Below are 70967 nucleotides of genomic sequence, written 5' to 3' on the forward strand. Positions count from 1 at the left end.
TACAGAGTGTGAAAATACTGGTATCTATGGTGATAATATTCGCTGTGGCATGGCTACCCATGGAAGTATTAACCCTGATCGGAGTAACTGACTATTCATTGCTAGACAACGAAGTTTCATATTTGTTATGGACCTTTAGTCAATGGTGGACTTTTATAAACTGTGTTTCCAGCCCCCTGTTGTATTTTTGTTTCATCAAACGTTATAGAAAAACCTTTAAAGAAATATTCGCAAAAGCAAGATGTTTACGACTGTTAGAACATGTATGCTGTGTAAGAAAGTCGTCAATTAATTCAAAAGAGGTCGACATATATCTTTGAAAAGATAATTTTGGTGAAATACAGGAATAGAAACTGAAGATATATTTTCTAATCATTAACTTTTAAAACCAGCACTGTTAAGTCTACAAAAGACGTAATATTATGATTCAATTTCACTAAAGAGAACATTTTGATTAGTTATGATTTAATTTTGATTTAATATATAATATCTTCTAATAGTTATTCAATAAGTTTATATATGTGCACTTTATAACTTGAGCTGCGTCGGATAGAAATCGACCTTATGCAAATGAATTTTAATACATCTGTTAACCTATTTTGGGTTGAAAAAATCCCTACGGAAAGTCTGTAACTGTTTGAAAATAAGTTGTTATAAGCAACCTACAAAACAGACAAAACTTCATCTTTTATTTCGTATTTGAATGTTCCAAAATCAATCAAAGTCTTATAAATGTACATATATATGTGCACTATAAGGTCGATTTCTATCCGACGAAGCTGACTTGTTAATGAATACGACTAGAGACCAGTGAATAGGCCAGATCCAATGCAATTAGAGGTATATGTACCGCATATTTATATGATATTATTGCTTGGTAAACTAAAAGCCAGTTTCGTCAAAAACATGCATGAAATATTTGCCACTGGACGTTAAGCAACCATCAATCAGTCAATAAAAGCTGGCTAACAGGAGACGAAACTGGTAAAATGACTGTGTATATGACGAATAAAAGTTAAGTGGAAGGGAAAAGAAGTAAATTCTTCTCAAAAATTTGTATTGCACAAAGATATATTTTCAATATAACATATTATAGATAATAGATAAACGAATACAAACATAACTCGTGCAGTGTCGTTCTTGGTTTGTGACGGCATTGAAAACAACATTAATTAATAAAAATTGCAAATTTTCAAATATGTTTGGAATACACAAGATCTTAATATAACAAACAAAAAATAACATATTTAGAAGAATGCAGCACCAAATTGTATTCAGCGCAAACTTTCAAAGTTTAATATTTTTATATGAGCACATCGGCGATTTTAAAGTAATGTGCATGACATCTGAGTTATTCCCTACAATGAAAGCTAAATTTTGGTGCAAGATCTAAAACAAAACTTTATGATAAAAGGAAATGTTTATAAATGTAATAGATTTATGAATTATAGATAACACCACATTTATGAAATACTGATTTAAGATAGATAATTTTACTATTTTCTGTTTGATATAATACCTCACCAAAACTTGTCTTCTTAAAGACTTCTATTGCAACAGCTCATTGTAATGTCCTCTTCGCGGTTCCCGTATTAAAAAGTTAAAAAACAGGTTGAGGAACCATCCAATTGAATATTTATGCGTGAATATTAAATTTCAGAATAAAACAGTACAGATAAATATATATTAGCTACGAAACAGATTAAAAGATCGGCCAGACTCTCTTTTCTTTCTATTTCCAAAGTTCGAATAAAGAGCAATTGCATTTAAAAAAAAATTGAGAGAGAGAGAGAGAGAGAGAGACTATGTAACCTACCAGTGCATATTTAAAATACTGCAATTGTAGTTTAAATATTATACTTTGAATAAACAATTGCCAAAGACATTTAATCGACGTTGGATATTTTAATTATTTCAATTGACCTGTTCTCATTTAAAACACATTGGCTCTACATCAAATCTCTATTGTCAATGCGCATTGTTTTATATTCTATTTTGCAAAATAAAAGAATCCTTAGACCATAATTACATTGTAAGAGGAGATGATCTGATGGTATGTTTTATTTTATTTATTGTTTTCAGTAACCTTTTACAAGAAAAAAAAGAAATAATAAGTGAAACGACATAGGTTCGCGATATAAGTTCTTGATTACACTCAATGTATCTTTGAAATATAATATACTTCAACATTGAACTCAATATAACTATTAAAAATTAATGTCGCCATGTCTGTTATTTGATATTATGTTTACCTTGGTAGTTTATATGAGGGAGCTGCCATTTGATTTCTATGGGGGTGCTAGGATGAAAAATTTTGTCCTGCATTTTTTTTTAGTTGTAATCTCTGTCCTGCCTTTTCATTTTTCACTCTATTCGGTCCTGCCTTTTTTTTTTACATAAATTGTCATCCTGCCTTTTTTTTTGCAAAGTGTCTTATCCTTTTTTTTTTTTTTTACTCAAAACTCCTGTCCTGCCTATTTTTTTCAAATTGCATCCTAGCCCCCCATAAAAATCAAATGGTAGCTCCCTAATGTTAATAATATGGCAATTAAATTTGTATTACCCGCATTTACATAATTTCATATTATGAGTAAATGACTTAGAGAGTTATTGGGAACTCATTTTACTGTATGAATAAAAATATAAGATAAACACCAATAAACAAGCAACCCCAAAACACAATAAAACTAATAAAAAAAATTTGAGGTCAACATACAGTTTGTCTCATTGCCAATTATACCACATATTCTTATTTTTTACACTGACACTGGAAATTGAAGATTGCCTATACTTTGAATTATCAAGCTTTCAGACTTTATCACTCAGATTCAGATTCAAGTTATTTATATTTCGTAAAAGCAACATCCCATGAATATACATATCCCAGTTGATACTATTTTCCCGGGCTTTAGTTTCCTATCATTATTTCCTTAAAAGAGGGTTGCTACTTACAAGTAAACTATTGAACCCTTCTTTAGCACTATTGTTCATTGCTGGTATTGATGTGGTTCGTGTGTCTTAAATCTGTGAGGTCTTTTGTGGATTATTTTTTGTCGTGGTGTCGTTTTTCTTTGGTCCATGGTGTTGTTTAAGTTTTTCCTTTCAACTAATGGTATTTCATTACTTCCTTGGTATCCTTTCATCCTTTATCATAAAGGAAATAAATCGAATAACACCTGTTGTAATTATTGAAAAAAATTAATGGCGAATAGCAAATGATTACGAAAACAGGTCCTATACTGGATTACTGGTTTCTGGTTTGGAATGTGCACGCATGATTTAGCAGGTTCCCCAAAGTGTTAAACAGCTTAAATGGAACGAACTTAGTGATAAAAAGCGATTCTGATGACCGAATTGAAATTTGACTAACACAATTCATAAACAATGTCTGGTCAACAATTACTGTCAATATAGAAATAAGAAGTTGATGTATGATTGCCAATGAGACAACTCTCCTACAGAGACAATCATTGGCAATCATACCACATCTTTTTATTTCTATATTTATAGCAAGTGTTGTACAGACCTTGTTTATGAATTTTGTAAGTAAAATTTCAATTTGGTCGTCTCTTTTCACCCCCATATTCGTTCCAATTGAGTTGTTTAACACTTTGGGGAACCTGCTAACTCATGTGTGCAAAATTACATAGAAGTTAACAACTATAGCTTACCGCACAGCCTTCAAGTTACTAGTTTCAATCTTGGCATACGTAATATTGACTTTTAAATGGAAATATCGTCCTGTTGCAAATTTAAGGATTTATATCTTACTAGACTGCCATTTATGAAAGGTAATTAGAAATTGTGTAAACAAACAATATAAGCATACCTCAAGCAGTTTTATAGTCCAAGGATTGCGTTCTCATGCTAACTGTTATTCGAAGGATACTGATGCTGTACAATGGTCAGTACATTGTGTATCACATTTGACAGATTAGCAGTCACAATGTGTGAGTATGCTGGAATACAAAAGTCAAAGCTACATACACTACAAACCAGTAAAAGTCTGAAATGGCCTATATCTGTACTAGACTGTACTGATTTTTACTCGACCAGTCTGAATTGGTCTGAAATTTACTTGATAATACTCGACTGTAGTCTGAACCATACTTAACCATTTTATACGTGTCTGAACCATACTCGACCTAGTCTGAACCATGCTCGACCTAGTCTGAACCATACTCGACCTAGTCTGAATCATGCTCGACCTAGTCTGAACCATACTCGACAAAGTCTTAACCAACCTAGACCTATTTTTTGTATCTATCTATTATATTTCATCAATTTAGGAACTGTTTTTAACAACAGCTATTTCCCCTGGCTAGAAATTTGAACAACAATTTGAAATTAAAAATGTATTCAATATAGCATTGAAACCAAAATTTCACAATAAACATAATATAACTTCAACACCATATTCATCAACACTTATATACATACATATATATCACCTTTAAAATAAAAATAAAACAAGCTGATCAAATAATCTCAAAACTGAATTGTGACTAATATTTTTAATGTTATATTTTATGGTTACTGGACAATTTTCACCATTTACTTAAGCCTAGTAGAGATTTATGGTGTCAGTTGAGTTTAGTTAATAATGCAGTGAACATTTTTTTTTATTAAAATATATATAAAATAGCATATAAAGCAACTTGATAAATTTAAAAAATGACACCTTTGTTTTGTTAAACCAAGAATTTAATATAATCATGATAATAGAACTTCCATAGTAATCCTGTGATAAACTTTTAAAAAAGGAAATGTGTTCCAAAGTTACAGTAAAAATTTATTTCAATTAAATTTAAATAATTTTTGTCAAAATTAAAGACATGGCACACAAGAAGCACTTTAATAAGGTTTAATTACCTCAGTACATGTATGTTTTACAGGTTAAAAGAAAGCCCTATTTTTCTTAAACTCGTGTATTACTTATCTAGTGAATTCAAGAGGCCTTGTGATTTAAGTTTCACAGGATGTTGCAATTTTGAATGAATGTTATTTAGAATTTAATACTCTCTGACCAGGTGTGATCTTTTTCATGAGTTTGCCCCAAGCAGGAGGTATTACTTTATACTTCACCACTAATCAGAAGAACAATTTTATTAATTTCTTTATTTTTTATCCCTTTTTGATATATATAGTATATAATTAATATATCCCAAATTATAATAATAGATATATTTCTAAAATAAGGTAAAACAATTTCAGTGATTTTGTTGGCTGTTGTTACCTCATTAAAAAGATAATTATATAACTATTGTACATTTTGTGTATGTAACCATGAAACCTATGTATTTTTTATTTAGAAATTAAGGGAAATTAATTTAAAAAAAAACACATGCCAAACAAGAAGCACCTTAATAAGGTTTAATTACCCTCAGTATAGGTGTGGTTTTTAGGTAAAAGAAAATCTTTTTTTAACAAAACTCAAAAACTTTAAAATTAATATAATTAAATTATTACATAAGATAATTTGATTTAACTATCTCTATTTGATAAATCTGAGAATCATGTATTAAAGAATGTAAAAATCTGTTTTTATAATACATCTTTATTTTATTGTGGCTGTTGTCATGTCAGTTAAAAAGAAATTTATTTTAACAGTTAAAATTTAGAAAAAGTAGAGGTTATTTGGTCAAGTATGGTTCAGACTGGTCGAGTATTGTTCAGACCTTTGGTCGAGTATGGTTTAGACTGAAAAAAATAGGTCGAGTACAGGTCGAGAATGGGTTAAGACAGTTTCAAACTGGTCAAGTAATAGTTCAGACTATTTTCAATGGCAAAGATAAGGGTCAAGTACAAATCAGTACAGTCGAGTATGGTTCAGACTGGGGTCGAGTAATGTCGAGTAAAATTCAGACCAATTTTGACTGGTCGAGTAAAAATCAGTACAGTCGAGTACAGATATAGGCCATTTCAGACTTTTACTGGTTTGTAGTGATAACTACGGATGAAGTTCTCAAACCAAAGTATTTAAAAAGCAGTTTTTAATCAACAAATCACAAAAACATGTCTCGTTAAAATAAAATATCACCACAATTCTACCTAGTATTTTGAACCAAAAAAATACTACAGCGTTCCTAGACGAAATTATATAAAAAAAACTTTTGTCTTAAGGTAGCACAATACAAAGATTTTTTTACTTCCAATCTCCAACCTTTGAAATGCTGTTACTTTCTTAAAAATGCATATAAATTAATAAAAGAGGTATATATAGATAGATAAAAGATTAATCTTTTAAATGAATGCAATATTTTTGTTATGCAATCATTATGTAATCAATTATCATGCAATTAATGGCAAAATCTTGGTCAGTTCACTTGAATGAATTTAGCTCTTTCATCTCTATAACTATACAGGAAATTGTAACGAAATCTTAATCAACACAGCAGGAGCTACAAAAGGGTGTCTCAAATTATCGCTGTGGTATTCCATTCTCTCATAAATCTGTAATTAGTGTAAACATCCTGACCACATAAAAGTAGATAATGTTTGATTAGGTGTAAAATTTTATCTATACATTCTATCCGAAATCTGAGACACCCTTTTGTAGATAATGGCTCTAGGAACAACATATAATAAAATCAACCCTCTAGGGGTTACCATGAAGAAGCTAATTTCAATTGAAGGTGGAAATTTCTTATAAAATTTTGTAGACACAGTTAACATTATAATTGATTACATAATTGTTGTATAATACTAACATTGCATTAATTTGAAAGAGTAATCTGTTAGCTATCCATAAATACCACTTTTATAAATTTTCAAGCATTATAAAGAAAGTTTTAAAACTGGGGAATTGGAAGTATAAAATCTGTGCTACCTTAAGGGGTAAAATTTGATGACTTTTGGTTTGATTATTTTTCAAAATTCAATATTTACCTTATATATATATATACCATATACAAACTTTTCAGCCCATAGTTCCATGTAAACTATAGTGATGATTATGAGAAAACTCTTTACAAAAACCTCATTTAAATTTCATCGGATGCCTTGGTGGCACTGGTGGCATAAAATGTTCATTGCAACAATAGGAATTTAATCTTCTGTAAATCTTTTAGGCTAATGTTATTTACTAGTATACCGCGAAGAAATCATGTCTGAATGTGCTATATACTCATCTTCAATTGGTTCTAATCGGGGGAAAAGTAAGACTTGCAGTGGCAACCTTGTGTTCTTATTTAATATAAAAAAGAAATATTGAAGATGCGTCACTTTTTAACACTATAAAGTGATTAACATGTCGAAATTGATATATGTGACCACAAATGGCCATATCAAACATAATTTGTTTGCAAAACTAATTATATAGCATAAACAAAGCATGGCCTTTGATTCAACCGAGGCAGGGAATCTGAAGAATATTTTTAATTTACGGATATTTATAAAATATAGTCTAAAAAATATTTTAACTGCCATACTTATAGACTCTGTATAATTTAAGTTTTTCAAGTTTCTTCAAACTTCCGGTTAAACCACATGAATAAAGGTACACTTCGACACTTCAAATTAGAATACATAGAATATAGTAATTTTTCTAGTTTTTGATAAACATACAGGAACAAGAAAAAAAGACCAATGTGTTTATATTTCTTTTAAACTACTTTTCAACAGAATCAAACATTTGTTTTCACTTTACTTTTGAAATAGTATATCCACAATTTTTGGTTTAAGAAACAAGCAATTTGTTTAAAAAAGATACTCCAGTCCCCTACACAAGATGAAAAGCTGTTGTTTAAGTTTGAAATAAGAAAGACATATATTTGCATTTCAGTTTTTTTTGAAATCTTTGAAGTATAGCATGAAGCGCTGAGCTATCTTCCTTTTTCTTGAAAAAAGAAAACTGCAAAGATGGATTCTTTTACAAAGGGACTGAAGTTTTTCATTGTTGCTTTGAATTTCATATTACTGGTGAGTATTCCAATTAAGCATAGGACATCACAAAAAACTACATTCATATTTATAATAATAATAATCATGTCATGATACTAATAGTATTGATAAGATATATTAATCAATAAAAAGAAAACACATTCATAAGAAGGAAACAAATAAAATTATTTCAAGTAAGGAGAAAAAAAAAATAGCACAGAAACAGAAAAAATAACTCGATAACGCCAATTAGAATAAGTGGCATTGGTGCATGAGGTGAAGATAGTTGAAGGTCATACAGTGACCTGTAATCGTTAATAGACCACTCTCGAATTCATGCACTTTCACGTAAATTTCTTGTGTCACAGTGTATATGTTATTACGTCGAATTAAGAACCGATTGTTCGATGGCGTCGTTTACGCCGATCAACCTCGGGTCTACTGGTAGAACTCATTCATAAAAACAACTCGAGACTGTTGTATGGATAGTTCTCATTGACAATAACAGCATGTCGCCTGTTTTTGTTTACTAGACTAAATAGAATAAATCCCCATAAGTAAGAATAGGTGTTTATGAATGACTGTTATAAAGGGTAAAAAAAACCACATTGACTTCTAAGCGCTCCTTTCAAATTCAGAAAAACAAAAACAAGTATATTCTGAAAAAATGTCAAGACACTCAAGTTGCATTAAAAGATGTGCGAAAAAGGTTTGTGACCTTAAAGTGTAATGGAATTTATCTTTGGTAAGAATTACTAGAAATTTCGGTTAACAAAGACTTCAATTCTATGTTATCTCAGGAGTAAGAGTTATTCATACATTTGTACCATCATTGATTTTGTTTATAATAAATTAAAACATGCTTAATTGCTATACAGTTATGCATGATGATACTTTTAATTATGCATTGTACAATGTCGTGTTACTTCTCAGGCTGTTTATGATTTTTTTTACAATAATTTCATTGGATGTGCACTGATTGATATGTTAATCTGGTAAAACATGATTTATTTATTAGTTGTAGTGAGCTTTCAACTATACTGTTAAGTAACTGCTAGTCTGTCAAATCGGTGCTTTGTTTCTTTTGAGTATCTGTTAGTTGTTATGTTCTTCGTGTCAATCAGACGAGTCAAACCCAGAAGTTACACTACTGTTCCTGGTTCCTGGAAAAGTAATGCTTTCCGACAAATGTTACTGTTCTTTTTCACTGGTTCAACCCAACATAAAGCATTTCCTTTCTTTACAAGGCTCAATGACACACAACACAAATATTCTGTGGGATGTCAGTTTGAAAAATTCAGTCGTTTAATAATGCAATAGAAACATAAATACAACAATCTACAAAATACAATTACAGAACATTAGAATCAATTTACAACTGTATGAATAAGAAAAATGAAAAAAAATACTGCAAATTCGGCAGTGTACACGTGCATCTATTCAATTGTACAATTTTATAAAACTAGTTGTATACGTGTGAAAGACAGTACACATAAAAAAAAAATATTGTTATTTCAAAAAGTCAAACAGACTTAAATAATAGTAGCAGTTTTAATTTTAAACTTGTAGACTTGTTGAATACAATCCGTCGAATGATTCAAATTCCCGCTAATAATGCACGGGTGGATTAGGTTGGTTCTCTCCGTAAAATATTCAGTATGCCGTCGGCAATGTTCTACGGGTTGATTATTATGGACAGGAATAAAATCTTTTGACATAGTATGGTCGCGTGTAAAGATTTTTGACATAGTATAGGCAGGTATGCATACTTTTTTCATGGTTAGTATAGTAGGTATAAAGACTTTTAACATAGTAATATAAAATAAGGAGATGTAGTATGATTGCGATGAGAAAACTAGTCAACAAAGTATAAATATAATGGATTTAAGCAATTATAGATCACCGTACGGCTTTCAACAATGAGCAAAACCCCATTATACTTTCTGTTTTAAAGACCTTTCGGGATCCTCTGGTTTTGTCGGATTAATACACACCTTCAAAAATTTGAAGGCTGAAATTTCATTGGCTGATGTAATAATTACTATAACGGAGTGTTGCCGGATCCTTCTAAGCAAAGCTTAAACACATGAACTGTTTTTTTAATCCGATTGAACACAACCCATACCGAATAGTCAGATATAAAAGGCCCAGACATGAACAAAATGTGAAAAAATTCGAATGAAAAAACTAACGGCCTGCTTTTACTGGCATACACATAGAGTGGCGGGGTTTCACATGTTTGTGAGGTCAAAGCCTCCCCTATACTTAAACTATGTTATAACAGCATACGAACAAACTGTAAAAATCAGTTGGAGATGGCTTGACTCATCAGAACGGTACGATGTTCAAACGCAACTAACAAAAGATAAAAGACACAAAGAATCGAACTTATCGTACTTGAAGTTACTGAAACTAGACCAAAGCATGAAAAAAAGTAATAAATAAATCATGTTCTCTCAGACTTAAGTACATTTCAGGTTACATCCAACGGATTAAGTGTGACGACGTCATTAACTGTCTGAGCATGACCTTATCCAATGTCAAAATAGAAGTACACAATATAGATACGACGTAGGACCATAAGTTTTCATACATGTAGAGTAATACTTATTTCGTTTGTTTCAATTTATCAAAAACAAAATCAATGTTTGTAACGATAGGAATCTTGGACTTCAAATCAAAATCTTTGTATGTTTTTTGAAAGAATTAAGCAATAGTTTTCAGTACTTTATGGAAACGAATAATAAATTACCAGTTATTTCAGTTCATTAAAACCTAAAAAGCCGATACAGAAGAGTGCACAGAGAACGATTTGGGAAATATATTCCACCGTAACATGGGTCAAAGGGAACATCACCGTTCAAAAAAGGAAAATTAACAATAGGGAACGAAAATCGTCTCTTGTACAGTATATTTTTGTTTTAATTTCCCTCACGTGAAACTGAAAATTTACAAATATAGTAAAAGAAAAAAATTATTGCTGTTAGTATAGAGAATTATTAATCACTCAAAGGAAAAATATCATCAAGGTAACGGTAAGTGTTATTGAATTTATCAATAAAATAGAGTTTAGACACATTTAGTAAGTATGGGCAGGTATAAGTTCAAACGCCATAGTTGGTATGCAAATGTATAACGATTTTTAATATAGTAACTATAGTAGGTATAAAGACTTTTAACATAATATAGGCAGAATAAAGACTTTTGACATAGTTTGGACAGATATAAACACCTTTGACATAGTATGGGCTGCTGGTATAAAGCCTTTTGATATAGTTAGAATAGTAAGTATACATACTTTAAACGTAATATGGGCAGGTATAAAGACTTTTAACTTCAGATAAGCGACATAAAGACTTTTGACATAGTATGGACAGATATAGACTTTTGACATAGTATGGACAGATAAAGACTTTTGACATAGTATGGACAGATATAGACTTTTGACATAGTATGGACAGATATAGACTTTTGACATAGTATTGACAGATAAAGACTTTTGACATAGTATGGACAGATATAGACTTTTGACATAGTATGAACTGTAGGTATAAAGACTTTTAATATAGTAAGTATAGTAGGTATAAATACTTTTAACATTATATGTACAGGTATAAAGACTTTTGATATAGTAAGTATAGTAGGTATAAATACTTTTAACATTATATGGACAGGTATAAAGACTTTTGATATAGTAAGTATAGTAGGTATAAATACTTTTAACATTATATGGACAGGTATAAATACTTTTAACATTATATGGACAGGTATACATACTTTTGATATAGTAAGTATAGTAGGTATAAATACTTTTAACATTATATGGACAGGTATAAAGACTTTTAATATAGTAAGTATAGTAGGTATAAATACTTTTAACATTATATGGACAGGTATAAAGACTTTTGACATATCATAGACAGGTATAAAGACTTTTGACATAGTATTGGCAGAGATAAAGACTTTTGACATATCATTGACAGGTATAAAGACTATTGACATAGAATGGGCGGGTAAAGATACTTTTTACATAGTATGGGCAGGTATAGAGTCTTTCGACATATTATATATGGGCGGATATAAAGATTGTTGACATATTATGGGCATGTATAAAGACGTTTGATATAGTATGGGCAGATATAAACACTTCGTAAATAGTATGAGCAGGTATAAAGACTTTTTACATAGTAATGGTAGGTATAAAGACTTTTGACATAGTTAGAATAGTAAGTATACATACTTTAAACGTAATATGGGCAGGTATAAAGACTTTTAACTTCAGATAAGCGACATAAAGACTTTTGACATAGTATGGACAGATATAGACTTTTGACATATAATGGACAGATAAAGACTTTTGACATAGTATGGACAGATATAGACTTTTGACATAGTATGGACAGATATAGACTTTTGACATAGTATTGACAGATAAATACTTTTGACATAGTATGGACAGATATAGACTTTTGACATAGTATTGACAGATAAAGACTTTTGACATAGTATGGGCTGCTGGTATAAAGCCTTTTGATATAGTTAGAATAGTAAGTATACATACTTTAAACGTAATATGGGCAGGTATAAAGACTTTTAACTTCAGATAAGCGACATAAAGACTTTTGACATAGTATGGACAGATATAGACTTTTGACATAGTATGGACAGATAAAGACTTTTGACATAGTATGGACAGATATAGACTTTTGACATAGTATGGACAGATATAGACTTTTGACATAGTATTGACAGATAAAGACTTTTGACATAGTATGGACAGATATAGACTTTTGACATAGTATGAACTGTAGGTATAAAGACTTTTAATATAGTAAGTATAGTAGGTATAAATACTTTTAACATTATATGTACAGGTATAAAGACTTTTGATATAGTAAGTATAGTAGGTATAAATACTTTTAACATTATATGGACAGGTATAAAGACTTTTGATATAGTAAGTATAGTAGGTATAAATACTTTTAACATTATATGGACAGGTATAAATACTTTTAACATTATATGGACAGGTATACATACTTTTGATATAGTAAGTATAGTAGGTATAAATACTTTTAACATTATATGGACAGGTATAAAGACTTTTAATATAGTAAGTATAGTAGGTATAAATACTTTTAACATTATATGGACAGGTATAAAGACTTTTGACATATCATAGACAGGTATAAAGACTTTTGACATAGTATTGGCAGAGATAAAGACTTTTGACATATCATTGACAGGTATAAAGACTATTGACATAGAATGGGCGGGTAAAGATACTTTTTACATAGTATGGGCAGGTATAGAGTCTTTCGACATATTATATATGGGCGGATATAAAGATTGTTGACATATTATGGGCATGTATAAAGACGTTTGATATAGTATGGGCAGATATAAACACTTCGTAAATAGTATGAGCAGGTATAAAGACTTTTTACATAGTAATGGTAGGTATAAAGACTTTTGACATAGTTAGGGCAGATATACACACTTTTGAGATAGTATGAGCAGATATGAGGACTTCCGACATAGTATGGGCAGACATAAACACTTTTGACATAGTTTGAGCTGTTGGTATAAAGACTTTTAATACAGTAAGTATAGTAGGTATAAAGACGTTTATGATAATATAGACAGATATAGAGACTTTTGACATAGTATGGGCAGATATAAAGACTTTTGACATAGTATGGGCAGGTATAGTGACTTTTGACATAGTATGGGCAGATGTAAAGACCTTTGACATAGTATGGGCAGATGTAAAGACCTTTGACATAGTATGGGCAGATATAAAGACTTTTTAAATAATTAACATGGACAGACATAGAGACTTTATACATAGTTAGAACGGACTGATATAACTATTTTTCACATAATATATGGACAGGCATAGCGACTTTTGACATAAATCGTATTGGTATGTATAAAGACTATATAAATAGTTAGTATGTGAAGGTATTAAGACTTTTATCTTAGTATGGGCAGGTATAAATCTTCTGACATGGTATTAGAAGGTATAAATAAAGGCAACAGTAGTATACCGCTGTTCAATAGTCATAAATCGATTAAGCGAAAACAAAGCCGGGTCACAAACCAAAACCGAGGCACACACATCAACTATAAGAGGAAAACAACGGAACAACAGAAACACTGAACTTCAACAAAAAACAAACGCCAACATACATAGAAACGGACTATTTGATAACAACTGCCATATTCCTGACATGGTACAGGATAATTTTAGGAAAAATTGGTGGGTTGAACCTGGTTTTATGGCTAGCCAAATCTCCCGCTTATATGGCAATGTTAAAAATACCTCTAAAATGACAACATTACGTGACAGGAATACAGTACAAATAAACGCAAAAACACTCAGGACTCAGAAACACATAAATAAATAATATAATAGTACATTACAACATGTAAACCACAGAATAACAACGGACACCACCCAAGAATCCACGACAGTACACCAGGACACCATAAACGAATTAAAAACTGTGCGTCACACGAATGTATCAACGCCACAAAAAGACTTTTGACATAGTAAAAACAGTAGGTTTACAACGTTTGACATAGTTGGTATGGGTAGATATACAGACTTTTGACATAATATGGGCTGCTTTTATAAGCACTTTTGACAGAATTTGGGCTGCTTGTCTAAAGAATTATGACATAATATGGGCTGCTTGTATAAATAAATTTGACATAGTATGGGCTACTTGCAATTGTCTAAAGACTTTTGACATAATATGGGCTACTTGCATAAAGACTTTTGACATTATTAGTATAGGCAAGTATTAAGACATTGTCAAAGTTTGGGCAGGTATAATAGCTTGAAATAGAATGACCATGCAATAAGAATTTTTACATGATTAGTATGGGCAGGTATTAAAACTTATGACAAAGTAAGTATGGCTAGTTATACAACTTTTGACATAGTATGAGCAGGTATAAAGACTAGGGACATACTAAGGATGGGCAGGTATAATGATGTTGAACATAATTCGTATGGACATATATTTCCACTTTTGACAAAGTTAATATGATAGGTTTAACGAATTATGATATAGCTAGTATGAATAGGTATGAAGACTAAGAATAGTTTGAATGGACAGATCTAAAGACAGCATCATCTATCTGTGATTAAAATGTTATATTGTATGTTACAGCACTTTTGATTGGGTGACATCTGTCGTTAATTGCACGATTGACAGTCGGATATATATAGGCATTTCATTTTGAACATTTAATTAGATTTTTATTAGAATAGGAACAACATTACTATGTTTGGAGAGTTGCAATCATTCATTCGAGATTTAACGGTCGAAAATATCCGTTTTATTTGTTATGCTTTTGTAATAAAACCCATTTGCGACAACAAAGTCATATATAGACATTGGCAACTCTTCAAACACAGTACTGTGTTTCCTAAATATGAAATGAAAAGAGTAACAATTAATCAACGCCGTTGTTTTTCTTATCATTTGTCAAATGTTTTGCTCCACTGACCAAATGTTCAAGGACTGATTTTTTGGATTTTCATTATATAACATTTGTCTCCTCACAGTTCGGAAGTATTGTATTGCTGGTATTTGGGATCCTGTTTCACACTGGAGCAAACTTGGACTTTATCGAGGCATTGGAAACCAAGACAAAGGATAACATCCGTGATTTAATAACAACGACTGGCATTGGTGATGTAAACAACATTGATAGATTTAGTTTTACTCAGCTCCTAGGCGGATGGTTAGCGCATTCGATGATAGGTGTGGCACTTTGCATGTTCGTTCTGTCATTCAGTGGCTGTTGTGGGGCCTGGTACAAAGTTAGATTGTTGTTGTTGATTGTGAGTATCCCAATTAAACACATTACAATATTAAGATATGCATCGACAGTTAACACGGCAAGTTAAAATCACTTATCCTAGCTTATGCGAAACTTTTACAAATTCAAATTTTTACCATTCTGTTTTGTTCACACTAAAATTTCAGTGCATGCCAGTGTCTGTAATTCCTATACACTGTAATGTGTATGTGAATGCCAAAATCTACACTTGCAGATTTTTTTCTGTATAGTGGTAATATGTCATTTTTATATCACCTGACAGTGTCCGACTATTGTCACACATAGGGATCACGTTTGTTAATACGCAACAACTTAAATAGAGATTGACACCATTCCACAAAACTTGCACATATTTTTCTTTAGGCCATAAAGTTGTTCGAACATCCTCATTTAAAATTTTGATACATATATAAGTGATTTATGGGGTTTCACACACCAAAAAAAAACGGTTTCTGCTGTTTCTACAAATATGTTTTAAAGACGGCAGGCGACACACGTCTTCTTCCGAAAAATCGCTAATTTTCAAATTATTGACCATCTGAACCAACACCTTATTAAATTTTTATTATTTCTTTTAATTTTAATAAAATAATTTGACTTAACCGATGACCAATATAGTTCAGTATTAAAGAAGAATGTGTTATGATGTCACCTTTCATCCCTTGATTTCGATTATAAATCTATCAAACAAAACACTTCCGATGTTCATAATACAAATATGTCTTTCAGACATCAATGTTTATGTTTTTGAATTTTGTGTTACATATTTTCATAAGGGTTCAAACATTTTGCATGAAGTGCAAAGTTGCAAATAACCTGATTTTGAAATCTTTTAACTGATTTTAATATATGAGCAAAGGCCATCACCACAAATTACATTGGACTACAAAAACATATTTTACAAATATGTTGATATGGTCATAATTTTAATGAAACTGTTTACAAAATTTAGAATATTTCGAAATACTAAAGATTTTCTACCCCAGGAATAGATTACCTTAGTTATATTTGGCAAAACCTTTCGGAATTTTGGGTCCTCAATACTCTTCAACTTCATACTTTATATGTCCGTTTTAAAATATTCGAGAGTCACTGATGAGTCAAAATAATATTTTGGGTAAGGCCTTGGCTTTTATATATTTCATTCGAAGTCTAGACTGAATATTTTAGATCAAGCAATTAGATTTAGGTGTATGACTTATAGTGAAATCACAAGTAACCTAAAATTTTAAGATTATACATCAACCTGTTCATTTATTAATAAGATTAACAACATTTTGAAAGGTTTAAATAATATTGCTGCTTTTGCAATGTCAGATCTAAGGGCCAAACAATGGCTCTTATGATACCTCTTTTTTTCCGACAATTAAATTTGGAATATAAAATCTTATATTCAATTTCAGTATATCATAGTGCTGAGTATTATAATGTTTGTGGAAGTACTAATCATAGTGCTTATGTTTACAGTACCATTAACTGTAAGTATAAACAGTCACTTAGATATTTAAATGTTACAATATCTAAAATATAGTTATTAACATAAGATTTCGGTAACTTCTCTCTTTGTAACTATAGTTTTGTAGTATATTCTAGAGACGGGTTTAAGTGGGGAACGCCTACCCCTTATGGAGCTGCATATATGAATAATGCATATATTTTCTTGAAGTCCCAGGCCAAACTTTGCCTTCATCTCTTCCCCCTCCCTCCCGCCCACGTTTCAAAATAATTTGTGATATACATATGTAGCTCATCAAGTATTTAAGTACTTGTACACCCTTCGGTTTTGAGCACCAAATGTATAAATAATTATTTACATTTATAAAATAAAACTGCACCACCGATAACACACGGTAAATTTAACAATAATTATATATGACTCATTACTCAGGACATAAAAGTATCGTTTACATTAATCCACCAGGTTTTAGTTTGGGTTCGTGTTGCTCAGTCTTTAGTTTTCTATGTTGTGTTTTGTATAATGTTGTTTGTCTTTTTGTCGGTTTTCGTTTTTTTGCTATGCCGTTGTCAGTTTGTTTTTGACTTATGAATTAGAATGTCCCTTTTGGTATCTTTTGCCTGTCTTTTATAGAAGTTGGAGAAAAGGCGTTCTACATATCGACGAAAACTCTTTTATGAATTGGCTCCTGGTTTATCTTAAACTTATCAAAACTCAAACTTCAATTAACCAGCAACAATTTTTTTTTAAATCTCAGATATTAAATACTTTCATTCTAATATTTATATAACTCAAACAAGTAAAGTGTTGTCCTTTTGATTTTTCGTATGGTTTAATATTAATATTATCAAAGGTTATTACTAAATAAATGTTGTTATATACGTATGTGTTGTCATGTTATTTCCTTAGGACCTAAACAAATGATTCATCAGTACTACACTTATTAATGAATTTCCAATAATAAGACGATATCCAAGGGGTCGCTGTCATAGATACAACATATGTAATACATAAACTTTTTACTGTTATGCTTCTTGTTATTTTAAAGATTCAAGGTCAAATTAAAAGGGAGATGGACTTTACAATAGCAGACTTCCAAGGATTGGCGGGAAACAATGACAGGACACTAGGATGGATGTTTATTATGGACTACGTTTGTATATTTAGATGATTAAAAATAACATCTGTTCCTATATAGCAATTTCATAAATGTAAAAAATATATGATCGTGAAATGATAAAAGTAACTATGAAATTTTAAGAAGAACAATGGACATGACAGTATGACAATTTCAGTCCCCGAGGGTATCATCAGCTCAGTAGTCAGTGCTTCGGAACTGACATGATTTATAACAAACTTTTCTAAAATTGTCCGTTTATAAATTTTGAAATTATAAAGAAACTAAGGTTTCAACTCCCTCAGGCAAAGTTGACCTTAGATGAATTTGGCTATTTGTTTTAGGTATTTTTGTCATATAGTTCTTCAACTGTTTCGGGTTTTTATACATCCCTCGGATTTCAAATGTTTGGCATTGAGCGTTCCTGGTGAAGGTAAATCCAGAAAAGCGCTTCGGACGCATGAAATTATTAAACGTGTTGTTTTCAATTGTTTTCAATTAAAATAGTTACAATGCACAATTCTATCTGGCTTATTACTAGTTTCAATGGTTTCTGTATTTACTATGAATAACATTTATTTTTTACTTCGATTTTGAACTCGACGATTGCCGAGGATGTCAAAAATCTAAGCGAAATTACTTTTCAAACATTAAATTTGCATTATCATAGAAATAAATTATTTCGCGATACTTGTGGGTTTAACCGTGCTAAACTCTTTAATCGTTGAATATCGCTCACAAAATTATGATTCATTTGTAGTATAAATGCTGCGGAACGGAGACATACAAAGATTTCCAGAACGAGGCAACTGTTTGGGATAGGACTCCGGGTTCTATTGTCACCCGGATTGATGCTCCTTTAATATGTTGCAACAGTTTACCCACAGGTGGCGCTGATAATGATGTCAAATGTGCCAGAGAGGCTTCAAAGGATATTTATACTGAGGTTACTACTATATCAATAAGGATTGAAAATTCTTCTTAAAAAAAGAATTAGCGATCAAGCAAAAATAAATATACTAGTCAACAAAAGAAACGATTCAAGGCGATCCATTTTTCATTAATAATGGAATTGATTAAATGGTACCCAACTAAAAAATCCTCAATTGGTATAATATTTGAAATATAAACATGGTCAGATCACAATTTTAATGCCTTTACAGATACATCTTCCCTTTAGTATCTTTCGCATTTCTTCAGAATTGATAGGCGATCTTTATAATCTTTTCCGATAAATTTGACCCCTGTGTTCAATAACATGATATTGTTTTCACTTTCCTACAAATTTTTTATTCAACGGTTTTCTGGATTTATTATATTTTATGAGGAGTTGAAGTTCAAACTTGCTTATCGTTAATTATATGAAAGTTGATTTTAATGTGCATTACAATTTGTATCTAGATCGATGTGTCTTTCAGTGTTGAGTCCGGTATTAAATTGAAATACAGATCATATTTCAATATTGTCGACGAGCAAGGAATAATTTTATTAAAAAAAAACTCACAAATGAATCATTTGGAACACTTGCTAGTCGAGTTCTTTTTAATGATGCAGTTACGACTCAACAAATATTTTTTGTAACTTATTTTAATATTTGGAATAAAGTACAAACACGAGAAATATAATAGAAAAATGGAAATTAAGAACGAATGTGTAATTTGGGATGATTCATCGGGTTACATCAGCACTATGAAAAACTCCGAATTCCGAAACAGCGGCGACGTTGCTGTGCTTAACTTTCACAAATAGGTCAACGTAGTGTAGCAAAGATATTACCACTGTTTCGGAGTTTTGTATTTTGGAAGATTCAAAACAGATTCATTGTTCTAAATGATTTACACATATGCCGCTGTAATCTTGTATTTACAGGGTTGTTTTGATGTTATCTGGAACAAAGTGTTAGAGAGTTCAATGTATACCTATGTCGTGATTGGTAATGTTTTCCTTCTTCAGGTAAGTGCTTGTAGGTGTCGGTACATATACATTAATCAATACTATCGAAGTGTACAAAAATGAAACCAAGAAATATATGTATTGGCACAAAAATGAGAATCTAACAATTGCTCTTTACAGTAACTCTTGCTGGGTACAAAAGTATTCTACCCCCTTTTTATATTGCACAAACTAGTGTTAAATTCTATTCTAGTAATTTATTTAATGCATTTTTAGCCTATACCGAAGGGTTCATAGGATCTGATAACGTGCAATAATCACGTAATCAACGAAAAAGATTGGTTTGGGATGGGCACATAAATAATGTGATTGTGGAAAAACAACTAAGTAAGGGATAAACCCCTTCATTAATCTGAAAAAAATGGTGTAACAGCACAAAATAAGGGCTTTAAAAATCAGTTTAAAATCTTGTGTCCCACTAAATATCGAAACATCTGGGTGATAGTTCTTTTCAGTTGCAAGTCTAATGTGGGAAATTATTTTCCTTCGGTGTAATTCATAATTCAAGGTTCTGTAAACTGAATTAAAAATATTAGATAAATAAAGAAAATTCACAATTCTGGTTTATGCAAAGTCATTGCTGTGTCAGTATCATACAAATACAGTTCTTCTAACACTTAAAAACTATATAGCTTCTATTATATACAGGAAAGGCCTATTTCGGTTCATGCAAGGTACATTTTAGTGGGTATTTTCGTGTAAATTGTAATGAAAATAGTAAGTTTTGATTTAGCCTATTGGAAATATGTTTTGATGTATAATAACGTGAAAACAAAGTTTGGTTCTCTTTTTTTTTTACTGACTAAGAAGCAATATTTTTACATGATTTTGTTAATTTATGAAAATTGTGAATGATCTTGTTTTTTTCAACAACAAATTGCACTTCTGCTGTTAACAATGTTCTTCACTAGTCCATTATTCCAGTGAAGAGTCCATGTTTGTTTATATCAGAAATCCAATGTTGTTTTCTGGTTAGCATCATTCTGCTTCTGAATGACCATGTTAAAAACTCTCTTCTATTAAATCAAGATCTTCCAGATTGGAATAAAAATAAGATGATATTGTATGTTTGTCATTGAGACGACTCACCACCAGATACCAAATTACGGAAAAGATTAGCAGTTATAGGTCACCGTACGACCTTCAACAAAGAGCCAAAATAAACAAACCGCAAAGCAAGCTATGAAAGACACCAAAATGTCATATATAATATAATTAAAACGAGAAAACTAACGTGACAGTCAGGCCGACTTATGTATAAAAAATTATTGAAAAACAAATATAATATACAGTAACAAACGATAACCACTGAACTACAGGCTCCTGATTTGTGACAGTCACATACATAATGTGGCCGGGTTGAATAGATTTGCGCGCATGCGAATCATCCCCTTACCTGGGACTGTGATGTTACAGCACACCATATAGATATAAGAAGATGTGGTATGAGTGCCAATGAGACAACTCTCCATCCAAGTCAAAATTTATAAAAGTAAACCATTATAGGTCAAAGTACGGTCTTCAACACGGAGCCTTGGCTCACACCGAACAGCAAGCTATAAAGGGCCCCAAAAATTACTAGTGTAAAACCATTCAAACGGGAAAACCAACGGTCTAATCTATATAAAAAACGAAAAACGAGAAAGACTTATGAACCACATCAACAAACGACAACTACTGAACATCAGATTCCTGACTTAGGACAGGTGCAAACAATTGCAGCGGGTTTAAACGTTTTAATGGTACCAAACCTTCATCCTTATCTGAAACAATAGTGTAAAATCACAACAAAGAAAGACACACTATAAAATATCAATTGAAATGGCTTAACTCAATCAAAAGACATATTAACACCAGTGAACATACACTGAAAAAATAAATTTGATCTATGATACAATGTAAATACAAAATAAATAAACTTAGGGAAGAATAATTAAAGTAACATGTCATACCGCTGTGAAATGTTAAACAATTTAAGAAAAACAATATGCTTGAACAAAAATACCAGCCATTTGCAATTACTTTAAGCACAGATCAATGAAAATAATTTTGTTGTTAGGTATACGGGTATAGTTCAAATGGAGAAAGGAAATATTTTTACAAAATAAATAATTTTGATGTTATTAGTACGAAGAAGTGAACATTTAAAGTAATACCAAACACTTATCAAAGCTGGTATATAGACCAGATATAACCCTGAATAAATAAACATTAAATAACAAAAAGCATTACAATTAGTATCAACAGGTCAAATAAACAAGAAAGTACGATTGGAGAGTACTCACAGTTATGTTTGTTCACCTTCAGTGCAAGTACCCATTGAACATGTTTTATAAAATCAGCCCTAATACAGATAACATGTGCAATACTGATGACGTCGCCTTGTTGATATTAATAGAACTATTCGATAGGGTCCAATATAGAAAAAGTCCTTGTTGTCTCAGAGGCTTATATAATATTCACTCCTGACTGTAAATGTTTTACGCGTCACCTAACCTTTGGACGTATGTGTATGCTACATTACACTACTGTACGAAAAAACAACTGTTCACATAGTGTTAGTCATTGCATGAATGCTAGTAGCTGTCAAGTTCTGACAGCTGCTAAAATTCGTTCCAATAGTGAATGCTTGTTCGTCTAATCCAACAAGTGTTTGATTCAGTCCTTAATCTAATTTAATAACGCCCCAAAAAGGTTGTCACAGTTATAATACGACTGTTACAACTTCAAAACCTAAGACACTATATTGTTTATCTATTTCTGGAAATTTCAAATAATCATGCTAAAATCTCTCTCCAACAAAATCAAGATCTCCATGGTTAGAATAAAAAAAAAGGTGTGGTAGTATTGCCAGTGAGACACATCTCTCCCAGATACCAAAGGAATTAAAAGGTAGGCACAGTTCATAATTATTGTGATGTACTGGTGCACTGTCGTAAATCCATGGGAAGTGTCCGTTTTCATTCTGTGGCTTACATGTTGTAATGTACAGTATAATATTTATTTATGCATTTCTCTGTCCTGAGTGTTCTTGCGTTTATTTGTACTGTATTCCTGTCACGTAATATTGTCATTTAAGGTTGCAATTCTGTAAATATAGACAATGCAATTTCCCGTAGGAACTCCCTTTGCGGCTAAAACTGTGACACTTTTACTATGAAGTTTCGTGAAAAATAATATCCCAGAACGGAAAGTTTATATGCACTACTATTTTATTCAAAGGTCAAAATAAAGGGCTGTGCGGCATATTTTCAACATTTATATGCCCTGAACTTCTAAGAGTTTAAACTTATACTAAAATTCTGTACTACCCTTACCTTCATATTTGGAACTCCTAAGAATTAAAATTTAGGCGCTACCATGTTTTTCTATACTGGTTACATTCCCAAGTGATGTCTCTATGAGATGAAACACAGAGATCATAAATGGGAACCAGTACATTAACAAATTAACATATCTATGAATATTATATATCTTCCCAAAAGAGGCGTGGTTTGAGAAACAGCTGTATTTACAAAGTGCAACCTTAAGCGGTATTTTTAACATTGCCATATAAGCAACATATATATACTAATGTTGCCTTTATTTATCAACTATAAGTTACCGAACGGCCTTCAACAATGTTTCTACATTAATCACATGCCAAAATAAAGCAAATTTTGAAAGAGCGTATTCTGTCACATTTTGTATTCATAAAACCTTTTCTTGGATGAAGCTATTATTTTATAAACTCGTTTAATGTTTGATTTCGATCCATTGTTAAATTTTCGTAAATTATTGATATGAAAAAAATATCACTTTTTCACAAGTGACTTTGGATGCGGTTGTATCCTTTATATCTATATCTTTCCGACAAGCATCGCAAATGAAATATAAACCTTTTATATGAATACATTTGTTAAATTTAAGTACCACAATTATTTCTCATATGATCTTCTGAAGACAAAGCAATTACCATTTCCATGGAATGTTTTTTTTTACACCAAATTAAAACTGTCACTCAGAAGGCATTTCTCACCCTCTAGTGTATATTATACAAAAGACCGCAAATGAAGTGAAATAACTGGAGTCAAATAAAATTTCGAAAACAGCTGCCAAGACAAGTAATTTGTCAGTTAGATAAAGGCAACAGTAGTATAACGCTGTTCGAAACTCATAAATCGATAGAGATAGAAACAAATCCGGGTTACAAACTAAAACTGAGGGAAACGCATCAAATATAAGAGGAGAACAACGACACAACAAAACACAACATTAAAATGTAACACACACAGAAACGAACTATAATATAACAATGACCATTTTCCTGACTTGGTACAGGACATTTTAAGAAAACAATGGTGGGTTGAACCTGGTTTTGTGGCATGCCAAACCTCCCGCTTTTATGGCAACGTCAAACACAACACCAAAACGACAACATCACATGACAGGACCACAATACAATGTTAATAGAGCAACAGGGTGTAATTAACACAACGCACGAGACTGAGATGAATCTTCCAATTTTCATCGTAATCAGCCTCGTTTCCATTTCTTTAAACATACAATTATTTGGTTTGATGATCCCACTAAGTGCAGCTGATCCTTTCTTATTTCACTGTTTAAAGTATTTTGATACACGACGTGATATTGCTTTTTTAACTTTTTTAATTCGAGCGTCACTGATGAGTCTTTTGTAGACGAAATGCCTTTCTGGTGTACAAAAATATAGGCATGGTAATCATAACTGTCTCCTTATTTTTATATTTCACTGGTATTTATAATGATTGTTTTAATCCTTTCGACAAACGAGGTTTCGATCCTTTTTTGGGTTTATTTGATTTCCTTGGTTTTTGTTTGGCACCTTGATTTGTATGTTTTTAATCGAAGTTATATTAATTTACATGTATATTTGATTAAATTTTATAAGTAAAAAAGTAAGTGACTTTTCCAGGGATGAAAACCATGTTCCTTAAAGTGCTGGAGTTCATTGGTTTGCATTTGGTTCGTTTTAAGACCGATTTTATGTACATTTTGCTTTCCAAGATAAATCCACAAATACGACTCTAATGTACCAATTATTAGTCTCTTGGATGTTATATGTCTACACGCAAAACCTACTGAGTACTAACAATATACCTATATACACACATACAAGTAATTTTTGTTTATTTAAAAAATATCATTATTATTATTTACTTCATTTATAAAAACGAATGTGTATATTTTTATTACAGATTCTATTGCTTCTTTCTTCAATAAAGTTTTATAGAGATGCAAAAGAAAAAAGGAAAGTCAAACCATTTAAACCTATACTGAAGAAAACAAAGGCTTATTATGGATCATAATTCTGAATATATATTTTTGCCTATTTCTAGCCAGAACTGTGCGTTTAAACTGCATGATGTTTGTTATGTTTTCTATAGTTCAACGAAATAGATATACTCGACCTGTTAGTCAAATGCGTTTTGTTAAAATATACTTTTTCACTTTTTTGGTCTTTTGGAAAATGTTGTTTGTGCTGTATTTAGACCCCTCTAACAAGAAATTTGTTTTGCATGCACACGTATAAAAATTGCGGTTTTTATCCAACGCAATCATAGGTTTGAACGTTGTTTTCAATTAAGACTTGTTTATATTTTTTCGTTTGGGCTTGTATTATATTTGCCTTCGGGTTTATATGATCTGTTCATCCTATTTGGCTCCTCGAAATTCAGGAGTCTATCCTAAATTGAGGTAAATTATGTGGCCTTCCAATAACCGTTTCGATTCCTAACATCACTGAAGAGACATTAATTGTCGAAATCTGGATATGGTGTACAAAAAATCTTTGCACCTCTGTTTGCGGTATATCATCTTTGCCGCAAGTTTATTGTTTTATGTTTGGTATTAAATTTATAGTTAAGATCCATTTATTACACCTTGTGATCCGTTTATTTGGCAATCGCCAATGGCATTCAGCAGGATTTAAGAACATTTGTTGTTCGACCTGTTAGTCAAATGCGTTTTGTTAAAATATACTTTTTCACTTTTTTGGTCTTTTGGAAAATGTTGTTTGTGCTGTATTAAGACCCCTCTAACAATAAATTTGTTTTGCATGCACACGTATAAAAATTGCGGTTTTTATCCAACGCAATCATAGGTTTGAACGTTGTTTTCAATTTAGACTTGTATATATATATATATATATATATTTATATAATCCTATTAACCTTTGTTTCATGTTAAGACATTTCACTTTATATCTTGAATCCAGTGAAAAATGACATTGACTTGTGGTAAAGGTACATAAAACTAGTTTCATTGTGACGCATTACTTACACCTGCCTTTTTGTACTTGTCAGTGTTAAAATAGCTATGTATGGCATTGTATATGAACTGAGAAATTTATTTACACCAGTTATAGCCCAGTGTTAAGGATTTTCTTAATTTAATCGCCGCAACAACTACACGGTTATATCATATATCATTCGATTGCCCTATGTGTGTACTCTAAAATCAATGTGGTCGCCAAAAAAAAAAAATGAAAATATTGTGCATTTTTTTTCAGAAATGACGATCACCAACCATTTTTCATAAAAAAATCCACTGAATATATTATTCCAATACACCTTTGTCAGAAGAGTGATTGCAAACTTGCATATGTGGTTTTCCTTAATCAATGTTTCTTCCCAAAAAAACAAAAACCATCATACAATTATTTTCCAGAGTAAACTACTGCGATTTTACAAAACATTTGAGTGGTGGATTAAGATTAAAAATAGATGTACTTTTTTCAAAATATTACTATAACGGACGTCAAATCTATACAAAATGTAAAGAACAATATGAAAATTATATGTATTTGACTATCTATAATACCTCAATGAAAGTGGCAAATTTTGAAAAATTGTGCATTTATAGTAGTTTGATACACGCCAAACTTGCAACAAAAAATATAACAATAGAAACATAAATCAGAATAAACAATCAAGTTTGAAAGGTATTTTGGTTGACTTACACCGCCTTTTATCCTTATTAAAAATTGTGAAAGTTTCGGTTGTTTATGAAGAAACTTTGTGACACAAAATAAAAAAAAATCTTTCTTTCAGGATAACTAAACATCGTACCAAAATTGTTTACTTAATCACTTTTACTTGACCTCACATGTCTTCTGTCTTCTAAATGTATGTATTGGAACATGTGTTTAATTGAAAGGTTCTGCTAAACAAATCACGAAAATAATCATCATTCAGTTTAAAGTTTTCTGATAGTAGATAAGAAATACGACCAACCAATAAAATAACGATTATGAATGTCAACTTTGCACATTTGACTTATTGTGCAATGGCATATATTGCTGGTCGAATGTTTGTGTAGCGTGTTTTTGGCAAGCATCATAGAACCTTTTTTCTTTGCAGTATACACTTTGGCCATATCATCTTGCTAAGTATCTAAAATTGGAGAATATAAAGAATTATTATACCTCAGTATGTTTTTTCTATATAAAAAAGAATGAAATATTTGTGCTTTTTCATTCCACAGACTATTTGCCAGTCAATAGTTTCAAACACTATTACCCCGGTTAATAGTTTTATCAACATATTTTCCGGATGTTTTCATACTAATTTTTCATTGGACAACACTGACGTCATTGATTATCATGCTTTGATTTGAGCGCTTGGCAACGCGTTCAATTCTGAAATATCGTAAACGTTATAATCTGTATGTGTCTGTCGTCGTAATTTCAAATTTACATGTATATTACTTACCAGAAACAATTAAAATAGAAAAAGAAAAACTACATATTTTAAGATCTAAAACAAAACAAATGTATGGTATGGGACTGTCGTCGTCTTCATAATCTGTGATTGCTTTGGTATACGGTAATATATTTTAGCTAGCATTTATTATATGCACGGGAATTATTACACAAGGATTTCCGGTCTTGATTACAGTAAATAAGATATTTACAAATACCACACGGGCAAAAGGAACCAAATAGTTCATCTTGTGCATGTTTAAGTGACTATTTGGGTGTTTTTAAAGTGGTGTATGTAAACTTTTTAGAAAGATGTTTTGTTCAGTATAATAAAACACTTAATGACTGGTTATGAGTGTAATAGCAAGTTTGTTGTCCCTTTGATACTAACTATTTCCCTCGGCTTCGCCTCGAGCAATAGTTGGTACCTCAGGGACAACAACCTTGCTATTACCCTTCATAACCAGTCAATAGGTGTATACTATAACATCAGGTCGCTTAAGGGGGAAATGATTTTGAAACCCCTTTCCAGAAAGAAATAGTTTGTCCTGATGCTTTCAACTCTATAATATTCTTGATCAAAGGCCAAGACAAAAAGGCCATGCTTGATCGACTGCATACAATTGCCATGATCACATGACTGTAGTTTGTCAAAAGTTTCTGATTGTCGTGTTGATTCTGCCCTACACTCTGGTCTGTTTTAATAGATTTGATATCTGACCTAGAGATATGATTGACCTCAATATCTTTATACTCAATCGATATTTTATATCGCAATGGCCTTTTCTGTAATAGAATTGAGAATGGAAATGGGGAATGTGTCAAAGAGAAAACAACCCGACCATAGAACAGACAACAGCAGAAGGTCACCAACAGGTCTTCAATGCAGCGAGAAATTCCCGCACCCGGAGGCGTCCTTCAGCTGGCCTCTAAACAAATATATATACTAGTTCAGTGATAATGAACGCCATACTAAACTCCAAATTGTACACAAGAAACTAAAATTAAAAATAATACAAGACTAACAAAAGCTAGAGGCTCCTGACTTGGGACAGGCGCAAAAATGCGGCGGGGTTAAACATGTTTATGAGATCTCAACCCTCCCCCTATACCTCTAGCCAATGTAGAAAAGTAAACGCATAACAATACGCACATTAAAATTCAGTTCAAGAGAAGTCCGAGTCTGATGTCAGAAGATGTAACCAAAGAAAATAAACAAAATGACAATGATACATAAATAACAACAGACTACTAGCAGTTAACTGACATGCCAGCTCCAGACTTCAATTAAACTGATTGAAAGATTATGTCTTCATCATATGAATATCAGGCACAATCCTTCCCGTTAGGGGTTTAGTATCATACCATCATAACATATATGAGAAGAACATAACCCGTGTCATGCCAGCAACTGGTTTTTGAATAAATGTGTTTAGTTCCGATGCAAAGACCCTATAAGTGAATCAATATTAACGCCAAAATATGCAATCTTTAATGACCTGACAACAGTATCGTAACTATATCCCTTCTTTATAAGTCTATTTAACGGTTTTGTTAGCTTCAGAGGTGAATACTGACATTTTTGTGCTTTATAAAGAATATTTCCATAAAAAATTGGATGTGAAATACCTGAACGTATAAGAAGTCTGCATGTTGAGCTATATTTACGAATGATGTCCTTATACCGATGATAAAATTTAGTAAATGTTTTGACTAGTTTGTGATATCGAAAACCCTGGTGTAATAATTTTTCAGTAATACATACATTTCTCTCGTTAAAATCTAAAACATTGTTACATACACGAGCGAATCGAACAAGTTGAGATATATAAATACCGTAGGATGGTGACAAGGGAACGTCACCATGTAAAAATGGATAATTTACAATAGGAAATGAAAAATCATCTCTTTTATCATATATTTTAGTATTAAGCTTTCCGTTAATGATATAGATATCAAGATCGAGGAAAGGGCAGTGGTCATTGTTAGTATTAGCTTTATTTAAAGTAAGTTCAACAGGATAAATTTCTTTAGTATACATACTGAAGTCGTCATTATTGAGAGCCAAAATATCATCCAAATATCTAAAAGTATTATTGAATTTGTGTATCAGATGTTGTTTCGATGGGTCTTTGCTGTTTTTTGTCATAAATTGTAACTCATAGCAATACAAAAACAGGTCCGCAATAAGTGGTGCACAGTTAGTCCCCATTGGAATGGTAACGATAACCTGACGATATACGGAATCTCCAAAGCGAACAGAAATGTTATCTAGTAAAAATTCAAGGGCATATATAGTATCAAAGCATGTCCAATTGACATAGTTTTTTTGTTTATTGCTACTTAAAAATGACCTTAAAGAGTTTGAACATATATATTCACATTCTGACTTTTTAAATGCCCATTCAATTAGGTGTGTGAATTTTTTCTTAATGAGAATGTGAGGCAATGTGGTATATAGGGTAGAAAAATCAAAACTTTGAACAGATTCAAAATCACCAATATATGCATGCAATTCATCAAGTACTTCCAACGAGTTCTTGACACTCCAAAAGTAATTAATTACACTATTTTCGAAGGCCTTATTTGAACAATTTATTATCAGGTTTTTGATTGTACCAAGTGTACTGGTAAGAAGAATAGACAATTTAGTAGTGGAACAATGGCTTGAAGACGAAATGAATCTATATTTGTAAGGTGTTTTGTGTAGCTTCGGAAGCCAATACAAAGTTGGGACTTTCATTGTATTTGGTTCTGCTTGTAAAGCGGTAGCTAAAAGTTTATGTTTGTTACAGATGTCGTTTTCTGAAAATGGAGTCAGTTGGAATGTTGGTGAATTGGTGATTTTTTTTTTCAGAACCTCAATGTTAAATTTACGTCAAACAATAATAATATTATTAGCAGCTTTATCGGCCGGGACAAAAACAAATTCCTTGGCTAGTTCTTTTAGTTTATGTTTGATACGAGAAATAGGTTTATTGTGGTTATTGTTAAGAGTAAAATGTTCTTTAAAATGTTGAATACGTATATCAACTATGTTCATTACTGAATTAAAAAAAGAGTTCAAAGATTTTTTGTCAGCTTTTTCCCGTTTTTTCCATTTCAAACAGTAAGTATGGAGTGAGTCGTGGATGATATTACGACACTCATTCCAATTAATAATTGACGGGGGACGATATTTAGGTCCTTTACTGAGGAATGATTTTAACTCTCGGTCTTGAACGATGTTAAGATCTCCTGTTATAACATGGGAAATGGGTCCATAAATGTATTCGGAGTTACTGCAATTACATGAAGTAGGTGTATTTTCACTGATATTAACATCTTTACACAATTGGCTATAATTAAACACAGATTTCCGGGTAGATTTCTTGTAAATATAACAAATAAGAGGGAGCTCAGTATTATCAAAATATCCCGGAATTTGTTCTTTAACAGAATGGTCGTTAAAAATACCGGCAATATTTACAAAATCAAAACCTTTATTGACATACTTTATTTTAATAAACTGTTTTTTATGATCTTCAGGGCGATCAATTTTGGGAAACAGTTTAGAATAACAATATGCCATTATAATTTGAACGATTTCATACTTAGGACTGCTATATGAAATTGTGTTGCAATCCTCAAAATTTTTTATTTAACTTATTAACCGGTAATGAACAGAGCTTTGTTAACAGATAATGTCTGCCGTTGTTTTTTGAAATAGAAATTATGTCCGAAATATTGGAATGATTGGTCCGAAATTTTCTTTGGTTGCGATTTTTTCTACGACCATGAGAACGGTTTTTACGAACAGTTTTAGAAACTATATCCAAAATGTTAACAGAATCGGTTCTTGATATTTTACCAATTCCCATGATATTATCATTAAGACCGAGAGGGTAGACTGTCTGTAATTTTTTAATCCAATCTAATTCAATTATTTTCCGTGATCGTACAAACTTTAAATGAGATTCACCAGGCTGCTTATTTACTACTTCTAAAGGTTGAACTGCTAAATATTTAATAGGATGATTGTGCTTCTTAAGGTGTTGATAAATGATACTTTTGAATTTATTGGGTCTTTTAAAACGATACAGATGTTCTTGAGCGCGTTTTGATAAATATTAACGTAAAAAGTGGTCGTAAGGCACCTAATCCTTTTACCTGATTCTGTTTTCAGAGTATCAAATCTCTTGTAGCTTGTAGCTTTCTTTTTATTGCAAAATATAAAAGAAAAGGGAGAAAAAAAAATCAATTTAAACTATGAAACCCTTAAACCAGCTGCTATTTTATCAGTTTGTCTCCAAGTAGTAATTTGCACGCATCAGAATTTTACCGATATTCAAATCTCATAAAAATTATATACAACAAGCATATATATAGTAGGCTTAAAAACAAAAACTGAGGGAAGTTCATGAATTTCAAAAGGAGTGAAATCGTATGATTTGACAGGGTAAGTATCTCCTGCTATACATGCATCACTCACCATGCGAATCCGCACTCTTTCAAAAAGTCACAAACAGGAACAAGACACAAATGGTAAATTTACAGATCTGATCTGGTATTTAAAGATGATCTTAAACCGCGAAATGATGTCGCTCTTGAATTGATAAACAGGTTAAGTTAAACGGTTACTCAATTCATGAAGGCGAACGGAAAACTTTTTTAGTGTACATTTAAATCTCCGGCTCGTCCTCATTATTCTGTTACTATTACCTAATTAGTATTTACAAGAGCAACAGGCAGGTGTCACGTGTTGAGCCGAATCTGTTTTTCTTTCTGGGGCACCCGAGATTACCCCAGTTTTAGTGCGGTTGGTTTTGCTCAGTTTTCTATGTAGTGTTTTGTAGAATAATGTTTGTGTTTTCGTCGTTTTTTTTTTCACATGACGTAAAACTGTTACAACTTAGGATCCCTAAGGTATCTTCCCCCTTTTTTTTAGCAGTTTTTGTGTCAGGAGCACGCCCCACTTAATGAACTCGGTATATTGTTGACATGTACGAGCGTAAGTATTAGTTTAGGTATGAAAACGCCATACAATGGGGCAGATGCTATGTAACTGTTGAGAAATGGTGAAATTGAAAATCAGAAAGTTGAAATCAACACGGGACGTTTGCCATAGATTTTAGTTTGAAGTCGTCAATCTATATAAATATCAAGGAAAAGGTCAAGATATGAAGTAACTTTCCTAGTTTTGGTAATATTCTTAATTACAAGCTCACTTGGATTATATGAAATGTAAGCACTGGTGAAATGTGGGACATTGAGAGATAGTAAATCTTCAATATATCAGAACGTGAAACAAGGCAAAATGTTTTTTCTTTCAGTCTTTGAGAAGGCTCTGTATAAATTTTGCTTCAAATAAATATAAAAAGAAAACGGAAAGTAGAGTTGCAAAATTAGTATCAATTATAATGCCAACTGTATATACCATTATGTTAAGTTCACTTATGATTCGTACTGACTAAAATAACACCCTTCGGTATATCATCGAATGAACCAACTTCACTATTCAACTAAGAGTAAATTTTGTTTTTACGCCTATCAACTGTGTCAAAATACCGCGATTTACTGGTAGCTGTAAATAAAACGACAGACCCACTACTGCCTTTCGACAATAAATATCATTTTTGTAAAGGCTTAAACTTTGTATGTTTCCTTTAAGTTTTAGGGTCAAGGTTCAACGGACTTCCCAGTTATGTCATCTTTGGGGTTTTATTAGATCGCAATTTTTGAAATATCTTGCAAAGGCGAAACAGCAAAATGTTCACGTTTACAGTAATTTGTTCTTTCATAATGCTTTTGAGGTTATTTATTTTCGCTTAATGAATAGAACATAGGCTTGTATAAAATAAAATAAAAAAGGAATATATTTGTTCACATTCTTTGAATAACAAGTAAAACTCCATGCTTCTCATAGTCCACATTTTAAGTAAATTATGCTTGGTTTAATCCCTAAGATAAATATGAACTGCACCATACGACTTTTTGACGATCAATCTTAAATTCAAGTAATAATTTTTTTTTAGGACTATGCAAGTTTTAGCGATGTAGTAGGAAAAAGTATAACAAAATAACCGAGCTTCAGGGTAAACTTAAAACAAAAATCCATAAAAGCTGGAAAAATGAAACCTTTTAACAAACAGAATGAGTGAAAAACAACTGTCATATCCCTGATTTGGTACAGACATTTTCTGAAGACAATGGTGAGTTTAACCATGTTGTTTATAGATTCGTTATATTGACCAAATTGAAAAATATATTGTATAGTGTTGATAATCGACTTTTTCCCTATTCCGTCACCGCACTATTATTTTCATGGACACGAATATCTGTCTGTAGTATTCTATAATTCTCATTCGGTATATTGTGGCGGATGTCTAAAATCAGTATAGTATGGATAAGTAAATTTCTAACTATTAACCATCTACATAAGGAAAAACATGTGAACAACTACAGGTTACCGTATGGCCTTCAACAAACAACAAACAACGGGGTATTGTGAGCGCTCAACCCTCCCCTTCACTGGGACAGTGATGTAACAGTATATCATCAAAATAAACATCAAACCAATTAGATCAGTAAGCAGCTCATAACTAAATAACAAATGAAATAAGACCCACAGTAGGGTATTATGATTACTCGTAGTTAAGAGTAAATTTCAACTCAGAAATAGAACATAATGAATAAAAAAATACAAACATTACCAAAAATATTTATAACATATCATACAAGCTTCCAACACTCGACTCAATCAAACATATGGAAGTACATAAAATGACAAACAACAAATGGTTGAGCTGGCTTAACATGATACAAACACAACATATAGTAGCTATAAACAAGTATTACATGCACACTTCCTCCACCTATCTAGACCATTAGCTGAAAAAGTGAAAAATAAATAAAAAATATGCACAGGTCCATGTTGTTGGCTACCAATTTTATATCAGTAAATAAAAGAAGGCATATATCTTGAAGAGCAGTGTCAAACATGTGCTCACAGACTAAAAATGTCAGTCAGTGCACCTTCAATGGAATTAGTGTAAAAGCGTTATAAATACACTGGAAAACATGATCCTGTGCAATGCTACAATATAAGTATGGAAGGGATGTCGGACCAATAATATTTTCTAACAATATAGTTATAATCATGATTTTACGGAATGGAAAGATAATTATTAACAACACAACTTCTAGATTATCCACGTGCTTAAATTAACGTATTTGTAATGCCACTACAGCCAGATTGTTTAACAAAAATGCACGTGGATATCCACAAATTTTTCCGTGCAATGCCAACAAAATGACTAACCTGTTTTAGATTAACTTCTCAAAATACTGTAAGGTCAACAGTGAACGGGAGATCTTTTTCGCTCTCCTTTTCCTGTGATATTACCTGAAAAACTCAAAACCTGATATATGTGGTAACTTGAACCCAACCTAAGTGTAGTATTCAATATGTGGGACAGACGGGACGACAGTATTACAAAAGAAATCAAGAACACCTTTACCGCTTTCGTAGACCCAAAAAATTCAAAAGTTTGGTATATCAACATTTAGATAAGCATAATCACAATCTTAAATTTATAAAATTCCAACCCCTCGAAACCGTTCAGAAACAACCAGGAGAATCACACAAGCAATTTGAAAAATCACGTGAAGTTCGCGAATTATTTTGGATAAAAAGACTTCAAACAGCTTATCCTCTCGGTCTCAATGACAAAATATTAGGACAGGGGAACATATCTAAAACTTCTATCGATGTCATTAATATTGTTGATAAACGACTTAGAAATAATAGGTCTCATGGTAAACGCAAAAACCGTAATCAACGTATTAAAAAATCGTATAAATTATCCACTTGCTGATCTGTAATCTATAATAAAAAATAATGGCAGACATCAAGTATTATGCAAACTTGGTCAGATACCAATAAGTAAATTATATGCTATTTTTCTGGAGTGTGATAAAATTTCTTTTTTTAGTCCGTTTTATGAATACACCCGTATTATTACAGCCTTTTGTCATCACAGGCTGTTTCCTAGTATCGATAAACCTGAAAATCATAAACGACATTTTCTTAAATTAAAATATATAAATAGAGGTTTTGATTTTATTAACTTATCTAGCATATTCAATGACTCTTCCGTCTAGAGCCAAATACCTCCATATTTTGATAATATAGAACCACCCATTATTTCGTATTCTTATAAAAACCGAGCAGAAGTTTGATTTTTAATTATACGTCAGTTACATCAGACGTCAATATAGAAAATTATGTTCCTTCCACTTGAGACTGTGAAACATTTAGTTTTAGATATGTTCCCTATGGTCATGTTATTACAGGAGACCTCAACATCTTCGAAGACCGTGAGGTCAAAACTTTTCTAAAGAAAGGACCGAAATACCGTCCTCCATCGATAATAGATTGGAAACAGTGTCGTCAGGTCATTAAAGACGCTCTGTCTGCCTACTTTAAAAATTGGTGCAAACGTGAAAAATCTGATAAAAATCTCTAGACAGATATTTGAATAAAATTATGAATACTGTTAATATTCGAATATCTCATTTTAAAAACAATTCTGAAATTAATAATAGGGTCCATGATATTCCCATTTCTAGAATGAAAAATAAACTCTAAGTACTCGCAGAGCGGTTTGTGTTCGTACCGGCAGACAAGGCAGCCAATAATGTAGTGGTAGTATGACGCATATACTACACGGAAGTTCTTCAAAACGAAATTATCAATTCCTCTACATTCAGGTCCGTACGCACCACTGAGAGTCAAATCGTTAACAAGCATATCACTGCCACTACCCAGCTTAAAGCCTCTTCCGAACATTTGAAAGTCCCTACCATGTACTGGTTACCGAAATTACACAAAAAAACATTTAAATTCCGTTTCATCTCGGCATCTAGTGAGTGTTCTACTACTAATATATCAGTGCTTCTTACTACCTCCTTACTACTATCAAAGAACTGGTTATTAACTTTTGTAATAAAGCTTATGAAAATAATGGTATTAATTATTTTCGGGGTGTTAAAAATTCTTCAGAGGTTTTAAATAAAATACATGCTTTTGATGGTCCTTTTGGTTCTGTTGACAGTTATGATTTTGCTAATCTCTACACTACACTTCCACACAATCTAATAAAGAAAAAAAATTCATATTTAATAAAATGGTCTTTCGAAAAATCTCATTGTAAATTTATTTGCTGTAACTCGTTTAAAGCCTTTTTCTGTGACGAAAAAAGAAAGTATGCTAGATACACTTACTGGAAATGTGAGGATATGATTGAAGCTTTAAATTTTCTCCTAGATAACATATATATTTACGTTTCGGCGATAAAGTGTATCGTCAGGTAGTAGGTATTCCTATGGGCACTAACTGCGCCCCTTTAATAGCAAATTTATTCCTGTATTGCTATGAATCTCAGTTTATGACCAAACTCAGTAGAGACACATCATTGTTACATTTGGTTGATACATTCAACAATACCTACCGTTATCTGGATGATATATTTTCGTTAAATAATCCAGAGTTCTCTAAATATACTACCGAAATTTACCCAAAAGAACTTACTTTAACTAAATCTAACATAAACAGCAGCAGTTGTCCTTTTCTAGATTTAGACATTTCAATTTCTAAAGGGAAACTCCATACTAAAATTTACGACAAAAGAGACGATTTTTCATTCCCTATTGTTAATTTTCCTTTTTTAGACGGCGATGTGCCTTTGGCTCCATCATACGGTGTTTATATATCCCAACTCGTTCGGTATGCCCGTGTGTGTAGTGATGTCATAGATTTTAACGAACGTAATCAATGCATCACTGGTAAATTATTAAGTCAGGGATTTCGTTACCATAAAGTACTTAAAACTTTTACTAAATTCTTTCATAAATACAAAGATTTGATTAGTAAACTTGGCTGTACCTGTAGAAAACTTATTAATAATGGTATTTCACATCCTATATTTTATGGTAAAATTGTACTTAAAGCGCGGAAATCATTATGTGATCCGTGTAAACTCATCGAACCTTTAAACAAACTTATTAGTAAGGGTTATCGTACCAATGTTGTAATTAGATCTCTGAATATAGTTTACATTGGCACTAATATCGATTTTGTCATTAGCAAATTAAAACATAACTAAATTTGTATTTTCTTTTCAAACGGGATGTATAGAGACACACACACGTTCATTTTTATCTATAAAGAAGTCACTCCTAACTATCCTACTACCTGTCGATACATTTATTTTTGGCATTGCACAAGTCATGTCTTCTTTGACTGTTCATGACGTTAAAATACTAAATCCCTGGGATGTATTTTAGTTGATTTTAGTCTCTGATGCATGATTTTTTATTATTAATTGTTTTGGCTTTTAACTAGCTGTCAGTAACTGAGAGTACTCTCAAATCGTACTTTCTTTTTAATTTGACCTGTTGATACTATTTGTAATGCTTTTTTGTAATTTAATGTTAACATGGATCTTGTCTATATACCAGTATTTAATTACTACAAATTTTCACTTCTTCGTATTATGAACAACAAACTTATATCATTTTTCCTCAGATGCTGTTCTTGGACCTGTACAGGAAGTTTTATCTAGCACTAATTGTATATTTTTGTTGTGAAAATCCATGGATGGTACTAGCGGGATTCGAACCCTCAATCTCGGGATCTAAAGGCAGCGCTCTAACCAATTGAGTCAAAGAAGATCTTCCCTAACTCAACTAGTTAGACTACCCTTATATCTCCAGGTCTACAACACTCTTCCCCCTTTTCTTTTTTCGGGCTGCGTACCATTCATCCGAGCAACTCACAGGTCCACTACTGTACAACCCCAAGACTTCTACTCGGAAACCCTCTAGCCAGTTCCCTGAAGACATGTCATGGTTATCCTATGACCGGCTGGTCAAACCTCATGACCATATCTAACTCAAACTGCCAGGCAATATTCTATATACACTGTTTGTACCAGTAGTAGATGCTCGCAGCGCCAATGATGTGAAAATCCATTGATGGTACCAGCGAAATTCGAACCCTCATTCTCGGGATCTAAAGGCAGCGCTCTAACCAATTGAGCCAAAGAAGATCTTCCCTAACTCAACTAGTTAGACTACCCTTATATCTCCAGGTCTACAACACTCTCCCTAACTCAACTAGTTAGACTACCCTTATATCTCCAGGTCTACAACATTTTTATTGTTGATATTCACCCCATATGTACCAAGTGTTAGATTAGTTTTATTGATATTAAAGAAATTTCTTGGTATTCCTAAACGGAAGATTTTATACAAACAGAAGAAGAATACTTAACAACAAAATTTTTTTCATTTACCTGTGTATAATATGACGCAGGTTTCTTCAAAAGTGATGATTTTCTATAAATTGTTTGAAATTTCACAGTGATATCATAATTTAACTTTGTTTAAACCTGTTTATTTACTTTTGACTTTAATTATTTATCCCTTGTAATTTTTTATTAACTGTGTATTTGCATTCAGGTGTCACAGGTCAAATGTATTCGTTCATTGTGTGTTAATTTACGTTTTTTGATTGAGTTAAGCCTTCCAATTGATATTTTATAGTGTGTTTTTCTATGTTGTGATACATGTATTATACCATTGTTTCAGAAAAGGGAGAAGGTTTGGTACCAATAAAACGTTTAATCCCGCTGCAAATGTTTGCACCTGTCCTAAGTCAGGAATCTGATTACAGTAGTTGTCGTCTGTCTGTGTAGTTCATACGTGTTTCTCGTTTCTCGTTTTTATATAGATTAGACCGTTGGTTTTTCCGTTTGAATGGTTTTACACTAGTATTTTTTGGGGGCCCTTTATAGCTTGCTGTTCGGTGTTAGCCAATGCTCCGTGTTGAAGGCCGTACAGTGACCTATAATGGTTTATTTTTATAAATTGTAACTTGGATGGAGAGTTGTCTCATTGGCACTCATACCACATCTCCCTATATCTATATAACGTCAACCTTTATTTAAATAATTATATATCACCGAAGAAAGATTTGAATCACAATTCTTTTACTTGTTTGCGTTATACATGTATATACATCAGTAAAAAAGATTTAAGTAACGATTAACTTATTTGCCTGTCGTATATACCAAGCCAGTGGCCTGTAGTTCAGTGGTTGTCGTTGGTTCATGTCTGTCATATTTTTGTTTTCGTTAATTTTATAGTTTTTAATTCGGTCGTTAGTTTTCTCGTTTCAAGTGTTTCGTATTTTTCATGTTGGGCCTATTATAGCTGACTATACGGTATGGGTTTTTCTCATTGTTCGAGGCCTGAGGGTTGCCTATAATTGCTTAAATCCACAATATTTGAACTCTGGTGAATATGTTGTCTTATTTGGCAATCATACCATCTCCTTATTTTTATAACATATGATTTATCAGAAACCGATGTATTATGATCACTTTCCTTACGGTTAAATAATATTTCCAACATAAATTGGTGATACAATATAGTAATATTTTTGACCAATTGATTATATTAGTATTGTTGAAAAAGTTGTTATGCCCCAACTGTAGGCAACGGGAGCATTAAGTGTTACCCTTGACCGTCCTCCAGTCCTTCCGTCCGTCCGTCCCATTTTCGTTTCTGCACTCTAACACAAGTTTTCCACATCCAAATTTTATGAAACTCATACACAATGCTAAGAACCAAAACTAGCAGACAGAGTTTGAATTTGGACAGTGAGTCACTTTCCGTTCTACAGTTATGCCCCTTTTTAACTTTTCAAAATTGCAAAGCAGGGGCATTTTTGTACTTTTTGTTTTATTTTTTTTGATGCATGGAAATATAAGCAAGACAGAATTCAAAAATATAAATATTGGTATCTGACAGACGTTTTTGTAGATTTATGATACTGTTTGATTTTTAAATTCAAGTGGTAAAAAACCAGTTGCATTATCATATCTTTTCTTTCAGATACATGCGAGAATAAGGAAGACACTATAATATTGAAAGGTTATCATTTGTTTTTGATTATTAGAAAACACTTTTGCAGCTGTTTCTTTAGATTAAATTTGATGTTTGTACATTGTGTATGAACACAACAACATTACTCAAAATAAAAGGTTAAACAGATATCTCAAAACATAAGATGAAAAAGGTCTTGTCTTGAAATTGCTTTAAGTATTTTCCTTGCAAAATATCCGAATGTAACATAAGGTCATCAGTTCACACTGCTTTGGATGGTTCGGATTTAATGAAGGTGCATATGAATGAATTACAAAGCATTATACATGTGAGAACACATATACATTGTTTTTATACATTATTCAAATGGTCTTTATTATGTCTATCTTAGGTAGTTGTAGATTCTATCAATAGGTTAATTACAAAGTGTTATTCAAGAACGTATCGAATTAAATAATCAAAACTTTTGGTTTATCATATATTAATTGTAAGGGTTGAACGAAATTCATGTCGATATTTAATTATCCTATTCCGCATTTTTAGTCCAGCCTTAGGGTCCCGAGTTTCATGTAAAATTTAAGCGTATTATCACAAATTTTGTGTATTCCTTACCAACATGTGAAAACTGAACCTGAGCCATACTTATCTGTTTATCTCCCTATACTCATATATATGTGTTAATTATGACCACTTAATTGCACGAAACACAACAAAGTCACCAGATTCTGTAATGATAAATTTTTATTTGAATTTCAATGAATTTTGTTTGAACATTCAGAAAAGTATTGATTTCCCCCAGTTTTTTAACAATGTCCTAATTTTCTTAAATTAGTCTGATTTTTCTTAACTTTGTGTCTTCACAGTCTGAACATTGTCTAAACTACGTTCAACACATTCTTCACAGTCTCAACACTGTCTGAATTTGTCTCAACTACGTTTAACATTTCCAACAGTCTTAAAGCAGTCTGATACAGTCAGCACACATTCTGTACAATATTTATTCTGAAAAAATCTGTATACGTACAATCTGAAATATCTAAATGTATTCTTTAATAAAAAAATGTATGAATTTTTCTGACGGGTACTTTTTTAGGAGTTCATTTTAATATGTCAAGACCAATTAGTAGAGAAATTTAATTTGCATGGTATTCACAAAAAATAGATTGTTATGACAATTGCTTTTATTTGAATTCAAGAATTAAATAAAAAATCTCATGTTGATTTATGTGTGCTTATGATGATTAAACAATATGCACACATACAAATAGAAATAAGATGAAAAATGTAAATTTGCTTGTTGTTAATCTTGAACAGTAAAATACATTTCTATCACCTTTCTTTTAAGGTCTTAACGTCTGACCTTATTATATAATGATGTTCAATAAAACCTTATTCTTTTCTCTTTCCCTAATGCGATAAAACTGTTTTGTCTACGTTGGATATTACTTACATTTTAAACTTTGTCAATTACTTATAATGTAAACTCTGTCAATTACTTATAATCGTAACTCTGTCAATTGCTTATAATTTAAACTCTGTCAATTACTTACAATCTAAACTCTGTAAATTACTTGTAATATAAACTCTTTATCATGTGTATAATTCATAATCTAAACTCTAATTATTCTTAAATCTTAGCTAGCTCTGATTATAACCTTAACCAATGGCTTTGATTATTACCTAATCAATGTTAATATTCTCAGTATAACCAGGCTCTGATTATTGCCTAATTAATTTAAACATCATCAGTATTGGCACTTTTAATTTTATATCTGCAGGACAATAGAACACCTGTTCAGTAAATACATCATGATCATGAACATGTTGACATAAAGGTACTGTAGTATTTAACAAAAATATACAAATAATCTTAAATATTTGTTAACATAATTATTGTTTACATTTGTTTTAAAATTTTTTTTATTGGATAACAAAATGATTCAAAATCCTTTTTTTATATGGGAAGGGAAACAAATTGTTTCCAATGACAAATTAATGCGAAATGAAGACAACATAGCAAAGGAATCTCCTCGTCTTGAGACATTTTGAGATGTATTTAAATAAATTTCCAAAACACTTCTTGAGAAAGACTTATAGACACGTCTTATCATCACCGTGTCTTAAAGACACGTCTTGAGACATATACAATTGTGCCTTGAGATGGGTCTTATGATATTGGTTAAGATTTTTCCTTTTTACAGTCTTTATATTTTACCAACCAATTATTCTGTATTCGTTATTTGTTTGGTACGGAAACGTATTCGGGCCATCCTTTTTTATTTATTTTTTCAAATTGTCGACTTTAATCTTGACATTATCAACTTTAATCTTGGAATTATCAACTTTAATCTTGGAATTATCAACTCTAATCTTGGAAATGACTGATATTTAACTTCTAGTCCATAGTTTACTGTGTTTTTCCGTATACGTAATCTACTTATAATTATTTCGCGGCTAATTTTTTTGTAAATTGTTAAAGAAAAATAGACGTGTATCTAAAGTCTTGTATATCTTCACGAAGCCTAATATTCATAAACTGGGGAGGGGGGGGGGGGGGTAACATTGTATTAATGGGTATACGTGGATATGCCAAAAATATGGGTCATAATTTTGCGAGATTATATATATGACACTAGTTTTTAATGACATTCTATATTGATATGCAATGTTCTTTCATAACTTTAAATTGATTTGGGGTATGTTCTACATATCTTATATAAATATGTTATTGGCAATCTTATATTAATGGCCAATTGTGGTATTTGAATCAATCAGGGGCTTTATATTTACATAAATATAAAGTCCCTGAATCTATGCATTTTAAAATTAAAATATTGTATATAAGTAAAGACCATTCTTTGTATATATTTGTATATAATTATAGGTACCAAATATTAGTGAATGTTATATAAAAATGAGTACATCTTTTTAGACAAAAATGGCACACCCTACTGAAATTTCGACGTCAACCCCCCACCCCCCGTTGCTAATGTCAAAATTTCAATATCCATTTTTAATTATGTATGCAGTACATGCATTTATTATGTTATATTGCTGAAAAGGCGGATGTGCATCGATGTTTAAAATAGCAATCCCTTACAAAAAGCAAAGTTAAGCACATCAAACTGAAGTGCACTGTCTGGCCGAGGCGAGAGTCCAGTGAGCCAAAATTCACGATGTTCTCAATTCAGAGATTCATTCGATTAATGAAAGTCGGAAAAATGGGTGTCAGACTAATGAAGGACGGAAGATTAAAGTTGGAATTTCCAAGTTTAATGTTGATAATTCAAAGATTAATGTTGATAATTCAAAGATTAAAGTTGGAAATTACAAGATTAAAGTTGGAAATTCGAAGATTAAAATTGGAAATTCGAAGATTAAAGTTGAAAATTCTAAGATTAGACTTGATAATTCCAAGATGAATGTTTGATAATTTCAAGATTATAGTTGGAAATTTCAAGATTAAAGTTGATAATTCTAAGATTAATGTTGATAATCTTAAGATTAAAGTTAATAATTCCAAGATTAATGTTGATAATTCCAAGATTAAAGTTGATAATTCCAAGATTAAAGTTGGAAATTCCAAGATTAAAGTTAGAAATTCCAAGATTAAAGTTGATAGTTCCAAGATTAAAGTCGACAATTTGAAAAAAAAAAATATTAAAAAACGATAGCCCTAATACGCGTCCGTAGTTAAGCCTATTTTTCTCTATGTTTTTTGGTAGTTTTGGCCGAATATTATCTTCTCTTTAAAACATTGTCGTAACGTCAACATAGTTATTTACCGTGGATTTTTTTTTAGAATCAACTCTTTCTAAATCTGTCGCTTAAATGGACTCAACAAATTATATTCAATTGTTTCCTTTGTGTGCCTAATTTCATTAAGTTTGAATTAGCTAAATAAAGGCAACAGTTGTATACCGCTGTTCGAAACTCATAAATCGATAGAGAAAAAAACAAATCCGGGTTACAAACTAAAACTGAGGGAAACGCATCAAATATAAGAGGAGAACAACGACACAACAAAAACACAACGTTAAAATGTAACACACACAGAAACGAACTATAATATAACAATGGCCATTTTCCTGACTTGGTACAGGACATTTTAAGATAAAAATGGTGGGTTGAACCTGGTTTTGTGGCAGGCCAAACCTCCCGCTTTTATGGCAACGTCAAACACAACACCAAAACGACAACATCACATGACAGGACCACAATACAAATAAATAAATAACTTATTTGCTGATTTGTGTTAACTAATGGAATTAATTAAAAAACTACTTTTAAATTTTGTAACTTTTATATGCCTTCACTGGGAATCCAACCCCTCCTTGAAATCTCTTATGTGTGACTGACATCAACACATCGACGAAACCTCTCGGCTACCAATGTGTTGCAATTCAAATATCTATTATATATATATAAATGACCATATGATACACATCGGAATAACGGACACACAGGGCTTCTACCTTTATGTGTATATAACAGACAATCGTATGGTATAAGTCGGTAGACGCAGGGTTAACATGGTTAGGACCAATGAGTTAAAGAATCAATTTAAAGGTAGAGACTTTTCGGCTTAGTCGAATCCCTGTATTGTCTTTGTTGTCCCTATTCTTTAGTTTTTTTCAGTTTTTCTTATTTTGTATGTTATTGTTACATATTTGAAAATAAAATTACTACAATTCAATTTGTTTTTGTTTTATGAATATGGTATGCTTTCATCAATAAATTCATATCATTCAAGCTGTCTGGTTCAATAAGCTATAGATCTCAGATATACCAATAAAAGGTTAACAAAGCAATTTCCAAATTAAAAAAAGGAATGAGTTAAAAGGATTCCAAGGTGGGTCTTTGTTAAACACAGTAAGTTGAATACAAACAAACGTCATCATGACTTAAAAGGAAAACGACGTAAAGACAATCCAAAAATCACTGCACAGTTTGAGATTAAGATTGAGTCACACCAGGGGTTTTGCATCAGACAATATCATTTGCATCGGTACATGATAAGTTTGAAACTTTTCGGAATGCAAGAGTTTGAATTATAAAAAAGAAGATGTGGTATGATTGCTAATGAGACAACTCTCCACAAGAGACCAATTACAAGTGACACACAAATTAACAACTATAGGTCACAGTACGGCCTTCAACAATGAGCAAAGGCAATTTCAATTATGAATGCTGGTGAAGATTTTAGTTCTTACAATTTGCTGTGGAAGGCTTATCCATTAAAAATCTTTAAATGCTGATATAACAATTATGAATGATTAGTAAAAGCAACACCTGACTGCCACAATAACTATGTTGTGTTCAGATCAATGAAATCGACAAATCATACCTAAAAACATGAGATAGAAAAAGCGATTGACCTTTGATAAAAGAAATTGCTTATTTTTCTTGAAAAAAACGCAATTGTTACACAAGGACATCAATTAACACTGAGTTGGATGTCCTTTGAATTTAATAAAGGTGCATATGAATGAACATGCTGAAAAACAATTGTGAATGATTATTCTAATCTGACGTCCTTATTTCGCTTTGAAAACAAAGCCGTGTTCTAATTAGCACAAAATTAGCACAAAATATATTTGACACATGCGCACAAACTAAGTGGTACATTCTTTTTATTTTCATTTTTATTCTTAAAATAAATACATTTTAGCTGCTTACATAAGATTTGCTATATATTGTAATAAAACAACATATATTTACCCTGCAATTAGTTTTTAATGTAATGTGCATACTTCGTAGGGAGGAAACGGGAACAGCCAAACATTTGTAAGTATTTTTGTACGCTTCGACCTATCAAAATACCGCTGTTGTCCTAAAGAATCGAATATATTTGACCATATTTTACACCTCGCTAACGCTCAGTGTAAAATATCGACAAATATAATGCATACCCATGTTAAAATGACCATAGAGCATGACATGTAGGAATTATTTCTTAAACGAAAGCAACACTTGACTGCAACAATAACTAGGTGGTGTTGAGATTTTTGAAATCTGCAAATAATATCTACACTACCAGGAATGTACCCACATTTTCAGTACTGCAAAATGAATGAAGTTTTCGGTACTGAAAACTAATTTCTCTCAACATTACTGAAAACATGCATATAATTAAATGTACTGAAAAGATATGGATAAGAAATGTACTGATTGATTAATTAATTTTTATCAGTACTGTATATGTAGTGGCATTAAAAGTACATGTAACCGCTAGGTAAATTCCTTGTAGTGTACAATTTCAGAAAAACCAATACTGCATGCAATTCAACAATTCACTGCTGATGGATATTTTAAGCAATAAAACCCTTCTAGAAATTAAAGGATTATAGAAATCAAATGGATCTGTTCTCACAAAAAGATACAAGTCCAATATTACTTAGTACTCATTGTTGATTTTACACCAAACCTGCCCAGTCAATGGTCACTTTAACCAAAGAATGTAAATCAAAACACAATAATTTCCCTGAGAGCAGTGTATTTTTGTATGTTTGTTTGAATTTTGTAGTACGTATGTGATGTATTTTGACTGCAAATCATTGCCACATAAACCAGTTATATATGTTAATATAACGAAACTATAAACAACCGAAGGAGGGTTGAGCTATCTATGAAACCAGGTTTTATCCATCATTTTCTTCGGAAGATGACTTCACGAAGTCAGTAATATTTACAGTTTTTATGGACTGCCCCCTTTTTGAATTTACCTTGGAATTCGGTAATTTTAGTATATATATTTGTTTAGGGGCCAGCTGAAGGACGCCTCCGGGTGCGGGAATTTCTCGCTGCATTGAAGACCTGTTGGTGACCTTCTGCTGTTGTCTGTTCTTTGGTCGGGTTGTTGTCTCTTTGACACATTCCCCATTTCCATTCTCAATTTTAATCATTGAATTTAACATAACTTTAGACCCTTCTTTTTCCCCCTTAATTTAGAACCCATTTCTCTTTTCAAAATATTCTGTTATCCACTAGCTAAGCAAAACCGTCTACTCTAAATGAACTCCTCAGTAAAAAAACATTTCATTCAAATCCCATTTAAACATTAGTTTATATAAGTACCAAAAGCGTCAATAAACTTTTCAGGATAGAAGAAAAATATTGAAAGATTTGGAAAGAATATTAGATATTGTTTAAGAGAAGTACAAGTAATGAATAGTTTAAACTATGCAAACAACTATTGCTTACACTGAAGTCATTCAGTTAGGACTCTGGTGGATAATAATGACATTCGCATTCATACCACATCTTATTTGTTATATAAAAGACTGTTTTCAAAATAAGAAAAACCACACCTATACGCTTTTGATTTTTACGGAAAAGGAAGATACACAAATGTCTTTGGAGAGCCACTGAATAATGGTGATACTGAATTGGGGCCTTGACTTCTCCAGTCTCATATTAATTCACATTTTTAGGAGAGAGCATTTGTTTGACTGCTTTTAAAAACAGTTACAACTGATTGGAATAGGAATATCACTTTTAAAATTCATCATCCTGTATATGTTCAGAAAGCAGATACACTTCGCATATAAAAGAACTCTTAGAACAACTTTGAGTGTTGTCCCTTCTGATCTCCTGCGCAGACCAATACTTCCAAATAGATTACTACCCTTGTAATGGTGCATAGTATATGTACGAATTATTTGACATTGGACGCAAGAAAACAACATATTTCTGACAGATGTAATCCCTTTTTTATTAAAAGCAAGCCTTCAAAGCTTGACATCTTACAGTGTGACAGTACTTGTACTTGTTTATGATACTCGAAGAGCGTGTCACACGGTCATTGTGCATTGCATTAACTAGTATGCTTTTCAATTTCAAACTCCTGAAATTACCAGAATTCTATTTTACATTTTTAAATGGACAGGTGATTGTGTTAATATCTTTATTGTAATAATTTCAAGAAATTGCATACTTTCTATCTTTTTGTTTTCTGAAAAATGATTTGCTTTTGTTTGTCTTTTCTTTTTTTTTTTCTTTTTGGCTATTGTGTTGTTTTTTTAATTAAATTTTTGATTACCCACTTGGTCAGTATCCGATCTCTTTTTTTTCTCATCTTGCTTTTAAATACATTTTTGTGAGTTAAAATTGTTTTGATAACTTTGTAAACGTAAACTAGACTGTTACGAAATATTTTTGTCAGAGATGACCACGGATACATTCCAATTGTTGCAGCCACAATCCCGTCTTCTGTTTCTTGTTTTTGACATTACAGAATGAGAATTTTCACTGAATATGTGCTAGCTATGAACAACACATCGGTTGCCACATGAGATGCAAGATGTTCTTACCTTTCTAGTGCACATCAGATCAATCCCAATTTTTCGAGGAGTTTGTTTTGTTCGGTATTGAGTTTTTAAAATCTTGTTTTGTGGTATTTTTTTGTCTTTTTGCCATGATATTTATTGTTAGTTGGTTAAGTTATAGTCATCTCTTGAAAAGTATTCAGGACGCTATCATGATTTGGTTGACAGTTATGGAATAACTGTCTCATAGATACCCATGTGTATGTGCCATTTGTCATACCAACTATTCGGTTATAATTACATCACCAAATGCGACTTTGTACTGACCATGATTAACACCACGGGTGCCACCAGAATCACCTAAACTCACCACTTGTTTTGGTAGAAGTTTACGTTATCAGTCTTCATTGTTTTTGTAGAAGAGTTTTGAATATGTAGACTGTTGTTTATCTTACCCCTTAATTTATTTTTGGCTATTGTTTTGTCTGTTTGTCTTCAGCATATGACATTTTATTGTTCCCTTGGTATCTTCTTTCACTTTCTCGCACCGTCTAATTTTTTATCATACAAATGACTAAATATTAACATAATATTGAGGAACCATCTTGGTGTAAAAAGAAAAAAAAAACAAATACAAGATTTTTAGACTATTTCTTACTATCGTCTAAGAGTGGCCGCCTAATTCCTATTTTGAAAATGACCAAAGATACCAGATTTAGAATTTAAAACGGAAGAAGTTCGATTCGTCTAGCATTGTCTAGCTACAAAATGCAGATAACACTAAACCAAAACTCTTAAACAGAACACAATGATAATAACGTCGATCAATGGCAACCACGACCGATGATTTTATTGTCAACTTCAAAATTCTTATTTTGGTACAAATTATACAATGTTTGCCAATGTCAATGCCGTTTAATTAACTAAGTGAATATGATATACAACTCTACAAACGATTAGTGAGAAAACAAGAACACTATTTAATAAAATATACAGACGAAATCATCAAATACCACAGAAGCTACCATGAATTGGTAGATCGGTATTGTATTCCTATGACGGTCGTAAACTCTGCCATATATCTACCAATCAACATGAACCCAATAGGTGACTGGGGTATGAAAAAATGGCCACCCTTGGTGCTCACCGGTAGTTAAACCCTTGCTAAAGTATATCCGTTGGCTCTGCGTGACATTTAAATATGCAGCCACGTCCAGTCAGAAAGGGGACGTTTAATCCGATGCCTGATGTAGAGAGAGTGATACGCTCTCTGCATGTTATGAACCCTTGTAAAAACTCTTTGAGGGGTCAGAAGATGGTCTTTTGCAAAGCTAAATTGCTGTCCCTATCCATAATACCACAAGGGCCCAGTGGCAGTCCAAATTTTTAGCCCTTAAGCCGGTCGACCCCTATTACAGTACTAAATCTATTTTATCAAAGGTTAGTTTCTTCTCGTCCTAAAAATGCAGGAGATATTTGTCACTGGACGTAAAGCATACAATCAATCAATCGCAGTCCATATGATATATAATACATTATTAGTTGTAAAACATGTCAATGATACAAAATGCAACAAAAATAAAAAAAAGTTTAGAAGGAATTTCTATGTAAAAGCTATTTCAGAAAGCTTTTTCAAAATTCTCGTTCAATCAAGTTAACTCTTTGAACTTATGAATGACAAAAAATGAGATATTAATATGCGCAGTTAGCTGAATTGGCTAAATGACAAATACAACAGATGTTTGTTCGAAAAACGGGTTGCCCAAATGTCAAATTACTTAGCAATTATATATTATCAAATAAAACCCTTAGTAATAGCTTTTTGACATTATCAGTCTCCGCAATCGCAAACTAATTGAAAACTGGACGTCATTATGGAATATTATATTTGTGTGGGCAAAGAATAGACTGGTTAGGAACTAGACAATTCTTTTTTGCAAGTGTAACCTTTTTGTCCAATTTTTTCAATAATCATCGTCAAAAAGGCCCAGCGCTATTGACACATTCTCTTAATATAGGAGGAAGTATATTAGTATACTCTTTTATAATTTCATTTCAATTGAATCAATAAATCAATGATAAAACATATGAATTATTAATTGTTCTGTTTTAAAATCTGAAATTAACACCAGGTCAATTGTTAGAATATAAAGATCTGGGAAAGTAAAAATATTGTTGAAAATCAAATTGAGACAGGTAGGTTTTATTTTAAGTTTACATACTAACGCCATTAATATGTTGTTAATACTATGTTGCTTTAAATTTACTTTGCATAATACTATCCTCATTGCTGAGTTTTTATAGTGTTTGTCTATTGGTCTTTTTCATTTTTTTGGCATGGCGTTGTCGGTTTATTATTGACTTTGAATGTCCCTTTTGTATCTTTCGCCTTTATTTCAAACAAATTCATATATTTCCACTCCTATTTTTAACTTTATTTTTATATTTATGGTGTCTTTTACTAGTTCTTTATATTCATACGGTTATATATAACGTTTATATTGTTTCTTTTAGTTTTAGATTTCACCTTTTGCCAGAGATCTCATGAGACAATCAAACGTAATAAAAAGTTAAACAGTTTTAAATTTCTTATAACCTCTGTCAGCATACAGCATACATACAAAGCAATTGCTGCTTCTGTGTTTTCTTTTTATTGTATAAATGATTTACTAATTTTTGCATTTAATAACTGAACGGTCGTGAGATTTTTGCAAAAAATTCCACACTCTTTAAAAGACTTATTTTATCTCACGTTTATGGTATGATATTTCTTATTGAGGGACTTTAGAAATCGTTATTATTGATGTTTTGTTTTGTACTTTGCTAATGCAGAATATATTGAAATAAAAAAATAGATACATCTATTTGTCGCCTATAGTTACTGAATTTGATATACAGAACACAATTTATGAGTACAAAAACAGCGAAAATTGTGTCATTTCATATACATAGTCTCCCTTTGGGGAAACAGACGCCAACATAACCAATTTTAAAACAGAAGTTTAGTAAAACAGTCAGTTCGAAAAATATTTAGTTATGTACATATCATATTGCTTTCGAAATTTTTGAAAAAAAATTTTCATAGCTACCAGGCTCATGAAACCAAAAAAAATAAAACTAATTATAAAATTCAAATTTATACTATTTGCAGTCTGCCTAAACAGAGAGGTACTTAATTATAAACAGTATTAGATGTTGATTTTATGTATACTGTTGTTTGTCGTTTTTGTCTGTATAACAGATATATAAAAATAATGATTAATGTCAAGAGATTAATATTTAAGTACACTTCCGTTTGGAAGCTTGTCTGTGCCTTTTCCTGATTTTTTCTGATGTCGGTGTTGGGTAGTAAGGGTGTATGGTTTTTGTTCAATTATATTCTATGTAAGTTCGTCCTGATGAGTTTTTTTTTAAACAAAAAAAAAAAAAAAAACTAACAAGTCGAAGACAGACAGACTTATTCATGGCAAAATAAAAACGACAAAAGACAAAAAGCCAAACAACAGTCTTCAAAACTGTATAGTTAAAATGGATAAGACTAGGTAACGGGGAGTGACATGATTTAATAAAAAAAGAGCTACAACAAGAAACCATTTCAACATACGACGTGAAAGTATTAATTATAGGTTTTTTAACGATTTTATTTTCATCAAATAATATTTCTGTGTTTATAGAATTTTTTTTCTGAGTTTTTTGGATGCAGTTTTAAAACATGGAAAGCATTACTACACATAAGAAAAAAAAGGTTTAAAATAATAGACATTTATATGAACCTTTGAAATTTTAAAAGGACATGGTCAAGTTCAGAAAAAATAGACTTGCCTTCGTTTTTGGCATTCACCATTTACATTACTCATTTGAAAGGCACAATCTACAAATTTTTGTAAACAGTGAATGTCTTCTAAAAGGTTAAACAATGTGATGTTTAAAATACCAGAACATTGTCACCACCTCTTGGTCTTTTAGAAAAATGTAAAAGTGACGATTACATTTTCGTCACATATTGGTCTTTAAGAAAAAGAAAAGGTACCAAAACATTATTGTCACCTCTTGGTCTTTAAGAAATAGTAAAAGGTAGTACTCAAATGTCAATATCGTTCAGCTGATTTGGAAAGAAAATCATGCTCTTTTTTCAATAATCTTTGCACATATAAGAAAAACTGTAAAATAGCAAAAAGTAGCAGCATCTAGTTAATCATACACTACAAACCAGCAAGAAACTGAAATGGGTAGTATTTTATTCGGCTGTACGTTTTCATACTCACCATTTGAATACGTCTGAATTGCACTGGAAATTACTTGACTCCAATCTTAACTATACTCTACCTTACTGATTTGTACTCGACCACAATCTCGACCATACTTAAAAGTCTGAGCTAGTGCTTGTTTAATCTGCAACAGTCTTATAAAGATAAGGAGATCTGGTTTGATTGCCAATGATACAACTATCCATCAAAGTTCAAACAAAGTGGATGTAAGCAATTATAGGCAACTGAACGGCCTTCAATCATGAGAAAAACCATACCGTATAGACTGTTATAAAAGGCCTCAACATAAGAAATGCGATACAATTCTATTGAGAAAACCTACGGCATAATTTATAACAATAACCATTTACGAAAAACAAATATTCTCGACTTTTACTAAACCAATTATGATTCCGTTTTCAATTTCTGAACTATACTCAACCAAACGACGGAACTATACTCTACTAATCATTTATCATATTCGACCAGTTTATTTATATTTTATTAATCTTGATTTTACATTATGAGTCAATGTAATTTGTCTTGTCAGTTTTAAACAAAATGTTATTAAGACTTGCATTAATTTTGTTGCTGATGATAATACCAGGTTTAATCCACCATTTTTTACATAAGGAAATGCCTGTACTACGTCAAGAATATGACAGTTGTTTTCCATTCATTTGATGTGTTTGAGCTTTAGATTTTACAATTTGTTAACTTCCGTTTTGAATTTTCCCTCGAGTGCGGTATTTTTGTTATTTTACTTTTTACCTATAACATTATCAACTCTTTTTAATACAAGACCTTAAAATACTAAATATAAACGATTTTATTTTCCAACAAATAACATCTCTGTCCTTGAAGAATTCACCAACTGATGCTTTTGAATGCAGTTTTAAAATCTGAAATGCGTTAAAACCCTCACGAAAATAGGTTCAAAAACACAATATGAAAGTCTTGTATGAAATCAAGTTCAGCTAAATTTATTTAATACAAGACCTTTACATGAATCATTGAACGTATTATAGGCCATGGTCAAATCGTTTTTAGGCATTTACCCTTTACATGAATTATTCACTAGGCACGACCTACAAATATATAATCTTTAAATACTAAATATCTTCTAATAAAAGGTCAACAATGTGATTTACATAATAAATGATACCAGGAAATCTCGAATATATAATGTACTTAAATAAAGGCAACAGTAGTATACCGCTATTCGAAACTCATAAATCGATAGAGATAAAAACAAATCCGGGTTACAAACTAAAACTGAGGGAAACGCATCAAATATAAGAGGAGAACAACAACACAACAAAACAACAACATTAAAATGTAACACACACAGAAACGAACTATAATATAACTGGCCATTTTCTTAACAATTGTCATATTCCTCACTTGGTTCAGGCATTTCCTTATGCAGAAAATGGTTTTATAGCTAGTTAAACCTCTCGCTTGTATGACAGTCGCATTACATTGCATTATATTGACACCACTATTACATTATTGAATCATTTTAATACAAGACGTGAAATGCTAAATATACATTTTCAACAATTTTATTTTCCAACAAATAACATTTCTGTCCTTGAGGAATTCTCCTACTGATGTTTTGGTATACAGTTTAAAAATATGAAAAGCAATAAAACACTCACAAAAATAGGTTAAAAAATCCATGAAAGTCTTGTTTTAATTCAAGTTCAGCAAAATTTATTTAATACAAGAACTTTATATTAACTATTGAACGTTTTATAGGCAGGCCATGGTCAAATCAGAAAAAAATATATTTCTCTTCGTTTTAGGCATTTACCCTTAACATGAGTTTTTCACTAGGCACGACCTACAAATACATAATCTTTAAATTATGAATATCTTCTTAAAGGTCAACAATGTGATTTACATAATAAATGATACCAGGGAATCTCGAATATATAATGTACTTGTATGAAATTGAAACTAAAGGAAACCAAGTAAGCATAAACAAATCGTTACCCCTAGGCCTTCAACAAAATGTAAAAACATTGTGACCTATAAAAAACAGTAAAAGGTACCATAATATTGTCGTCTCATCTTGGTCTTTAAGAATAAGCAAAGGTTACCATTGCATTGTCTGCAGCCATATGTCTTTAAGAAAAAGTTAAAGGATGATAACAGTGTCGTCACCTATTGGTCTTTAAGAAAATTAAAAGGTACCAAAACATTGTCGTCACCTCTTGGCCTATAAAAAAAGTAAAAGGTACCATAGCATTGGTGTAACCTATTGGAAATAAGCTGATTTGGAAGAACAATCATGTTTGTTTTAATTAATCTTTACACATATAAGAAAAACTGTAAAATATAACAAACAAATAAAAGACAAACTAGCAGCTTCTAATTAATCATAAACACTACAAACTAGAAAAAATCTGAAATGGGCAGTAGTGGTACTCGAATGTACTGATTCTTTCTCGACCATATTGAAAAAGTCTGAATTATACTGGAAATAACTTGACCACAATCTTAACCATACTCGACTTTACTACAATCAAGTCGATATCAAGTTTAAATGCCTGTACCAAGTCAGGAATATGACAGTTGTTATCCATTCGTTTGATGTGTTTGAGCTTTTAATTTTGCCATTTGATTAGGGACTTTCCTTTTTGAATTTTTCTCGGAGTTCAGTATTTTTGTGATTTTACTTTTTACTAATCTGTACTCGATGATAATCTGGACCGTACCTTAAAGTCTGAACTAGAAATCGATTAGTTTGAAACATTCGTTAACCATTCTTGACCTTTACTTAACCCATAATGAACCTGTTTTCAAGGTCTGAACCATACCCAACCAAAGGTCTGTACTGTACTCGACCATTTTTTAGTCAAATTCGACCAGTTTTTTCTATTTCATTAATCTTGATTTTGTGAAGTACTATATGTTTTCCTTATCAGTTTTTAAACAAAATGTAATTAAGACTTGCATTGATTATGGTGATGATAATTACAAAAATAATACACATTTACATTTAAATTACAGATAAAATTGTACACGATGTTTCTACATAAATACAATATATCTTTATCCCTATTGACTATTAAAAGAAGCTCAAGATTTACTAGTATTATGAATTTATTTGACAATCAGTATTATAGTAATTAAGACTTGCATTGATTATGGTGATGATAATTACAAAAATAATACACATTTACATTTAAATTACAGATAAAATTGTACACGATGTTTCTACATAAATACAATATATCTTTATCCCTATTGACTATTAAAAGAAGCTCAAGATTTACTAGTATTATGAATTTATTTGACAATCAGTATTATGAAGAATCTTTTCATTTTACAAATAAACTTATTAGGAACTGGACGAAAACAACAAGGCTAAACAGACTAAGTATTTATCTTACATTGTTGAAATTTAAAATTAATTGATAAAATACAAATTTGTGTCATTTTTTTATAAAACAATCAACAGTTGCATTTTCCTTCTTTCATTGATTTACACTTTAATTTAAAAGTTTTTTATTTATCAAACATAAATAGATAACAAACTTCTGGAATGATAGGGTAATTAAAAATAGTAGAATAAGTGTTGATTTTTTTTTGTATAAAAATAGCAGAGTTGTTATTCTTTCAACTACAACAACAAAGTTCTACAGTACCTTTTTCCTTTCTGATTAGTAAAAATAATTTATTTCGTTTACTAAACCTAATTTATCTTATATGACTTAATTTATCCTATATGACTTCTAGAAATAAAAACATCATGAACCTGTAAAATGGATTTACCATTTTACTACATATCATTTTTTAAATTGGTAATTTCTTTTACATATCGTCAACCAAACCTTGTGGGTCTAGGCAGAAAGCATGGATCACTAAAATGACACAATTCTGAACTATAATGTGAGGTATTGTCTTCAATTTGCCTCCATCGTCTTCAGTAAACTTCTCACATTTTGTAAAATCTTCAACTGCAAAACATAATTTGCCATTTGGAGCCAAACTTTGCAGGCATCTCAAATTGAAGATACTCTACAATGTTTCAGATTTTGAAGTTGACCAGAAATTTGAAATGGCTGTTGAGGCCAAATATTTGCCTGTAATTGCAAAGAGTTTTAAAGAAATCGCTTGGCAAAGTTAATTTGGATTTTGAGGTTTTTGTGCCAATCCAACTAAGAAAGTTGGCACCAAGGATCAAAGTTTAACATAGATCTCTAAGAGAAATGCATAAACATAGTTTTTCTCAGAAACCATCTCCAACGTTTAACCAAAATTTGCAATAAAGATACTAGGATGATTCTATACTAATAAGTATTGTTAAAATTTTGAAGTTTTATATTTCCAAATCAAATAAATATAAATGACCACGATGTTGCAAAATGATAGAACCATATGAAAAAAAAATACAAACTGCTTAAAACAAACCATCTCAAACTTTAAAACTAGATGATGCACAAATGCCCGAATGGTGTACTTCATCTAATTTTTAATTGTTTGTGCTTATCTAATTAAATCAAAGATGGAAACCACTGGGTAACATGATTTGACGTAGAACCATATTTGTAGTGCACATAAAAAGTTCTTTTTTTAAACTGCCTCAAACATTTATCACATTCTTGATTAAAAGATAAAAGGGCGATCATATACTAATTTTGAGTATTTGGTGCCAAACTGAAATCCAAACTTGCTGTCACAAATGGAAACAGTTTAATATAGAACCCAATTAGAAAGACATTCTTATCAAAGCATGCACAAATGCTACTGGAGTGTTGGACACTACTTACACTAAACATACCTTGTAGAACACTCACAAATCCAATTAAAATATAACTATAAGTTCTGCAAAAGAAGGAAAAAAATATAGTAGTACCTCCATGATATTACTATTTGTATCCTGCATATCGTGCAAACTTCAGTATAAAGTCAAAAAGAACCATGAATCAAACTAATATATTACTATCCACACTGATGTGTGTCCACACTTGTTTTAATAAAAAAAAACTTTAAAAATTTTCCATAAAGTTTGCATATATTTTTAAAAGAAGAAATCATAAATTATTTTTACCATGAAGATAATGTGAATACAATGAAATCTAAGAATTGGTCAGTGAGGAAGAAACACAATAAACCAAGAAACCAAAATCACCTTTTGTGTTTTTTAATTTAGTTTTTAACATAAATTTTATTATGGAATATTAACACTAGTAAAACATTAATATTTGTAAATAACTTTATACAAAAATTTATTTAGACATATATCGTTATTTTTAACTATACCGGGTGTTTCAAATTGAACAATCCTGGAAGTTTCCACAAATATCGTCTCAAGCTATTAGTGTTCCTTAGCCCATCAATAAATGCATTCCAACTTAATAATTATACAGATATTGGATTTAATAATGATAACAGTAAAATAATTTTATGATTTACAAATGAAAGGCAAAAGATACCAGAGGGACGTTCAAACTCATAAGTCGAAAATAAACTGACAACGCCATGTCTAAACAGGAAATAGACAAACAGACAAACAATAGTACACAAAACACAACACAGGAAACTAAAGACTGAGAAACTCGAACCACACCAACAACTTAGGGTGATCCCAGGTGCTCCGGAAGGGTAAGCAGATCCTGCTCCACATGTGGCAACCGTCATGTTGCTCATGTTAGTCCAAACCGGGTAATTAGTCTAATTCTGTAGATCACATTTGGGAAAAGGGGATGGGATTGTAGTTACGATATTAAGGACATTTCCGCTATCATCTGTGAAACGGATATTCCATAACGGTCAACCAACTGGCGATGGCGTCCGTAAAACTTACGAAGGGATAATTTCAACTTTACCACTTGGAACTCTTGGTTTAATATCTTCCTTGTGAGCAGCAACCCTCTATCAAGGAAAGATTCCTTTTATATTACCTGTGTAGCAAATGTGTATCGCAAAGTTAGAAGTACAAATATGAAGCACCAATGACCACACATGACAGCGAATTACATGACCGCCTGGTTGACCACTTGTTAATTCACCCAGTATGTAGCACTATTTAACTTACTCAGTTATATGCATTCATGGTTTATAACCTACAATATATATGGGTTGCAATTTTGTTTATCAATACATATATATACCAAATATACAAGCTGTATATGTAGCACACATGTTGAGACTGTGTGTGTTATACTATCTTTTAAATCTTTTGGTACAAATATAAGATAAAATAAATAAAATTGGGCTGAATTTGAATAATTAAAAAATGCAACAATAAACTTGTAAATGTATTAGATACAGAAAGAAGTAATGCATAGTTTAAAATTATAGTGATTCACAAAAACAAGATTGATAAAATTAAAATAAGTTGGTCGAGTACAGTTGAGACCTTTGGTCGAGTATGGTTCAGACATTGAACACATGTAAATAATGGGTTAAGTACATCTCGAGAATAGATAAAGACTGTTTCAAACTGGTCAAGTGCAGTTCAGATGTGTTCTTGTTTGTAGTGATAATAAACACTTTCTAATTAACACTTTCAAAAGTATTAAATATCAAAAAAGGTCAATTCACGTTTTTTTTATTGGACACTGAATATGATACGTCACTTGCTCCCTAAGGTAACAACAGAAACGATCATAATTATGAATAAAATGAGATTTGGAAGCACATATATGTTTTAAGACAAGATCTCAAAGGGTACATTTTTACTAAAAGACATTAAAAATAGAAGTAAAGATACTGACATTTATTTTGTTGTTTATTAACATAAAGCAATATGTATTTGTTTTTATTCATGAAAACTTATAGTCTTACATCCTGTCGATATTATGTACTTATATTTTGGATTGAACAAAGGCGTAATTTTCTCAGATTATTTATGACATTTTACACTTATGATTTCGGATGTGTACCGAATGATACTCAAGTCTGGGAGACATGGTCTATTTATTAGCTATTGACCTTGATCTAGCTTTCAGGAATTCCGAGTAATAGAGAGGCGGAAACTATCAAAGGGATATTCAAACTCATTATGTATGTGCCTGTCACAAGTCAGGAGCCTGTAATTCAGTGTCTGTAATATATTTTTACGTAAACTGTATTGACATAAATGAGATAATAATTTTTATAATAAATAATTTTTTCGTTTGATTTGTCTCTGGTAGATAATTGTCTCATTGGCAATTATACAACATCTCCTTATTTTTATATTAGGAATAGCATAGCGACTTGGAGATAACTACAGGTGGCTATAAAATGTTTAAAAAAATTTGAATGAGAACAATTGGAAAATTCAAATCATCTCTTTTGTCGTAAAGTACTAAAGCGAACTGACAATTTCATTGCAAAAAAAAAAAAAAAAAAAAAAAAACCGACCAAAGACACATAACAGTCTACCAAACACAACACAGAAAACAACAAACTGATCAACACGAACCCTACCTTAAACTGGGGATGAGCTCATGTGATCCAAAAGGGTTAGCAGATCCTGCACAAAAAGTGACACTTGTCATTTACTCCTCTGTAATACGCTTATAAGTTATATCTAGTGATTAGGCATCACTCATTAGTGGATTTGTAATTGAATACTATTAGATAGATTGGTACTTTGTGGTTTTTTTTTGTCTTTATATTCGCTGACTATAGTGATACTTGCGAATCGGAATTTAATTTCAAAATGATTTTTACAGTTTGTTCTTATCATTTACTGTTGTTACATTATCCCAGGTTAGGGAAAGGTTGAGTGCTCACAAACATATATAAAGTATATAACCCCGACACATTCTGTATGTTCCTAGTCGGGAGCATGTAATACAGTGGTTGTCGTTTGTTGATATATGATATATTTGCTTTTCGTGTATGGTACATATTTCAAACATACATTACTACATCAGTTTTACGGTAACGATCACGAATTGGTTGAAAAGCGATGTGTTAGTGTTTCAACTGACTAGTGACATGTCGTCGCAGTCTCAGATTTCTAGATGCCAGTATCGTCGTCGATATGTGATTTCATAATTTTTGTCCTATTCCCGACTGAGAAAGAAGTTGGTCCGGTAAGGGCCGATTTTGGCCTCAAAATTCAGGTTCATCTGATGAAAGATTTTGAACACTTTTTAAACACTTAAGTGTCTACTTCAGTCGATTCAATTAGTTTATGTGGAAGATTTGAACTGATTTAGTCATTAAAGACGCTCAAATTCAAGCTTAAATATGACAAATCTATCAAATATGCCATAATATGTCACTTTTTAGATGGTTTTTATCAAAAATGAAAGTGGCCACATCCGTGTTCATTCTCAACCTTTATATATGTTATGTATACGTGTAATCGTCAAATACAACTTACATTTAAATATTAAGAATGAGCACAAATGCGGCCACTTCCATTTCAGACGGAAACCGTTTAAAAATTTACCAAAATGCTAAAATTTAGAAGATTTCAGTAATTTAGCGTGACTTAATGATGCTAGTACCCGATACATGTGCATTGTATTGTCAAAAAAGCCCATATTTATGTAACAGAAGTATTCTTATTTCCAATAAATAGCTAAAAATTTACATTTTAACAATTTTGTAAAACTGCTATATTTTTGGGCCAAAAAGGGGTCTTACTGGGCCTACTACTTTTGACTGAGTGTGGCCTTGCATGGTGGTTGATGCATGCATAGCAGGAGACACATTTTAAGTGTTCATTCAATTCCCTCAATTTTTGTTTGTTACTTTGACACGTCTATTCGGAATCGATATGTGATATTTTAACATCGATAAACTACTGTCTCCTTTTTTATAACATCTTGGAATACGAAACATATCTGGACTTGTATAGGAACGAGATAGGTGCCACCGATGGAGCAGTAAATGATTTGTATAGAGACAAGATAGATGCCACCGAAGGAACAGGAAATAACATGCGTACCCACGCACTGCATAGGGTATAAAAATAAGGATATGTGATATGATTGCCAATGAAACTATTCATCAAAAATAAAATAAAGTGGATGTAAGCAATTATAGGCAACCGAACGGCATTCAACAATGAAAAAACCCATACCGTATAGTCGGCTATAAAAGGCCCCGACATGAAAAATATGAAACGATTCAATTGAGAAAACTGACGGCCTAATTTATAACAAAACAATTTACCAAAAACAAATATGACAGACATGACCCAACGACAACCACTGAACTTCAGGCTCCTGACCTGGGACAGGCACATAAAGAATGTGGCGGGGTTAAACATGTTTGTGAGAGCTCAACCCTCCCCTAAAATGGGACAGTGGTGTAATAGCACAACATAAGAACAAACTATAAAAATCAGTTTAAAAAGGCTTTTTTTTTCATGTCAATCACATTTAGTTATGTAAATGGATTTGAGAAGTTTCATAGGACTTTTAATTGATTTCAGGTTCAGTGTTCTTTTTTGAAGTTGTTTTAAATATATAAATATCAAAATAGAGCAAAAACTTAAAAAATGAAAAGCGATAGACCTCCAAACGAAGCAAGACCGTCGACAAGATAGTGTCCCATACTATGCGTGTCGCCATGAAAATCCAGACTGATCCAAAATGTAGCGATAGTGTAAAAAACGATCGAAAAATTTGAAGTTCAGACATTTATTTTGATATTTGTTCATCTTAAATCAAGAAAACATGTCTCGAATGAGTAGTCAAATTAAATTGTATCAATCAATCAACTCGAGATAGTGACCGCGAAACCCGATTAAGTCACACTTCCTTATAACTTTGTTAGAGGGAGCAGAGGGTATGTTTTTATTATGAATGAGAAGCTGAAAATGAAAAAAAAAAAAAAATGAAAAATCATGAAGTTTATCCTAGACCCTGATTTGAAGTCGTCCATCTATGTCAGTTCAAAAACAGAACATTACTTGAAACAGACCTTTAATTTTCAGAAGAATTCCTAATTCCAAGTTCTCTGGAATATATAAGGTCAGTATGTGTCGTCATCAATATATCTGAACGTGAAATTTAAAAAAAAAATAGCAAGATATTTTCCCTTTAGGTCTTTAAGAAGGTTTTATATGAATTTGGATTCATATGATTACAAAATCAAGTACCGTGGAATCGTTATTATTGGTGGGGTATCAATTGTCGTGGATTTAGAGAGTATAGGTAAACCATGAATTCAAATGTTCAGCCAACTACAAATTTTCTATAGGCTTGTGTGCAGACTTTGACAAAACCACGAAATCAAATATCCATAAAAATACATCTGTTTCAAAAAAAAAAAAAAAAAATGGTATCCACGAAAATAAATTAATCCATAGTATCAGTTCACCAACAAAAGTCCAACATCTTGATAAAACCTTATTCGTTGTTAGAATCAGTACTATATTGCGTGACCTAAAACAGAAATATCAGTACTAAAAGTTTTAAGAAAATACGTATGATAAGTATAAAAATCATAAAGCTTTGATATTTTTCCATATTTATGAAAATCGTGTTCGAACGTTTAATGTTACGGTAGATCTGAAATACTTTTTATATAAACAAGATGCATGAATCAATCTTCTAGAACATTATTTCTTATAGCACATTACAAGTCGTGTTCAGATTTTAGTAAATTTTCATACATATCTTATGTGGTGAGTACAGTACTGTTCAGACAATTCACCGATTCAGAAGTATCGAGCCTCTGTACCTGTACAAACCAAAACCATACTGAACAGTAATTCAAATTAGGGTTAACCCCATATGTACCAAGTGTTAGATTAGTTTTATTGATATTAAAGAAATTTCTTGGTATTCCTAAACGGAAGATTTTATACACACAGAAGAAGAAGTATACTTAACAACAAAATTATTTTCATTTACCTGTGTATAATATGACGCAGGTTTCTTCAAAAGTGATGATTTTCTATAAATTGTTTGAAATTTCACAGTGATATCATACTTTAACTTTGTTTAAACCGGTTTATTTACTTTTGACTTTAATTATTTATCCCTTGTAATTTTTTATTAACTGTGTATTTGCATTCAGGTGTCACAGGTCAAATTTATTCGTTCATTGTGTGTTACTTTACGTTCTTTGATTGAGTTAAGCCTTCCAATTGATATTTTATAGTGTGTTTTTCTATGTTGTGATGTTATAATATTGTTTCAGAAAAGGGAGAAGGTTTGGTACCATTAAAACGTTTAATCCCGCTGCAAATGTTTGCACCTGTCCTAAGTCAGGAATCTGATTACAGTAGTTGTCGTCTGTTTATGTAGTTCATACGTGTTTCTCGTTTCTCGTTTTTATATAGATTAGACCGTTGGTTTTTCCGTTTGAATGGTTTTACACTAGTAATTTGGGGCCCTTTATAGCTTGCTGTTCGGTGTGAGCCAATGCTCCGTGTTGAAGGTCGTACCTTGACCTATAATGGTTTACTTTTATAAATTGTAACTTGGATGGAGAGTTGTCTCATTGGCACTCATACCACATCTTCCTATATCTATTAAACTTTTCTGATGATGTCAAGATTAAAATGGCCATTTAGGACCACCAGAGATCACTTCCGGTTTTTGGTGGGAGTTACTGTTGCTCGGTCTTCAGTTTTCTATGTTATGTTTTGTTGACTAGTGTCTATCTTTTTTAGTTTTTTCCATGTCATAAATAAAGGCAACAGTAGTATACCGCTGTTCGAAATTCATAAATCGATTGAGAAAAAAACAAATCCGGGTTACAAACTAAAACTGAGGGAAACACATCAAATATTAGAGGAGAACTACGACACAACAGAAACACAACACTAAAATGTAACACACACAGAAACGAACTATAATATAACAATGGCCATTTTCCTGACTTGGAACAGGACATTTTAAGAAAAAAATGGTGGGTTGAACCTGGTTTTGTGGCTAGCCAAACCTCCCGCTTTTATGGCAATGTTAAATATAACATTAGAATGACAACATTACATGACAGGACTACAATACAAATAAATGGGAGAACATATAGGACAGAGAAGCATACGAATAATAGCTAACAAAAGGTACCAGGTTTAAAATTTAATACGCAAGACGCGCGTTTCGTCCACACAAGACTAAGCAGTGACGCTCAGATCAAAAAAGTTCGAAAGCCAATTTTTAGTCAGTCTAAATATCTCTTTCGTGTCTTTTACCTCCCTTACGACGATGTAATAGAGATAATTTGATAAATCTTAAAGTTTATCCTAACCCTATCTTCATTTAATTCAGGCAAATGGGGGTTGAATGGCGTTAAATTCTACCTTTAAAACATTTAATGAATATATAAAATTTGTAAGGGTTTACGTTTTAATTGTCTTTGCAAAGTTAAAGTTTTCAGAGACTCATATCGAACACACACAATCATTATTTGTTCATTGAATTTACAAAGATCATATCCATTTCATAAGAACTACATTTAAAGTCATTTGTATAACAAATGTAAGTGTTTCTGTCCATTTCCATGAGTATAATATATTCGTAATATTTGGTTATTATATTGTTTTATTTTGCTCTTATTAAAGTAATAAACTGACACCACATGTATGCATGTAGACAGAATGACATACTATAAACAACTGTCATTCAAGTGGGAGGTTCAGCTAGATATAAAACTAGGTTTAATTCACCATTTTCTTCGGAAAATGTCTGTATCAAGTCAGGAATATGGCAATTGTTTTCCACTCTTTCCTTTGGCTGTTAACGTTTGATTTTGTCAGTTTTTATTGACATTCCTTTTTGAATTTCCTTTTTGGTTTTTTAATACTTATTCACAAACAGGAAACAAAATTCAAGACAACAATATGATATGTTATGATATAACGTAAGGTAAAATGTACCAATCTTTTTTCATGGATATATTAGTTGTATTAAAATACTTTTTTGGTAAGAGAAAAAGAAACAAAAGACACAATTTATTATTTAGTCTTTAATGGACAACCAGAGTCTCAAGTATGTGTTATATTCGTCTTCAGGCTGGTTTCAAAATGAAATGTAATTTTCGAATTTTAGGTTTTTCTTTAAAGAAGATTTTAAAGCACTTAAATTTGATAGTACATCATGCAATTGTCATAGGTAATTAAAGTATTTTGTCAGCAAAATAATCTTTTTTTTTCAACCAAATGCAATTTATCATTTCAAAATAACCAAATATTTAAATACTAAAATATACTACAATATTTTCCATTTTAAAAATCAAACTGCTAAGTGCATGCCAGTGACCGTATGACAACTCTATCTCATGCCCAAGCGAATTTCTTTTTCTCAACATAATGCACTTCTAAAGAAAACTATAGATTAAGATACGGGGGTGACATGATTAGATAATGAAGAAATCTTTTTAATACAAGATTGCTTAATTGACTGCTGGTGTTTGACGCCACTTTCAGTACTCTTTGCTAAATATATATTTTAAAGATTTTATTTTCCAATAGATAACATTTCTATTCTTGAAGACTTCTATCAGACTGATGTTTTGGTTGCAGTTTTGAAATATTTATATACTCCCGAAAAAAAGATTTAATAGCTAAACTTATTTTACTACAAGACATTTATAATATTTGAACTTTTGTAAGGCCATGGTCAAATCACAAATCCGAAGAAAATTTATTACCTATGTTAAGGCATTCACCATTTACATGTCTCTTTTATAAGGCACAACCAATGTATTTAATCTATGAAGGGGTCGACCTGGGTATGAAAGACAACTCATAAAATGTATTGAAAGTCTTTCCATTGTTAACCTATCAGTTATTGAAACAGTGACCGAACATTTATGTTGTTTACATTTGTCTATGCGACTGATGCTGCAGCATCTTAGAAAATCAAACAAATTTGACTCCAACAAGAAATTACATATTTTGTAGTTTATAGGCTGAAAAAAAGTATAAAATCTATATTCAAACATGAAATACTTTTTTGAGTTTTTTGGAAAGATTCGTATGTAAATACAAGAAAAATCAAATTAGGGAGCATTTTGGAATTAAATGATGAATATCTTATAAAAGGTAGAACAATGAGATTTGTATCACAAATTATACCAAGAATTATTATTGGATATGTCCTGTACTTGTATGGAAAAAGAAATTTAAAGATAATGAAGAAATCTTTTGAATACAAGATTGCTCAATTGACTGCTGGTGCTTAACGCCACTTTCAGCACTCTTTGCTAAATATCTTATTAAAGATTTTATTTCCCAATAGATAACATTTCTATTCTTGAAGACTTCTATCAGACTGATGTTTTTGGTTGCAGTTTTGAAATCTTTTGTTTTTGTTTTGAATAATCATCACACATATTGGACAAACTGCAACAAGCAATCAAAATCTAGATAATCATATAGTTATTACTTTCTAGTTAACACTTTTTTTTAGTGTTAAATGGCAAAAAGTGCAATTTACTTTAAACATTTGGGGTTGGATGAGATGTGTGAAAAAGAAATGGAGATGTCTAAACTTATGTGTGGAGGCTTTAAGTGATTTTTATAAGAATTCTCTTGTTTTTCAAGGGGACATTTTATACTGTAGATTCATTATAATTCGTGTGATACCACTTATCATTGAGTTCGTGGGTAAAGGTAAACCTCGATTTTAAGTGTTCAACGCAGAACAAATTTTCTGATGGCTTTTATACAGACTTTGACAAAAACACGAAATGAAATATCCATGAAAATACAATATTTCCTCAATCCACCAAAATTGGCATACATGAAAATAAATTATTAAACCTTATATTATATAGTAATTGTATTATTTGATTGGCTAATACGGAATCACATGTCATAGTTTTAATTTCGATGTTTTTCCAAAAATTGGCAGGAGCGGTGAATAATCCCAAAAAATTGAAGCCTCCATCGAACAACCCTATTATTCTCCGGTGAATAACCATTGTCATACCTCAATGATCACGACTTAACTCCCTTTAAAGTATGACGTCACTTAACGTAATATAAACAAAAACAAATACGGCAAAGGCCTGTTTAGAAGCCCATCAAGTGACGAAGAAACAAGATCAAACAAGGCTTGGAAATTCATCTAGTGCCGACGATATCTCTTGTAACCGGCCCTTAGCAGGGCCATCTATATTTTACAGAAAGAGTCTACCTTTGTTATACATACGAAAAATGTTTATAGACACAAAATAGTTTTCTAACGTTACTGTTTTGACAATCTGTTCCAATATATTACTTTTAATTATTTGTTCGGTATAATAAAACAGTTATGGCCCATTGAGTCGGTGAATATTCAAAATTGTCAACCCGAGTAGGGGTTATATTCTTAGAAAATACATAAAATAACACCATTACATACCCCATCACAATTTAGTATTCTTGTAAGTGTCTTAAATAAAACATATCTATTTTATTTTTAGAAATTTACCTGTGATAATATAGACGTCACAAAAAATACGTCACTTTTTATGACGTTGATCCATGCATGTGACGCGCAGTTTATATTTCGTTTGTAGTGTCCTGGTGTGCTGTCGGAAATTCATGGGAGGTGTCCGTTGTTATTCTTCTGTTTACATGTTGTAAAGTACTATTATATTATTTATTTATGTATTTCTCTGTGCTGAGTGTTCTTGCGTTTTTTTTGTACTGCATTCCTGTCACGTAGTGTTGTCATTTAAGAGGTACTTTTAACATTGCCATATAAGCAGGAGGTTTGGCTAGCCCTAAAACCAGGTTCAACCTACCATTTTTACTTAAAATGTCCTGTAAGTCAGGAATATGGCAGTTGTTATCTACAGTCCGTTTCTATGTATGTTGGCGTTTGCTTTTGTTGTAGTTCAGTGTGTCTGTTTTTCCGTTGTTTTCCTCTTATAGTTGATGTGTTTCCCTCGGTTTTAGTTTGTTACCCGGATTTGTTTTTGCTTACTCGAATTATGACTACTGAAAACGGTATACTACTGTTGCCTTTATTCAAGGTATATGTTCAGAATTTTAGAAAATACAAGATGCATACATTTATCCTCTGTTGTATTATGTCCACATTTTAATTAAACAGAACTGGTGGAGTTTAAAACATTGAAAAGGGTAAAAAATAAAGATTATACGTTGAAATGGTGATACTTTGACACAATTGATAATTAAACTTTTACCCTGAGTTTCATTTAGTTCTGATAAAAAAGTGAATTTAAATGGAGTTTTTTTCTATTTTAATTCAAAACAGTTAACGAATTATCAAATTTGTAAGTGCTTAGGGACGTAGCGTATTTGTACAGTCAAAGTGTTCAGAGACTCCTAAGAAAAACATCTCATCCTAGGGTATCATCAGCTCAGTAGTCAGTACTTCGGAACTGACATGATTTATAACAAACTTCCACTTCATTTTAACTCTGAAGGATAGTTGTCTCATAAACAATAATACCACATCTCCTTATTTTTATATTTTATAAAATTGTCCGTTTATAAATTTATAACTTAAAAAGTTAGTAAGGCTTTAACTCCCTCTGGCAAATTTGACCTTAGACCGATTTGACTAATTTGTTTTAAGTCCTTTTATATCATAAATCTCTTCAAATGTTTCGCTTCTTATACATTCTTGGCTGTCAACCATTCGTCTTTGAACGTTCATAAAGAAGGTACAGCCAGAAAAGCGCTTTGGACAAATGAACTTGACAAGTGTTGTTTTCTTTTCTTAATCAATATTTGTTCATTGAATTTACAAAGATCATACTCATTTCTTTAGAAAAGAGAATATCTATTGTGAATTGTTCTTCCATAAGTCTTCTTATTTACTCTGTAAGAAACATTGTGTATTTTATGTATCATTTCAAAATAAAATTCAATTTCATACAGAAAGGTATCATAACTAATTGATTGGTTTTTTCTTGAAAGGTTAAGAAAAAGCAATTTAAATGTACAACATATATGTTTTACATTATCAAAGGTCAAGACATAGAATCAAGTAAAATAATTCTTTTTTACAAGAACGCCTTCTTTGTAGGTGATTTTTTTTAAATCGTTCGTTTAATAAATGTAAGTTGATTTGTCCATTGCCTGGAGTATAATACATTCATAACAACTGATCATTAAAAGTATTGTTTACTGAGTTAATGTGTTTACCCTCCATAGAAATCATGCATTTAAATATTTGATTGCTAATGACTTCTTTGTTGGACTAGAAGAATAAACAATTGATAGGTTTTAAGTATCTATTCCAGGGCACCCGTTCTCGATTATCTTGGAGTACATGCTTTTCTTGCATTTTTTGTTTGGTACCTTGATTTTTATCTTCTTAATCGATCATGAGATTTGAACATCGATGAACTACTGTTGCCTTAACTCTTCAATACTGTAATATAAACGTCTTTATGAATCTGTCCAAAGTCATGAGCCTGTAGTTTAGTGGTTGTCGTTGTTTCATGTCTGTCATATGTATTTTTCGTAAATTGTTTTGTTATAAATTAGGCCATTAGTTTTCTCGTTTCAATTGTTTCACATATTTCATGTCGGGGCCTTTTATAGCCGACTATACGGTATGGATTTATCTCATTATTAAAGGCCGTACGGTTGCAATTGCCGAATTTTACTTAATTTGAACTCTGGTGGATAGTTGTCTCATTGGCAAGCATACCACATCTC

The 70967-nt window shown here is 31.6% G+C and overlaps 1 protein-coding gene across 1 annotated transcript; it reads left to right on the forward strand.

Annotated features, from left to right (window-relative positions):
* Window positions 1-2012: 2012 nt before the first annotated feature.
* LOC127700756 (tetraspanin-36-like) lies at window positions 2013-26773 on the forward strand. Its single transcript, XM_052204407.1, has 8 exons — window positions 2013-2053; window positions 7784-7920; window positions 15461-15739; window positions 17142-17216; window positions 18243-18347; window positions 19072-19257; window positions 20181-20264; window positions 25481-26773. Exons 2-8 carry the CDS (start codon window positions 7861-7863, stop codon window positions 25589-25591), a joined length of 900 nt encoding a protein of 299 aa, XP_052060367.1. The 5' UTR covers window positions 2013-2053; window positions 7784-7860; the 3' UTR covers window positions 25592-26773.
* Window positions 26774-70967: the final 44194 nt, after the last annotated feature.

The sequence above is a fragment of the Mytilus californianus genome, unplaced genomic scaffold, assembly GCF_021869535.1.
Source record: "Mytilus californianus isolate M0D057914Y unplaced genomic scaffold, xbMytCali1.0.p SCAF_5, whole genome shotgun sequence".
NCBI lineage: Eukaryota > Metazoa > Mollusca > Bivalvia > Mytilida > Mytilidae > Mytilus > Mytilus californianus.

Bases quoted from the DNA above. Each gene is read 5' to 3' on its own strand.
- LOC127700756 (XM_052204407.1), top strand. From the start codon at position 7,861: ATGGATTCTTTTACAAAGGGACTGAAGTTTTTCATTGTTGCTTTGAAT. The intron at 15,740-17,141 runs GTGAGTATCCCA...ATTCAATTTCAG, and splicing joins TTAGATTGTTGTTGTTGATT to TATATCATAGTGCTGAGTAT. The intron at 18,348-19,071 runs GTTTGTATATTT...ATTCATTTGTAG, and splicing joins GGATGTTTATTATGGACTAC to TATAAATGCTGCGGAACGGA.